The following is a 72,089-nucleotide window of genomic DNA, read 5'->3' on the forward strand; positions in this document are numbered from 1 at the left end:
TAATTTGGGGAACTAATAAATGTCCATAAAATCTTCACAATCCACATTCTTCTGCCATGGCTTCAACCGGTCCCTGCGTTTGGGGTCCCTGACTTCCCGCAACAGGAACATAAGCATAAAGTATCTCTAGGCAATCCACTTTTATCATCAGCCTCATCAACAAGTCTCAGGAGAGAAACTTATGGTCATCTCAGAGGATGTAGCCTGGGTTTATTTTACCCTCCTTCCCAGCAGAGGCTGTTAGATAACAAGAGCTATGAGGATGACCTTAGCCTGATTAAACGCAGCCACAGCCAGCCTGTATCAAAGCCAGCCTGTATCAAAGCTCAAGCTTCCCATGAAACTCCAGATGCAGTCCCATCAAAGTGGAAAGCAGGGAGTTGACTCTCTCATAGCCATCACTCAGCATGGTCTGATGATACAGCCAATGTTACAAGACAAGATGGAAAAAGAGGAGTGAGGATTGGAAAGGAGGAGACATAAATTTTCATATTTTTGGGTAGACAATATAACTTTCTACATACAAAAATTTTTAATACTTTACAATGAGAGCTAATGAGGTTTAATATAAGAAGATATAAAAATCCACAGCATGGCTATGCAATAGCCAGCACTAATTGGAGAATGTAATAGAAAAAACACACCATTCGCAATGGCAATAAAACTCTAAGGTATTTAGAAATAAGTATAATAAAGATGTGGGACATCTTAAATGAGAAACTAATGGAATTTTATTAAGGGCTATAGATGAAGATTTAGCTAATTGGAAGGCCACATCATGAATGCAAAAACTCAGTTTCAAATGTTCACCTCTCCTGTAAAATAGTCAATAAATTAAATGCAATTTCATTAAAATCCTAGCAGTGTTTTCTCATGGCACTTGATAAGATGGATTATCCCTTCGCATGGAATAGTAAAGGACCAAGGACGGTGAAGACAGGTTTGAAGAAGAAGCAGAGGGTAGATGTGTTTTCTCTACCAAATAACAAGAGATTTCCTCTAGAGTTTTGATAAAGACTATTCAAGAATAAACATATCAGCAGAACAGAACAGAAAGGCAAAAGCAGACCTGCACAGAGTGGGAACCCAGTACGCACCACAGGAATCCACACATCAACAGGAACAAGGGTTTGTTGGTCAAATGCCACTGATAGAAAGGTAAAATATTCATATTATTATCTAACACTGCACCAGGAATAAAGTTCGGATGGGTTAAAGTCCTACATATGAAATGCAAAACTTTAAAACATTTAGAATAAACTATAGTGAAATAGCTTTATGATGTTAAAGTACAGAAAATTCCTTTTTCTTTCTTTTTTTGTTTTTTTTTTTTTTTTTAGATGGAGTCTCACTCTGTTGCTCAGGCTGGAATGTAGTGGCTCACTGCAACCTTCACTTCCCAGGTTCAAGCGATTCTCCTGCCTTGGCATCCTGAGTAGCTGGGATTACAGGCACACGCCACCACAGTGGGCTAAGTTTTGTATTTTTAGTAGAGATGGGTTTCACCATGTTGGCCAGGCTGGTCTTGAACTCCTGACTTCAAGTGATCCACCTGCCTCGGCATCCCAAAGTGCTGGAATTACAGGCATGAGCTACTGCACCTGGCCTATAAAAGTTTCTTAAGCAAGACATACAAACATAAACCACATAAAATTGAAGATTGATAAAGCTGACTACGTTATGATTAATAGCTTCTACACAACAAAAGGTGCCACAAACAAAGCTGAAAGTCAAAAGACCAGCCACACTCAGGAGGAAATATTTGCTATAATCATAACAGAGAGATGATGGCTATCCATCCCATATAAAAAGCTCACACAAGTCAATAAGACAAATAGAAGTGAAACATTTATGAATAGAGTGGAGACCTGGTACGTCATTTACCAATCCCATTATCTTTTCTCCTTGACAGTCTTATCAATCATGTTTGATATCTTTACTACAATGTATCCTGTTGTTTCAGTAAAGATATATACGTTTACATAGGCATGTTTACTGTATAACAAACAGTGAAAACCAGGCAAATGATACAAACTCGCAATTAACGGAAGAGGAAACAAGACACGCAATGACCTGAAAAGATGCAGCCTCTCCCCAGTTACCAGGAAAATGCAAATTAAGGTAACCTTTTGCTTTATAGTCATCAGATTAACAAAGATTAACAATCTAAGAGTAACAAAGCTGGCAGTGGGCAAGGGAGCGCTAGGCCCATGCTAAAGGGAAGATTCGCTGGCTCCACCCTGTGGAGAGCCATTTGGCTACTCCTAGTGAAGCTGGAACCAGGCATGTTCCTCCACCTGGCAAGTCCCTCTCTCTAGACTGGAGACCTTGTAGCATGTTTGCACAAGAAGGTCTCCCCAGGAATGTGTCCACTGCCCCCCTTATGACAGTGACCCATGAGGGCTGGCAAGTGAACACAGGCTATACATCCGTGGCATATGTGTACAGAGTACTATCCAGTAGTTGGTCTGCTATACACATGACAGACCAGTGTTCATCATCCAGCGTGTGTAAAGAACTCACAGAAATTAGTAAGACAGAGGCATCTGCAACAGTTGGTCCTGCACAGATGCGGATCAATCTGCAAATGCAATGTTGAGTTAAAAAAGAAACATGGGGCACACATGATATGCACGTGGGATACCATTTGTGTAAAGTATTACAACATATCTTTACTAAACAACGGGATAGATTGTGGTAAAGATATCAAACATGATTGAGAAGGCTGTCGAGGAGAGAGGAAAATGGGATTGGTGAATGATATACCAGGGGTCTATTCATAATCTATTCATAATGTTTCATTTCTAAAAATGATTACCTAAAGCAAATATGGCAGAATGCTAATATTTGTCCAGTCCAGGTGGTGAGTTCATATTATCCTATGTAATTTGTCCTGAGTGTTGGAACTATCCCATAATAAAACACTGCGACAAAGAAACAGATCATGAAGAAAAACAAAACCTAAGCAGAAATACAAGAAATCAAAAGATGCTAGGGTCGCAGAATAGGGTGGGAAAACGAGCCAGTGGAGTCAGGACGGGCTTGAAAGAGAGAAACCATCTCAGAAGCAAGCAGGGGAGACTGCTGGAGGGGTGTCAAGGACATTTATTCATTCAACAATCAATCACTGAGCACTGTGAGTCAGGACCTGGGGACTCAGAGGCGCCTCCCCGCGGGGAGAGAGGCAAACAGCCAGGAAGAACAAGTCCAGAAGATTTCAGATTGTGCTGCTGAGGGCCGTGGAGGGCTGTGCCTGGTGGTGCGGCGGGGACTGGACGGGTGGGCTTGCTCTGTAGGGGTGGACCCAGGACCCACGACAGCAGGGCCAGCGCTCAGAGCCTGGCCAGCTTGGTGCCGGCAGCGGGAGTGGCCAATGCAGCACTGGCTGGACGGGGCTTGGTGGGGGCTTGGTGGGCCTGAGAAGAGAAAGGCGCCTACTTGGCTGGGGGATGAGAGGAGGCTCCGGTCCTCTCCAGCCAAGGTGTGGACCTGGAGTTCTCGCTAGAGCTGGAACAGGTGACCTCCATGGGTGTTTGAGCGGGGACATCAGGGCCACCCAGGACGTGCAGGGGAGCTGTGGGTAGGGAGCGAGCTTCCTGGGGAGCTGGAAGCCCAGCCGGGAAAGGGAGCCTCAAGCTTTGGGAAACATCAGTGGCAATCTTATGCAGTGGCGTGGCTTAGGAACCACAGGGAGAGCAGAGGAGCATGGAGATAAAGGCGCTTAGGGAGGAGAGGCATCTTCTGCCTCCAAGGAAAAGAAAAAGAAGAAAGAAGAACAACAAAAAAATGGAAAAGAATTCAAGCATGGATGGGTTTGGGCGGGGCTGGGAAATGGAGGGCTCCAAGCAGTAGAGCAGAAGGTCCAGCGTAGGGAGGTGAGGTGGGAAGGGCTGGAAAGAAAGCCAGGATGGGCCCAGCCTGAATCACTGTGGCAGGGATCCTCAGGGGTTGCCCAGGAAACTGCCACAAATCTCGAGCCCATCTGTAGTGGTGAAGGGGGAATGGGGGGAAAACCTGGAGAAGCCACCAGCTGGTGGAAAGGTCCTGGGTCCCCCTCACCTTCCAAATTTCACCTGGCTCCTCCCATTGCCAACGCCACTGGAGCCATCCAGGGGACGGGGCCTGGGGGTCCTTCCTGGCTTCTCCCTCTCAACACAGGAAAGAACTTGAAACCGGGGAAATGTGGAGTGGATGCTGGACAAACCATCCAGCCCGAAAGACGCAGGAGAATGAGGACAGTCCCTGTCGCAGAGAAAGCCACCAGCCCGGGGGCCAGCCGAGCATGCTTTGCTCCGGGAACACTTTCTTGACCAACATCGCGCCGTGAGAGATGGCAGAAGAGGGTCCTGTAAGCCTCCTGAACCTGCCGATGGTGCAGTGCCGATTAAGAGAATGTTCTCGCACACAGGAGAAGCAGACCGAAGGATGCTGGGTGAAACGCCATGGACCTGCTAAAATTCTCATAGATTGTTTTTATTTCCTGTAAAAATAAGACCAGATCCCACTGGTGACAAGTGCCATGACCAGGACTGAGTTATTTGAGGTTGCAGGACAGGACAAAAGTCTCTGTGTTCTTGCTACTGTTGGCTCAGGGCCATTCCCACTTCCAGACGCTGCTCCGTTCCTTGATGAGTGGCCTGGCGGCTCCATGTTCCAGCCGGCACTGGAGGGCTGAGTCTTCTTGCTCTCTAGGGGGCCCCCCCTTTGCTCCCAGCAGGCGTCTGTTTACCACCCAGAGCAGTGTTTGATGCCAGGCCCTTGAAGCCTTCGGTGTTCTCGGCACCCTTGGGACCCTGCACAGATGGAGCAACCCCATGGTGGAAAATCCTTGCTGTTCTGTGTCACGCGTGTTCCTCAGACTGCAGGCTGCTGTGCACCCTCCCTCATTCCTGTGCCTCCTCATTCCTGTCTGCTGGAGGAGGCTTCTGGGGGCCTCTTCTGTGGCTCAGGCTCTGTACCTGGCTGGACAAGAGGAGCTTGCTTTGTCAAAGGTGGACAGCGCTTTGAATTTAAAGTGCACGACTCAAGTGCTGTTTCCGGGAGCATCTCGGGGCTTGGCCCAGGTGCCTCATGACCTCTACAGGCTCGGTCACTGCCTTTCCAGAAACATTCTCTTTGAGATGCGTCTGTGCATATTGAAGAAAATCCATCAGCACCATTTTCTTTAATTTTCAGTTCCTATTAGCAGTAATGACCAGAGTGTTCCCCAGGGCCGGGGGCAGGTGGGGTGAGGGCAGCTCCCCTGGCTCAGCCTGTCCATTTCTTCTGCCCTACTGGGGTTTAGATTATAGTTCAATTCCATTTTAATCCACTTCCAATTCAATTCCATTCAGTTCAAATCCGAATTCCATTCCATTCCAATCCATTTTCATTCAGTCTAATTCAATTTCATTTCAGTCCAGTTCGAGTCCACATTTAGTTTCTATTTTGCTTAATACAGGTTCACAGACCTTCCACTGTGCTCCAGCTTCACGCTGGGCACTGAGGGAGGTGGGAGCCGGTGGGAGCCAGGACAGAGGGACCCATTGCAGAGATGTGGGGGAACAGGCCTTACCCAGAAATGGCCACTGGAAGAAGCAGGAGCGTGTGGGGGCCACAGGACAGGAAATCCATCCCTGTTCCTTAATTGAGCCACCCACATGAGCGTGACCCATGCTCAGGCCAGCACTCTTGCCTGGACCCGTCATGGTGGTTTTCCCAAGCACATCCATGGCCACTGTCCTGTGGGTCAAAGGCATGGCCAGGCCAGTGGGAAACATGGATTAAACACATTGGCCATTTTACTACAGTCCTTCCCAGAGTGTCCTGGACACTTATGGGCATTGGCAGCTTCTAAGAAGGGACACGTGTAGTTCCGGGGCTGCAGAGGGCAGAATCTAGCTGGGAGCCAGCTGGCCACTGCTGGGCGGATGGTCAGGGTAGACCTGCTGTCTCCCAGCGTGGAAGGAGGGTCAGTGTGTCGGGATGGCCTGGCTCTGGGTTCCTGGTCCTGCTACCATACCCCAACAAATTTGGACTGAAATTCTTCCACACAGAGCAAAACTGAGTCAGAAGCCTGTGTAGTGTGTAGGGGGAAAAAGGCTAAAACAAAGTTCTATAACTGATCGACTGTATATATAAGCAGGATTGATTCTTGGTGTCCTAGGTCATGAACAAAGGAGAAAGAGTTTTGATTTCTGTAACAGTGTATTGGCTTTCTCAGAGGGCTAAGAGAAGCTGCTCAGATGAGTACATTTAAAAGAGATTTTTTGGCTGGGAGCAGTGGCTCACGCCTGTAATCCCAACACTTTGGGAGGCTGAGGTGGGCAGATCACGAGGTCAGGACATCGAGACCATCCTGGCTAACATGGTGAAACCCCGTCTCTACTAAAAATACAAAAAAAAAAAATTAGCTGGGCGAGATGGCAGGCACCTGTAATCCCAGCTACTCAGGAGACCGAGGCAGGAGAATGGCAGGAACCCGGGAGGCGGAGCTTGCAGTGAGCAGAGATCGCACCACTGCACTCCAGTCTGGGTGACAGAGCGAGACTCTGTCTCAAAAAAAAACTAGAGATTTTGGCAAGGCCCTGTCTCAAAAAGGAGACTTTTTAAAGATGACAGAAATGTTTGTGAAGAAAATGTGCTTTTTAAAATGAGGTTGATTGGTTTTGATAGGACATATATTGATACACTTAAAGTATTTGTAAAAATATTAAGAATAAACTTGGCTCACGCTTGTAATCCCAGCACTTTGGGAGGCCGAGGCGGGCGGATCACGAGGTCAGGCGATCAAGACCACGGTGAAACCCCGTCTCTACTAAAAATACAAAAAATTAGACGGGCGTAGTGGCGGGCACCTGTAGTCCCAGCTACTCGGAGAGGCTGAGGCAGGAGAATGGCGTGAACCAGGGAGGCGGAGCTTGCAGTGAGCCGAGATCGCGCCACTGCACTCCAGCCTGGGCGACAGAGCGAGACTCCGTCTCAAAAAACAAAAAAAAGAATAAACTTAAAGTTTATAAAATACCTCAACTTTGATTATTTTCCAGTCAAAGAATGGTGCAGATGATTTCCCTTCTCTGGTTTGAAGAGTGTCAGGCTTAAGAGATTGGCCCTTCCATTCATACTCAGAGCCTGAGTATAAACCAGGTACTCTGGGGCCCACCAATGGAAGGGCCAATGGAGGCCCACAGAGGGCAGTACTGGCAATAGTACCGTAGTCCCTTCAAATTTGGTTGTTATTGCTTGTGAAGTGGCTGGTTCTGGATTCCTTTTTCTCTTGTTCCCCTTTTCTCAGTCTCGTTCCCAATCTGGGGTCCATTATCTGAAGCCAGGGAGAGGTGTGAAGGAGGAACTTGAACCTTCTCTTCTTTGTCCAAGAACAAAAAGGAATTTGGGATAAAGGGCGTCCTGGGAAGTCTGTTTCCCAGGGAGGCACCCTCTGGTAGAGTGGACGTATAGCTTGCAGAAGACATTGCTCATTTCTTTTTTCTTTTTTTGAGATGGAGTCTTGCTCTGTCGCCCAGGCTGGAGTGCAGTGGCACAATCTTGGCTCTGCAAGCTCTGCCCCCCGGGTTCACGCCATTCTCCTGCCTCAGCCTCCCGAGTAGCTGGGACTACAGATGCCCAACACCATGCCCGGCTAATTTTTTTGTACTTTTAGTAGAGATAGGGTTTCACTGTGTTAGCCAGGATGGTCTCGATCTCCTGACCTCGTGATCTGCCCGTCTTGGCCTCCCAAAGTGCTGGGATTACAGGCGTGAGCCACCGCGCCCGGCCGACATTGCTCATTTCTTACGAATGCTCACCTTCCAGAGTTGTTCATAGTCACAGCGGGGCTGAGGGACCTTACAGACCAGGCTGCCCGGGTATGAGGTGAACTGCCCTGGAATTGGCTTCCTCTTCTGAGTGGATCCCTGTAGTCAACCCTCAACTTTTCAGCTGGGCAGTCATTCTGCTAAAGGTTGTGTGTTTTACAAAGACCTCAGAACACTGATGATTAATTATTAAGAAAAATATGTGCACACGGACTTCTCGGCAGCTCTGCAACCGCTAAAATATAGGAGCAGCTCTGTGCATACCGGCCCCTCCCCATTGCTAACTTTGCTCCAGCTACACTGGCCTCCAGCCTGGTACTCATACTGTTACCTCCAGGACTTCACGTGCGCCTCTCTCCTGGGACAGCTCATTCGCCACTTACCGCGATGGTACACTCCCTCGCCTTGTTCAGATCTCTGTTTAAACGTCCCATTGCAGGACTGCATCTCATGTCCATCTCAGTGAAAATCCATCAGTCCTGCTCCAGCATTCTCTGTCCCATTTTCTTTTTATTCTCTTTAGCACTAATCACCATTTCATATTTTTTTCTTAGTTATTGTATTTATCATGTCTTTTCCCCAGTAAAATATAAATTCCACATACAGGTATTATTGTCTGCTTTGTTCATACTATAACCCTAGTACCTAGAAGAGTGTCTGATACATGGTAAGTACCCAATTCATATTGTCATATAAATGAATTCAAATTCATTTGTAATCACGTCTTGCTTCAGCAGACTCCATTCCATTATTTTAAAATGTTCTCCTGGACTCTTTAGTTTCTCACTTTTTTATTTATTTACTTATTCATTTTCGAGACAGAGTCTTGCTCTGGTGCCCAGGCTGGAGTGCACTGGTGCGATCTTGGCTCACTGCAACCTCCGCCTCTTGGGCTCCAGCAATTCAATTCTCCTGCCTCAGCTTCCAGAGTAGCTGGGACTACAGGCACTCAACACCATGCCTGGCTAATTTTTGTATTTTTAGTAGAGATGAGGGTTTCACCATATTGGCCAGGCTGGTCTTCAACTCCTGATCTCAAGTGATCGGCCCACCTCGGCCTCCCAAAGTGTTGGGAATACAGGCTTGAGACATGGCACCAGCCTTACTTTCTTAATTATCACTCTTTATATTTTAAACTTGAAACCATTTAAAATGTATTTTTTTAATGATATGCAGTAAGTGGTCAGCATTTTCTTCCAGATAGCCAATTCTGCCAGCACAATGGGATTTACATAAGTGTTTTTGTACATTTATATTTCTTTATTCCTTATGCTAAAACAGACACTACAAATTCATTTTCTGACAGGTTCATATGGTCATCAGGTAATCTGCTATCATGCATTCACAGTTTTTTAAAAACTAATAAAAAGATATATATTACTTATTTCTGAAACAATTATTAATGTTTTGTTTAAGAATACATGCTAGAGTTAGACACATCTGGATCTGATTTCTAACTCTACCATTTCTTAGCTATGTGATCTCTCAAGTTACTTCTCCTCTCTTGACTCAAATCACCATTTGTTAAAAAATAGTGGTTTAAGATCTTGTTTCCAATTTTTGGGGGTTATGTAATCCAAGTGTGATTGCAGAGTGGAAATGCACGTGGTAGTTCTATTTTTACTTTTTTTGAGAAAGGGTTTCATGTTCATTGTAGCATTATTCACAATAGCTAAGATACACAAATAAACTAAATGTCCATTAATGTATGAATGAAGAAAATGTGGTGAATGCATACAATGGAATAGTTTTCAGCCTTAAAAAACAAGAAAATCCACCACATGCTACAACATAGATGAACCTGGAGAATGTGATGCTAATTGATATTAGCCAGCAGCATAATGACAAATATTACATAATTTCACTCATATAGGGTATCTAACATAGGCAAATTCAGAGAAACAGAGAGTAAAATGGTAGCTGCCCAGGGCTGCAGGGAAGGGGAATTAGGCAGTTGCTGTTCAATGTATATACAGTTTCAGTTATACACAATGAATAACTTTCAGAGATTATCAGCAGTCGTAGCATTATATTTTCTGCAGTAGTAAGCAAAATGGTGTTTGACTTATTTCAGCATTATTAATTTATTTGCAATATTCCAGTGCCTAAGCTACTTGCCATAGTTCCTATGCAAATCATCAATAGGAGGATGATATGGTAGAATTCTTAACCTGATTTTATTAATAGTTACCTCTGAGAGACTTGCAGGACAACAGCTTTATGATACTAAGTGTTGATGCAGTAGGTTAGATTTTATAATACCTTGTTAGATAGTTCTTGCAGTTGTTACTTCTATTGCAATCTTAGAAAATGCACCACTTAATTGATATTTATATATACATATACAAGAGCAGGTCTGTTTGTCTGAAATTTATGTTGTATTTTGGTGAGAGATTTGAACTTTGAATGTATAGCCATGAGGTGAACTTTGACAAGATTCGACCATGGACAAGATGAATTATTGACAAGCTCTTACTGTGAAAAAGCCCCCAGTTTACACAGAGTCCCACGTTATATCAAATATATTTTATGAGTCATTAAGTCACATATAAATAATTTTGAAGACTCCCTAGTGATATTTGGAGAATATGAAAGCTTTCATGGTGGCGAATCCAATTAAATAGAGTTTCTAAAAGAGTGGTATTACTGTCATTTAATCCCTTCCTTACCTGTTTTTGGCTATTTTATCCTTTTTCCCTATTATCCTTTTCATGACTTATCCCTGACCTGTAAAATACTTTTTTCTTCTTCTGCCTCTTCAGACGTTAGCATTTCCTACAGTGAAACCACTGATTTAATTAGTCATCCTTTAGTCTGATTTTTCACTGGGAGCCAGAGAACCTAAAAAATTTCAGCAAGGTTTTAATTATTTTCCGTATTGTTTAAATTCGTTTTTCATTGTGTTTCATTCTATTTTGTTTTTGGAGATACTATGGAGATAATAATCACTTTCACCTTCATTATTTTAATTACTTTTTGGCTTCTTCTCTCTTCCTGGAAAATAAAAGAACACCATGTTATAAAAAAGCTCCCTCTAGAGTAGCTTTTTGTAGATAACCTTTAAATAATTAAAACTTCAAAATCTTTTTATAGAAGTTATACAAGAAGGTGCGATATTTACATGTTCTTAAGCAAATGGAACTGTGCTTTAGAATAATAGATTATTCTATTCTGAGCCGCATTTATTATTTAAAGTTATTGGAAAGTTGGCACTAAACCTGTACTGAACCAATAAGCTGCAAACCCAAACTACATCAATTTGGCCTTGCATTAAAGTTTCTTCCCACAAGTACAATTTACTCTACTGCCCATGACTTTCAGAGAGGCTCATTTAAGAAACAGCCAAATATAAAACATGTCTTCATTTAAAAATAAAACTTCTGCAAAGGTGTCATTATTAGTTGATTAGAACTTCTAACAAAGAACTTTAGGCAAAACAAAGTCCTCTTAGGACCCACATAATTGATATTCATTCAGCAAATGTTTTTGTTTGTTTGTTTTTGACATGGAGTCTTGCTGTGTCACCCAGGCTGGAGTGCAGTGGCACGATCTTGGCTCACTGCAAGCTCTGCCCCCCGGGTTCATGCCATTTTCCTGCCCTAGCCTCCCGAGTAGCTGGGACTACAGGTGCCCACCACCATGCCTAGCTAATTTTTTTGTATTTTTAGTAGAGATGGGGTTTCACCGTGTTAGCCAGGATGGTCTCGATCTCCTGACCTCGTGATCCACCCGCCTTGGACTCCCAAAGTTCTGGAATTACAGGCGTAATCGCACCCAGCCAGCAGACGTTAATTGAATGTTTACTATTTGCCTGGCCCTGTTCTAGGCACTTGTTATATGACATTGAAGACTCCATATGAAATTCTTTTTCTCGTGGAGCTTTCATTCATTTGGGTATGATTCCTTCTAGTAAACAATGATGACTATGTAATTAGTCCTGATTCTGTCTTTGCCTCAGTTTCTGTGGAGCTCAGATTTAAGAATGGGTGGAATATACCTCAATCAGGAAGCTCCCATAAAAATATACAATTAAAAAATAAAATTTCTCTATTTTAATAATCATTACTAAGAAAACCACAAGTATGAAACTGAAAGATGAAATGATAAAAGCTTTTCCCCTGAGATCAGGAATTATACCAAGTTATCGGCTGCTACTGTAATATTTAACATTATGTCTTGTCAGTGCAATAAGGCAAGAAATATGTATAAATGATTAAAAGCAGGATTCTAAATAGATTAGAAAAGAAGAAATAAACTTTCATTATTTGCAGATGTAAGTGGCTACGTAGGGAATCCAAAAATATCTTTGGAAAAGCTGTCAAAAATAATTATAGTTAGCAAGCTTGCTGATTAAGTGAAATAATTATGTTCCTATATACTAGCAAAAAATAGAAGAAAGATTTATAAAAAAGTTAGAATTTAGAATATCATTTACAATAGCAACACAAACATTACAGACTTCAGGATAAATGTAATCAAGATGTGCAAAACTTCTATGCTGAAAGCCATAAAACATAATTGAAAGAAATTACGTAAATGGGGTATATACCATATTCATGGATTGAAAGACCCATTATTTATAATCTGTAAATTTTTTCCAATTTTTGTATAAATTTTCTGCAATCCCAATGAAAATCTCAGTAGGGTTATCTGTGTGTTTGTGTGTATGTGTGTGTGTGTGTGTGTGTGTAGTGGCAAGCTGATTTGTACTACCAGATATCAAAATGTATTATAAAACTACAAAGCTACAGTGATTAAGACATTCTGGTGTTGAGATAGATAGGAAAAATAGACTAATGGAATAGAATAGAGTGTCTAGAAACAGATCCAGGTTTATGTAGTTACCCAAGTTAGAAAAAAAGATCCTTCCTTTTTAGCAAATGAGACTAGATCAATCAGATAACCACATAAGGAAAAAAATTTGTCTTCTTCCTAATGCATATACTAAAGTCAATTCCAATGGAGACTTAAGTGTGAAAGGTAAAGAAATATAGTTTCTATAATATTACATATGAGAATAATTTTTTGACCTTGGGTTAAACCAATCGTTCTTAAACCAGACATAAAAAGACTAATACATAGCCAGGTGTGGTGGTGGGTGCCTAAATCCTAGCTACTTGGGAGGCTGAGGCGGGAGAATCACTTGAGCACGGGAAGCGGAGGTTGCAATGAGCCAAGATGGCACCACTGCACTCCAGCCTGGGAAATAGAGTGAGATTCTGTCTCCAAAAGAAAAAAAAAGACTAATACAAATTGAATTATATTATAATTATAAATTTTGTTTATTAATATGTACTATTGAGATAAACCAATTCACAAAATGGGGAAAAGAGAATATATACAAACACATACATATCATATATATATATCAAACAGCTACACAGCAACAAGAAAAATAAAAATAGCCTAAGTGAAACAAATTTTTTCTGTCCCAAGGACTTGAACAAGCACCATACTTTAGAGGATGCAAAATGAGAGGTTAAACATATGGTCCCCAGTTTGTTTGTTCATAATCTTCTGATCAGGAAGTAGGGTCTATGGCCTTGAATATATTGTGGCAGTGACTGTTTTGACCCATCGAGTATGGTGAAATGATGATTTCTGAGGCCAGATCATAAGAGCCCATGGAGCGCCATCTCGTTTTCAAGACGCCCCGTGGGGGTATGCTCCATACTAGAATCAAGTCTTCATGCTGTGAGAGGCCAAACTACACAGCCAGCCCAAGCGTAGGTGCTCCAGTCAAGTGCCAGGTGAACCCAGACTTGCACTGATCCCAGCCCAGGAGCCAGACATACGAGTGAGTAAGGAGTCTCCAGATGATTCCATCCTTCAACCCCCAATGCTGGGTAGCAGAAACACACTCTCATGGCCGAGCCCTAATTTCTTGGGCCACAAAACTGGTATAAGAAACTGACTGTTGCTTAATGCCCCAGGGTGGCCTGTTATGCATCAATAGTAACTAGAACATGGCCAAATATCAATAAGATAATCAACTTTTAAAATCACCAGATATATAAACATTAAAACCAGTTAGATGTTTTTGTCTAAGTTATTTTTACTTGGTAGCAAGTCATCCCAAAGTTAACAAATTAATATAACAACAATTATTTATTATTCATGACTCTGTGACTTGACTGGGCCATGGTTCTTCTGCTTCTGGTGACATTGACTATTGCTAAGACAGCTGGAATTTCCAAAATGACCTCACTCACGTGTCTAGCAAGTAGTGCTCATGGTTGGCTGGAAGCTTAGCTGGGACTATGACCAGAAGTTTTGGTTCTCCCGCAGAAGACCTCTCTACGTGGATTACTGGGCTCCTCTCAGTGTGGAAGCTGATTTCCAACAAGGAGCATTCTAAGATTAGGAGTTCCCAGTGTTCATAAGTGGTTGTAAATCCTTCTCCTGCATCACACTTGCTAAGCACCCACTGGCCAAATCTATATCACATGGCCAAGACCAGAGTCAATGTGGGTAGGGATACACATGGCAAAATACCAGGAGGCATGCTTCATTAAGGATCAATAGTATAGCAAGTTAATACAACTTCATGCACTCACTATTAGAGCTAATCAAAAATAGGAGAAATTACCATATCTGAACAAGGATATAGAACTCTAGAATTCTCATTTACATTGTAAGGAGGGGAAATTTTTGCTGTACAATCACTGTGAATAACCATTTTACAGTATCTAGTAAAGGTAAATGAATGCATATCCTATGACCCTGCAACAAAACCCCACACATCTGTGCACCAAAATAGATGTATGAAAATGTTCAGCTGGGCGCAGTGGCTCACACCTATACTCCAGGCACTTTGGGAGGCCGAGGCGGGTGGATCACGAGGTCAGGAGATTGAGACCATCCTGGCTAACATGGTGAAACCCCGTCTTTACTAAAAATACAAAAAAATTGGCTGGGCATGGTGGCGGGCACCTCTAGTCCAGCTACTCGGGAGGCTGAGGCAGGAGAATGGTGTGAACCTGGGAGGGTGGAGCTTGCAGTGAGCCGAGATCACACCATTGCACTCCAGCCTGGGTGACAGAGCAAGACTCTGTCTCAAAAAAAAAAAAAAAGAAATAAAAATATCCACTGCTAATGGAAGCCCTGCTCTGTGCAAACATATTGTGGTATATATTAAACAATCACACATTTGAGGTATTAGCTGGAAAATATATATATATATACACCTATACATGGACACATTCACAGAATATTGACAAACCTATTGCCCCCAACACCAGCAGATAGTCATATTAAATGAAAAAAAATCACATACCAACAGGAAAAAGTTACATATAGGGAATTTACAAAAAATGTGGTGCCATAATCCTTAATATAAGGAGTATGTTTTGAATTAATGTTTTGAGGAAAAATGTTTCCTGTTTTATGAAAGTATCTATTCAATAGTAATAAAACCAGAAAGGAAGCTGAATTCTAGGACTGAGGACTGTGTTGCCTGCCAAATTATTGAAGGGATGAGCAAGAATTCCTTGAAAGCTTCATTCTATCCTTTTTCTTTGTAACTAAAAATTAGAATTTTTTGTTTGTTTGTTTGAGACAGAGTCGCACTCTGTCACCCAGGCTGGAGTACAGTGGCACGATCTCGGCTCACTGCAAACTCCACCTCCCAGGTTCACGCCATTCTCCCACCTCAGCCTCCCGAGTAGCTGGGACTACAGGCGCCCACCACCACACCTGGCTAATTCTTTGTATTTTTAGTAGAGACAGGGTTTCACCATGTTAGCTAGGATGGTCTTGATCTCCTGACATTGTGGTTTGCCTGTCTCGGCCTCCAAAAGTGCTGGGATTACAGGCATGAGCCACTGCGGCCGGCTGCAAATTCTCCTCTTTTAACCATTTGGTCCTCTGACATAAAACTTGCTCAACTGGCAAGATGGCTCACTTGGTCCTCAAGCCAACATCAAGAAATATTTAACTGTCTTAACACAGGTGGGAGATTTATTTTTAATTTTTTATTAAAAAAAATTTTTTTAAACCTTTATTTGAAAATTTCACATAGGCGTTAAAGTACATTGGCTCATTGAATAGGTGACATCTTTATGTCTCTCATGGCCAGGCAGCAGCTGTGTGTGGCTTCCTTACTTCCCGATCTGTCTTGATTATAGAGAAACTAAGCCAAGGTTTGATGTCTAACACAGTGGTTAAGTTTCTTATTTTCAAGTTCAGCAGGTAAACTTATCTCATTTTTGGAGGCATTTTTTAAGTATAAAAAGTCTGCCATGTTATTTGGGAAACTTGTACAGTTCAGATGTGAACATTTCAATGTATTTAAACTTTACCTAAACATGTAAAAATAACAATCAAATAGGAGAGGTAAGGAATCCATAGAGGTATAAATAAAACAAGAATGGAAGAATGCTGATAACTGTTAAAGCTGAGTGATGGAAGTTCATTATATAGTCCGTTTACTTTGTATATATTAAACCTTTTCCAGAATTAAGTCTGCTACATCAAACAGGGATTTTTTTTCCTATTTTAAAAATTAAATTTTTTAAATTAAAAAAATTTTCTTACTAAACCTTAATTTTTACCTATTATTTATTTTGTTTACTCCAAATTTATTTTCATCCTTCTTAAACAGAACATCCCAAATCTATAAACTTCCGGTTCTAATTAATCCAGAGGATTCGATAAAATGTATTCTATTGTTCCTGATGATAACCCTTATATCATACTAAGAATGTGTGCTCTTAAACCTCTCAAATTTATATGATTTTTAAATAGTTGTGCCTATGTTGAAACATTTCATCACCTTTAAAACTGAAGCAAAGTTATTCTAAAAATGTTTTCAAGCACACACAATATTTTTCATTGCTATATATTTTTTATCAGGAAGAACTCTTAATTACTTTGAAGTCTCCAGTGGCATAAAAATTAGAGTCACACTTAAAAGTTTCATTAGAAAGAGTCACATAAGAGCCGAAATCGCGCCATTGCACTCCAGCCTGGGTGACAGAGCAAGACTCCGTCTCAAAAAAAAAAAAAAAGAAAGAGTCACATAAATATTCCCATTGTCTACCGTCACTGCATGAATCCTTTGCTTTATTCCTTTGGAGCACTACTTGGGTTTTGCTGATGGATCTTTAGAGTTTATAGACCGGTACAGACCTCCTGTTGCCAAAGTAATTTTGTGTTTATGCCAGGGGCAAACCACACACAGTCGTTTATCAAAATCCTCTATATTTCCCAAATGTAAAGGTCCTCCTGAGTGGTAACAGCGAATATCCATAGCATGATATTCTCCCTTGTGGAAGAAAATGACCACTTCTCTATCATGGACAACAGCTTCTTTTTTTTTTTTTTTTTTTTTTTTTTTTTTTGAGATGGAGTCTTGCCCTGTCGCCCAGACTGGAGTGCAGTGGTGCGATCTCGGGTCACTGCAAGCTCTGCCTCCCGGGTTCATGCCATTCTCCTGCCTCAGCCTCCGGAGTAGCTGGGACTACAGGCGCCCGCTACCACGCCCGGCTAATTTTGTTTTTGTATTTTTAGTAGAGACGGGGTTTCACTGTGTTAGCCAGGATGGTCTCAAACTCCTGACCTCATGATCCACCCACCTCGGCCTCCCAAAGTGCTGGGATTACAGGCGTGAGCCACTGCACCCGGCCATTCTTTCAGATTTTTTAATGTCATCTTCTCTGCCCACACAGACAGAAGAATATTCCCTCTTTTCAGGATCTTGTGCAGAGCCATCAAGATTCATGTTGGAGAGGAAGTGTAGATAAGGAAGAAGGTCTAAGACAATTCCTGAAGCACTTCAACATTTAGAGGTCAGGTGGAAGAGAGGTTGTAGAGAGGCAAGACCAGTAGAGTGTCCAATCTATTGCTAATCAAATGAAATTCATTTACCGCTTTCTCCTCTATCTTATATTCTCCTTCAACTGCAATAGAGGGTAATTTGTCACTCCTCTTGAGCCATGACTAAGGTGCTTTTACTAAGTCTGGAAACTTTTCCTACACATTATCAGAATGCTTATCTCAAGTATGACACCCTTGCTTTTAGGTGCAGGGAAAAGAAATGCCTTAGAGTAGTTTTGGTATCTCTCTGAATGGCAGAATAATAATAGATAAAGCTAGCTGTCCTTCAGTAAGTGCCTACTGCTTGGACCCTTTGAATATAATAGTTCATTAGTCTTCACAAAACCGCCAAGGGGTAGGCATTAGTTTCATTCAGGTAGCACCCACGGATTTATAAAAACATGTGGCTTGCAAGTAAACTATCTCGAAGACACAAAAACCTTGTAGCAAAGCAAAGCTGCATATTGGTGATATATATAGTATTGATATTTATATATGTCACCAAAGATGGTCTTGAATTTAAAAAAAAATAGGAACGCTAATGTGCAACAGCTATGTTCACGAATGTTTACAATTGAACGCTTGCCCAGTAATTTTATATAAAGTCACATAGCTGCTCTGGAAATCGGCACCATCGTCTGATGTTGAACTGTGATCACGAGTGAGCTAGACCTGAGTTTGCATCCCAGTTCTGCGTGATTTGGGGCAAGTTGCTTAATTTCGCTGTGCTGCAGTTTCTTTTACTGTAAGAAGGGCGCGCCACATAGGGGTGTGGGTAAAGCACATAAATGCTTTAACACATGTCAAATGTTTAGAGCAGGCCTAACCGCAGAAAACGCTCGCAGCGCGTTAGCTGGCACCTCTAAGGTCCATCCAGCTCTGGCAGTTATCCTGCCTAATTTCAAGCTATGTTTAACATTTGGGTAAAAACGGCCTGCAGTTCTGAGACTGCATGTGGCTGTCCAGGTGCTGTAAATTCTCAACTACGGACTCCAGGGAACGAGTATCTCCAGGACGGCCAGGGCTGCGGAAGCGCACAAATGCCATGAAAGCTTGTTAGAAACGACCCGCGTACCACCCTGAGTGGCAGGTTTCAGGTGTGGCCCAAGTTTCAAGGGGAACAAGCTCAGTGGCTCTCCTGTGCCTGGGCAGAAGCCTGCCCTGGAGGGTTAACTGTTAACTAACGCTGAACCGAAACCCAGGAGGGCCTCAGGCTTTGCAGCCACCCAGAACGCTGAGTCCACGCCCGCGCCTGGCCAGAAGCAGCTGGTCCCGCAAGCCGGCCCCCTGCTCGGCAAGAACAGAACTTACTGTCCCTGAATCCTCGCTACGCCTCCGCGTGACACTACTGCAGCGAGCCAGAGCTCTAGCCACGCGCGACGCCTGGACTAGGCCGAGGTTTATTTTTTTAATGAAATACATAGGAATCCATTAAGTAACATTAGCATGTCATATGTGTTAAATAGCTACATTTAAAAATATTACAGATATTTTTACAAAATATTTTACAAAAATATTACAGTATTTTTATAATATTTTACAAAAATATAACAGTATTAAAAATACTCACCTGGAAGTAAAAGTAAAGTGTGTTTTAAAAAAAGGGAAAAACAGGACGGGCGCGGTGTCTCACGCAGCACTCTGGGAGGCCGAGGCGGGCGGATCACAAGGTCAGGAGATCGAGACCATCCTGGCTAACACAGTGAAACCCCGTCTCTACTAAAAATACAAAAAATTAGCCGGGCGTGGTGGCGGGCGCCAGTAGTCCCAGCTACTCGGGAGGCTGAGGCAGGAGAATGGCGTGAACCCGGGAGGCGGAGCTTGTAGTGAGCCGAGATCGCGCCACTGCACTCCAGCCTGGGCGACACAGCGAGACTCTGGCTCAAAAAAAAAAAAAAAAAAATTACAGATCAACAGAAGGGAAATCAAAAAATAATTTTTCACAGTAACTACTTTACATACTAGTGTAATTAAAGATTTAACTGGAAGAAAAATTAAGCATAAATGTATAATTAAAGTAAAAAGCTAGTATTCCACATTCCTGTTCCTATGAACACCTGAGGTGACACAAAATCTGAGTAGTTTAATGCATTGGCGTATATATGCCTTAAGGACGTACTTTTCTCTACCGAGTCTTTGTAAATCATAAACAAGCATATAATGATTATGAAACAAATACTTATTTAGGCGTTCAAATGTAATCTGTTTACAAAATATATAATTTTCACTTATTAGATGAATCTAACTTGACGTTTTTCAATGTTGAGAATTTAATTCACATTTAATCAAACTACATTCTGAAATTTACAAATGACTAAATGACTAACACCAGTCTATTTGGGAACTAAGGAATCAAAAGAAGAGGAGAAATATACTATTTTCCTTTCCCCAAACCCTCACGAGGACAATAATGTTTGTGTGTATATGCGTGGGTATATTTGTGTGTGTTCACGTAAAAAGGAGTAACAATGTAAAGCATTAGTAAATATAACTGCTGCTAAACTGTTAGAATACCAGTTAGAGGAGCTAATAAAGCAATATTCAAAGACTGAGGACTTTTAGGTGGTCATTAGAATGAGCCAATGAAATTGCAAAGTTCGTGTAGCTAAAAATAAGATGGCAAAGTGTTGGGATTTTTATTACAAAAAAGCAGCAAACATGAAAATCATTTCTCTCAAGATATCTAAACTCTTCTTACTTTATACAATTAACTCCAAATTATAAGACACTTGTTGAGCTTTTACACCATGATATAGGTAACATTAAGGACTGAATCTTTTCTTGCAGACTTCACATGTGGCTTAAATTGTCAGGCACACAGTCTGCCATTTCTCACCGCAGAAAATTTTATCAAACACATTTTCCCTAGCATTTTATGAAATTTAATGGAATGCAGCAATGCAACCGATATATAATACTGTCCAAAAGCCATGTATGACTTTATAATATACACTTTATGGTATCGCTTAACTTTGTATAATAACTTCACCTATCCCCTTAAAGCTGGGATTAAGGGAAAAAGAATCAGTCAACAAGGAGGTAAGTTCACAGAAGTATCAGCCTTAAGAGTGTAAATTTGCCATTAAAATTAGAAAAATAAATAGATGAATTTTTTTTCATTCAAGTTTTTATAAATTTTCTGCTGCATATGAACTTTCAAAGTTAATTAAAATGCTACCAACTTATTTTTTAAAAAACTTACTCTACAGGCTCAACAAAATATTTAAAATTGTATTTTCTCTTAAGCACTGCTTTTTTTTTTTAAGGTAACATTTCTAAGACCAAGTTAATTAAGCTGTCCACTTTTCCTATGACAGTATGTTGTTTAGTTTAACCTACTAATTCAATCAGAAATTTCTATTGATTCACCTGGGAAAGGGGATACAACAGAACATTTTTAAGAGGTCATTTTAGCAGTTTTATTCAACAGATGCCATAAATTAACTACATTCAGAAAAAAAATTTAAACAAAGAACAAAGCCACCCTATCTAGCATTCTCTCACTCACAAAGAAGTACCAAAGATATATTTATGTTCCATTAACCGGGTATGAAGCAAAATCATTAAAATATTACAACTGTTAAACACAGGAGACTAGAAATCAAATAGTTTCATATCCAGTATACAGGAACCAAAAACTTCAATTTCCAGCTGTTTTTTTTTTTTTTTCTAATTCATATTATAGATTTACTTGCAAGGAGCTTATCCCTATAGGATTAATTCAATTACTCAGTGGTGAATAGATTTTAGCTCAGAATTTTGAAAGGATGACTTGCTTTAAGTTACTATTCTACCTGCTGCTTTATTTCTGCTCACAGTTGCATGTGGCCAAACAGATCATGCTCTGATCAGATAAGTATACTGTAATCTACTTCCATGTTTAGGAGTTGGCAATAGGGTTAAAAGGCACAAAGCTACATTTCTGTACTCATATTTCTTATTACTTACTTGTTGAAGAACTTCTTTGGATGCTGCTTAAATGATCAGCAAGAAACTGCAAATTTCTATGAGGGAAATGTGAGTCCTCTTCATAAATTTTAGCAGCCTTCAAGGACATATACATCACAGTTTGGTGGCCTTTTAATTATTGGAATTGTAAATGATATAACTGCACCTTACTGTTGAAGACCCTTTTAGTTTAATATTTATAGCCATTTCCTTATATTTTCTTTCTTTTTTCTTTTTCTTTTTCTTTTTTTTTTGAGAGGAGTCTCGCTCTGTTGCCCAGGCTGGAGTGCAGTGGTGCGATCTCGGCTCACTGCAAGCTCCGCCTCCCGGGTTCATGCCATTCTCCTGCCTCAGCCTCCTGAGTAACTGGGACTACAGGCGCCCGCCACCACGCCTGGCTAATTTTTTTGTATTTTTAGTAGAGACGGGGTTTCACTGTGTTAGCCAGGATGGTCTCGATCTCCTGACCTTGTGATCTGCCCACCTCAACCTCCCAAAGTGCTGGGATTACAGGTGTGAGCCACTGCACCCAGCCCATATTTTTCTTTAAAATCTACCAGTATAGCATTTCATTTCTATGCATATATATGTATAGTAATTCATACAACTAAATAGCAAACTGATATTCTACACCAGTTCATTTATCTCAATATATATTTTGGAATATAACGACAATATTAAAAATATCAATTTTCTCTAGGCTGATAATACTGTAAGATTTTACACAAAGTTAAAGTTTTTGTTTTTTCTTTTTGAAGAAGTTTCATTGTTTAAACTCCACATATTTGACACCTTGATAAAGAAAATGTAAATGTGTCATATAACATTTATTCCATCAATTTAAACTGAAGTGTCTCATGGAGCTAAACACTAAAAGAACTTAAATAAAAAACAGTAACCTATATGCACACAAAATTATTCCATAAATATTTACATAACAAGGGAAAAAATGGAGAATCACTAAAACTGGAAATTGCTACAGGTGTGGTAATCCTTTCTCAAGACATTTTAGTAGGAATTATATAAATTTTTGAAATGAAAATAATTGTAGAAGCATAACTAAAATATTCCATTTTAGTTTTCAGTTACTATTTAAAGGAGCCAGTAGGTCACAAACAGTCTAAGATTTCAGGAACCAACTGTTCAGTTTCAAATCTTTTCCTTCATCTCTCATGATGAAACTAAACTTACTTACAGAAAAAAATAGAGTACGCTAAAAGGTATAAATAAAAATTCCAGTTCATCCTCCTTTATAAAGACTGGTAAACCTCTCTAATTCTTTACAGTTGTCCACGCTCAAGGCGTCTGCCTTCCTTCAGAGTCGATAATCACAGTATACTTTTGCTGCATATTGCATATCTGCTTTTTGTTGTCTTTCTTTCCAGCGATTCTTTCGAATATTAGTCACATAATCTTCTTCCACACTCTTTTCTACCTTTTGTAATAACATTCCTTTATATTCATTTTTAAAGTCCTTGTTGATGTAATAAACAACACCCAAGTTTATGTCTGCATTTTAGTAGTTTGACCTGTTCTAGATCTGGGATATAAGGGGTAAGGAGGATTAGAGACCATCAATTGGCTTAATAATGACACGAGAATTAATACAATTATGGGCATCAGCTGGATAAACACAGAAAAACCTCTATCTCCTCTTTCCTCTTCTCTTTCATGTCCCCTATGTCGATGCTGATGTTGTTGGCTATAACCAGCTCGTCCATTTGAAAAAGAAAGTACACTACCTGAAGGAAATCCACCCCCAAAAATATATTAAACGAGTCTTCTGGAGTTATATCAGCTTCACAACCTCTATGGAAATTAAATCTGCCATTGTTTTGGTGGTTACATGCTTGCTCTTCATTGCCTGTGAGGTCATACCGTTTTCGCTTTCTGGATTACTTAAAACAGCATAAGCATTTCCAATCCTTTTAAAAGCACCTGTTGCTCCAGGTGCATTGTTTTTGTCTGGATGAAACTTCAAGCTTTCTATAAGCTTTTTTCAAATCTTCATCACCGGCATCTTTCGTAACTCCAGGTACTTCATAGTAATTTTTACATTTCTTTATGCGCGGGCCCAGAGCAGTAGGTAGAGCTTCTCGGCCTTCTGCAGGAAAAACTGGGCCTTCTCGCGGTTGCCGGCATTCAGGGCCTCCTGGGCGATCTCGACACATTTCTCAGCCTCATCCCCGTTCCCCTCCATAGCTTGCTCCTTCTTCCGTTTCCTCCGGCAGCGCAGCTCAATAATATGAATTACTGTGGTTTAGAGTAGACTAAAAAAGACGAGAATCAGAATTTTATTCTTTCTTTTTGAAAATCTAGACTTCCTCATTTACTGCAAATCTGAGTATTTTTCAAGTTGTGTTCACCTTTGTCTTTGATACGGTATGGATGTTTGTCCCCTCCAAACTCCATGTTGAAATGGGACCTCCAATGTTGGAGATGAGCGTGTGGGGGGTGTTTGGGTCACAGGGGCATATCGCTCATGAATGGCTTGGCGGTGTTCTCACGGTAATGAGTGACTTCCTGCTCTATGAGTTCACACAAAATCTAGTTGTTTAACAGAGCCTGGCACCTCCTATTTCTCTCTCTCTATCTCTCTCTTGCTTCGTCTCATGCCGTGTGACATGCCAGCTCCCCTTCACCTTCAGCCATGATTGTAAGTTCCCCAAGGCCCTCAGCAGATGAACAGACGCTGGTGCTATGCTTGTACAGCCGGCAGAACCATGAGCCAAATAAACTCCTTTCCTTTATAAACTACCTAGTTTCATCTATTCCTTTACAGCAACACAAATGAACACACCATCTGTATTAGTCCTCTCAGGGAGGAGTCTGATAATTTAAGAACGCAGTTATTTCATGCATTTTTTATTTCATGCATTTTTTTTCAGCTCACCACATTCGTTTTTCAGACACAACTTGACAAATGCAAACAAACCCTGTTTAGATTTCCTTTCAGTTGAGGCTTTTCGTTGCACCTAATTTTGGAATGTAGCGTATCAGGGAATAAAGAAGAAGGAAATCCTTATTTTGGCCAGTTTTACAGAATGTGAAGCACAAGGTTGAAGCAGCAATGCCAGTAATTTTATAACATCTGTCCGTAAACACTGTCAGAAACAAATTAGAACGTGGAAAGGAGAACACTCACTAACAACACACAAAGACCAGCATAAAACTCTTTAGCTTGTTTTGGGCCTATTTTCTCAGATTTATACCAGAATTAACATTCTGTTCGGAATACTGAAATAGGCCAGTTTCACCTGTGATGAACACATAATCAAAGAAATCAATCTGACATGCTTTGCAATTTCACCATTTTTATTTATTTATTTATTTATTTATTTATTTATTTATTTATTTATGGTCGGATTCTTGCTCTGTCCCCCAGGCTGCAGAGCAGCGGCGCCATCTTGGCTCACTGCAAGCTCCGCCTCCCGGGTTCACGCCATTCTCCTTGCTCAGCCTCCCGAGTAGCTGGGACTACAGGCGCCCGCCACCACGCAAGGCTAATTTTTTGTATTTTTAGTAGAGAAGGGGTTTCACCGTGTTAGCCAGGATGGTCTCGATCTCCTGACCTTGTGATCTTCCCATCTCGGCTTCCCAATGTGCTGGGATTACAGGCGTGAGCCACACCCGGCCATTCCTTATCTTTAATTATGAGTTATGATTCTGCAAACAGTGTTTTGCAGAATGAAACATGCCTTTCTCTCAGTATAAGGCTGAGCTACTTGAATCAAAGCAAACACGATGTCAGGGCCATCTGACAATCACAGACAACGGGTCTGGGGATATTTAAGAACAATATGGTAGTAGGAGAAATAAGATAAGGCTGGAAGTCCCAGGCAACAGCTAGGCAAGGGAGTGTGTCATCCCAGTGCCAGTGATCATTCATATATTTCATTTAATCCTTATAAATATAATGTATGCTTTGGCACAACACGTTATATAAATATGAGCATATTAAAAGATGTCCACAGCCGGGCGCAGTGGCTCATGCCTGTAATCCCAGCACTTTGAGAGGCCGAGGCTGGCGGATCAGGAGGTCAGGAGATCGATACCATCCTGGCTAACAAGGCAAAACCCCGTCTCTACTGAAAATACAAAAAAATTAGCCGGGCGTGGTGGCTGGCTCCTGTAATCCTAGCTGCTCGGGAGGCTGAGGCAGGAGAATGGCGTGAACCTGGGAGGCAGAGCTTGCAATGAGCTGAGATCGCGCCACTGCCCTCCAGCCTGGGCAACAGAGCAAGACTCCGTCTCAAAAAAAAAAAAAAAAAAAAAAAAAAAAAATGTGGACAATAGATATTTGAAAGTCGATCCTTTAATATTGAATGGAATGTCAAACAAATTGAACTTATTAAAATAGCTTTTACTGGTGAGTATTTGGAAAATACAGGTTCTTATATTATGCTGTCTTGAGAACATTTAATTACTTGACTTAATTGTAATTCCAGGAATTTATTTCAAGAACTTAATCATAAACATAGAGAAATACTTATACACAACATTGTTAATCAGAATATTACTTTTAAAACTTAAAAATGAAAAACATAAACCAGTAAGGATTGGCTAAGTATATAGTAGAGTATTATTAGCAATTAAACATTGTATTTCAGAAATATACACAAGGATATGGCAAATTATCCATAAATTATTCAAAAAAGAATGCTGAAGTTTAATAAATAGACATGTATGAATGAAAAGAAGACTGAAAGAAAATATGTAAAAATATTAATAATATTCACCCCTTTTGATGGGATTGTAAGTGACTTACTACCTGCCACTATGCTTTTCTATATTCTCAACTGTTTTGGAAGTACATAGTTTTTATTTTCAAGACAGAAATAAACGGAACTCAAAACAAAAAGTTTTTCTAGGAGATCTAACTACTGCATACTCCTGTTAAAATTTTTTCCTAAGATGGGTGTATTTATCCAAGATGTCACATATGTGGCTCTGAATATGTGTCAACAAAAGGGAGCAAGAGTATTTGGAGTGGATGATCTTTCTCAAAGAAGGTGACAGGAGAAGGTAGCTGAATAATCGCAACACTGTTGCAGAAAGATGAATGGGGGCTCTGCAGAGACCATCTGTGTTTCATCAGAAAGGATTATGACTGCTCCGCCCTTGTATCAGTGAGAAAGCAACATCTTCACTGCATATGCAGATTTTCTATAATAAAAATGTTCCTGGCTGGCATAGAGGAATGATCAAAGTTAGAATTTTTTCTTGTAACCAATTTAATTTGACATCTCAAAGAGTGAAACAACAATGTTTTATTTGGGAAATTAACACATACCAGCTCAAACAATGTTTCATTTGGGAAATGAGCTTAGAGCTGGTATGTGTTCTTCATCTACAGGTTAATTAAAACAAGAATTAAAGCACAGTTATATCAGACAAAAGTCAACAGGGTTCAGATTAATTCATTTCATGGATAATCATGAATTGTTAACTTAGAACTTCTTCAGAATTTAGAGAAAAGTCAAAGAATTGGCACAGAGAACTTTTCAACACTTCATGCTACTTGCTTTGGAATCCACGTTATTTATTCACTATCTGTTTTCACTTGGAGTATACGCTGGGGCATTTTTGCTTCAGTGGGTCATATGTCAAACTACAGAAACTGCCTTGGTGATGGACATGTCAGTCTGCAGAAATGATCACTTAGACTGGTGAAGGACAGAGGTAAGATGAGATCAATGAAACCATAGATAGGAACGTGTGTTCCTCCCTTTTTGACTTTGATTATCTATCAGTGTTGGTTTATACAAAATAATGTTAGCCTGAAAGATTTTCTAAAGGACTCCTACAAAGGTACCTCTGATGGCTCATAAAAATATCTGAATATTACTAGCCATTGGGAAAATAATGTATTTTCTGTCTTTAAAGTCACACTTTTGGAGTCCAGGAGGCTTCTTGCCAATCTCAGTTATACTGGTTTTGCTCGTATTTATTGGTTATCACACTATGGGCTGAGTGATCAGAAAGGAAATGCCTGCGGTGTCACTCCAGTGTAGTTAGTGCCCATGCAACCTCTGACTCTCAGCACCTCACTGTGTGTCTGTGTGTGTTTGGTTTATTTTCATAGTCTGTGGAATGAAGCCATTCAGATTAGGAGCCCCTAGAACTGTGTTGAGGCGATCCAGACAATTAAATGGCAAAATACTGTGTTATTTATTCTGAGTACGAAAGAAACAAAACACAAAAGACACGGAAGACAAGGATCTATGATGGGAAGAGCACAGGACTGATGTGCGGGAAAACTGGACACCAATGCTCAAATGCTACTTCTGTTACTGAATGTCAGTGACTTTGACAAGTCACATCGACTTTCTAAGGGGTTAAACTAGATATTCTCTGAGATACCTTCTAGATTTAATACGCTATACCAAAAAGAAAAAAAAAAAAGAAGAGAAGAAAGGAAAAAAGGAAATGAAGAAATAAAGAAATGCAAAAGATTCTGGAAAGACAACTTCCCTGTAGTAAATTGGAAACTACTGATGAAAAGGAGTACGTCTAAGTACAGCAACGTCTGCACAAAGATAATTATTTGCAAAGACAGCCTCTGTAGACTCCTTTTTTCTGTTTTGTAGGGAGTTGATGTCTTTGAAAAGATCATGAATCTTTATGATCAACTACTGCTGTTGCATTTCTTTCCCCTTATTTTAAGTAAGACAGGAAAATGAGACACCTAACTACAGAAACCATTCAAATGGAAAATAATTACATGATCTTATCTAAATCTGGCAGCCTTTTTTATATGACTACCAAACTATAGCTCCTATATTTTGAGATTATTTGCCCTTACATATTTGCTCACATTTTGTTTAATGCTTTGTCAACTTTTAATACCAAAATGAAAGATGAAAAAATTAAACTAACACACAGGAAAGCAGTTTACAAATGTCTTTTTAAATGGCAGGAGAACCATTATTGGGTTTATAGCAGGTTATATATCATCCACATGATTGAAAAAATTAGCAAACAATATCATTCAGGAAGAAAATAAAATAGACTAGAAAGGAAACGTAAATTTAGAAATCATAAGAGAAAATAACATAAGCAAGATCAAATTGAAAGAGTCATCCTGAAAAGACTCAGATAGAATTAAAACACAAACACCCATACGCACACAGAATTCAAGTATATGCTCTTTACAACAAACATGAAGCATAATAATAAGAATGCAATCAATAGCAATGACCAAGCAAATGTTAACTGAAAGAAATCAAGGGCGATAATGTTAACAACAGCTAAAGGAAGCTAGGCAATCCAGCACCTACTAGTAAAAAGGATCATGTGAGTTCATTTTAAAACACTTAAAGAAAAAAAGTTATTTCCAAGCCGGGCATGCGGGCTCACGCCTGTAATCCCAGCACTTTGAGAGGCCGAGGTGGGCGGGTCACCTGAGGTCAGGAGTTGGAGACCAGCCTGGCCAACATGGTGAAACCCTGTCTCTACTAAAAATACAAAAATTAGCTGGGTGTGGTGGCGGGCGCCTATAATCCCAGCTCCTTGGGAGGCTGAGGCAGGATAATTGCTTGAACCCGGCAGGTGGCGGTTGCAGTGAGCTTAGATTGAGCCATTTCACTCCAGCCTGGGCGACAAGAGTGAAACTCCGTACCCTGTCTCCACCCGCCCCGCCAAAAAAAAAAAGTTATTTCCCAGATGTACGACTTGTTGTTCAGAAATGTAGAAAGCATGAAGCTCCTCTGTTCCATTTCATCAAGTTTTCTAACATCAATGGCACATGAAAGTAGAAAAAACAAGCTACTGAAAAAAGCAGTGCCTGGTATTACTTATAAATATGAAAAATTGCTGAATAAACAATGAAAAAGGCTGGGCACGATGGCTCACGGCTGTAGTAATCCTAGTACTTTGGCAGGCCGAGGGTGGATCGCCTGATCTCAGGAGTTCGAGACCAGCCTGGCCAACATGGTGAAACCCCCTCTCTACTAAAATGTAAAAAATTAGCTGGACGTGGCAGCGTGTGCCTGTATTCCCAGCTACTCTGGAGGCTGAGGCAGGAGGATCACTTGAACTTGGGAGACGGAGGTTGCAGTGAGCCGAGATCGTGCCATTGCACTCCAGTCTAGGCAGCAGAGTGAGGCTCTGTCGAGTCAAAAGAATCTGCTCTCTGAATGTAAAAGTAAGTGGATAATGGGAAAAGAGAGTTGAATAGTGAAGATAAAAGTAAAATGAAATGAAAAGAGATAATGCTGGAAGAAAAAGTTGAAACAAAAGTAAATGGAGTTACAGAAGAAACAACTGACCAGGGGGCTGACACTACTGACACTAGATATGCAGCCAGAGGAACTTAGTGAAGGTGAGCTTATCAATGCAAAGGAGGAAAGCGGTTATGATAGAAAGGACAAAGATGTCCCAGAGTAAGTGACATTGGCAAAACATCGCTTCACATTACAGGGCTTTCAGAAATACTGCATGACCAAAGATGCGAAGGATTAAATGTGAGCATCTGATCCGGACTTAGAAAGGAGCGTGGAGGCCGGGCACGGTGGCTCACGCTAGTAATCCCAGCACTTTGGGAGGCCGAGGCGGGCGGATCACGAGGTCAGGAGATCGGGACCACAGTGAAACCCCGTCTCTACTAAAAATACAAAAAATTAGCCGGGCGTGGTGGCGGGTGCCTGTAGTCCCAGCTACTCGGAGAGGCTGAGGCAGGAGAATGGCGTGAACCCGGGAGGCGGAGCTTGCAGTGAGCCGAGATTGCGCCACTGCTCTCCAGCCTGGGCGACAGAGCGAGACTCCGTCTCAAAAAAAAAAAAAAAAAAAAAGAAAGGAGCGTGGAGCGTGACAATGAACCAAGGCATAGAAAAGATGAGCACTCTATAGCAAAAGTTATATGAGGAGGAGAGGAAGGCAAACACCTTTCAAACTTTTCTTTGGAAGTTTTAAATAAAGCAATGAAACACTTCAATCCTCAATGTTTCCAATTTTTAAATTACAGTGTACTAAATAAACTTAGCTTTAGTAATGTGTGTTAGTAGCTGACAGTAACAGATTCTTTTCAATATATTCACAAAAGTTTTAAGGCCCTAGAATAATCATAATTTTCCCATTAGTTATTAAGATTGGCTTGCGGCTGGGCGCGGTGGCTCACGCCTGTAATCCCAGCACTTTGGGAGGTGGAGGCGGGCGGATCACGAGGTCAAGAGATCAAGACCATCCTGGCTAACACGGTGAAACCCAGTCTCTACTAAAAATATAAAAAAATTAGCCTGGCATGGTGGCGGGCGCCTGTGGTCCCAGCTACTCGGGAGGTTGAGGCAAGAGAATGGCATGAACCTGGCAGGCAGAGCTTGCAGTGAGCCGAGATTGCCTCACTGCACTCCAGCCTGGGCGACAGAGCGAGACTCTGTCTCAAAAAAAAAAAGGTTGGTTTGCATGATTTCAGCATGGATTATTCTTCTTACAGTCCTGCACTACTGTGCGACTGAGAACAGCCTTTCGGGATTTCACACCAACTGTCAAATGAGAAATAGTGCATCACTACGTAAATATCTTCTGAAGTCATTAAATCAAACCTATCATATATTCTTTTTTTGGGATTACAGGCTCCCGTCACCATGCCCGGCTAATTTTTGTATTTTTAGTAGAGACGGGGTTCACCATGTTGGCCAGGCTGGTCTTGAACTTCTGACCTCGTGATCTGCCTGCCTCGACCTCCCAAAGTGCTGGGATTACAGGCATGAGCCACCGCACCTGACCTAGATATTCTTTATAACATCTCAATTTTAAACCTGATAACATTTTTAAATAAGAAACACTAGCAGACACTTTTAAAGTTAGGAATAATTATTATTTAACGTGGACATGAATAAGGGAGAAATGATCATTTTAAACTTTACTGAGTACTGCCTGGGAAACAACTGTTAGAATTTGCTGAGAATCCATTTGAATCCATCAAAAACTTTAATATAATTTCTAAATAAGTACATAAAGACAATACCTTGCCTTTTATATGTTAATAATAACCAAGTAAAACATATTATTGGAGTAAAAGATTATATTTGTTGTAGCAAAATTTCTGATCTAGGAAGCTAGGAAATTATTTGCAACTAAGATGACAGGCAAAATATTGAATGTGTTTAAATATATAAAAAAGTACTGCTAAGATAAAGAACAAAAATCATACAGTTTAGCAAAATGTGAACAAAAATGGCAAATAACTATTTGAAAAAATATTTCATCTCATCTATTTTATTTTTGGCTAAAATAGCAAAGATTTTTAATGATAGTTTACTTGTAGTGGCAATGGTGACATTAGATAGATTCAACTGTATCTTGCTGAAAAAGATAAAAATGGCTACTTTCTTTAGGAATGTACTTTGGGTTATATGTTAATACCACGGAGACATCCACAGCTATGGTGCTGGCTCAGAAACATTGAGGGAATTTAGTGAAAGACTTTGTAGGTTTGATGCAGATCCTTTGATTGTTTAGGGAAGTCATATAACTAACTACTCAGAAATTTGGTGATTCACTGGAGAAATTATGCGACTCAACATATGAGGCTTGCACGGACCAGCATATGAGGGTTCCAGCTGCAAACAGAAAAGTCATGTCCAAGATGTCTCAACTTTGGGAAGCTCACTTGAGCCTTGTGATCCATACTGGTCACATGGTTACATGACCAGCAATAGTGTCCCAAACCACGCATCAGGATCACATCATGAACCTTCAGGTTTACCTTACATAATGCTGACAGTCTGATGCATCCTGACCACTGCTTTGGGCATACAGAATAATATCATTAACCAGTTACCATGTGCACATGCCAGGACTTGGTTCTCAGCACTTAGCCAGGAGGCATTACATTGGCTACAGAAAGAAGCAAACATGATAAAACAGACCTGCTGAGTTATTTTATTCCTTGCAGTTTACCTCTGACCCTTAGGTTCACCTTACAAAGAAATTATTTATAATACTATTAAATCTACATGTAGTGTACCATTTATTTATAGGGTAAAACAGGAATGGTAATGCAAACACAGGCATCATTTGTAGAAGTTAGTGAGGAAGGGGGACGGACTTAAAGAAATGATCTGTTAAATTCAATGTTCCACAACATATTTCTTTTTACTGTTATATAAACTTAATTATTGATTTTTACTTATCTATGGCTATCTTACTTTACGAGAAAACTCTGCAGAAACACCTACTATACTGATTAATTGATTAATTAAATCTCATTCTTCGTCAAGCCAATTAGTGTCTCTATTGATATTACAATCCAAGGAAGTTTTAACTCAATTTCTCAGTATATTTGCTCAACATTAGTACTATCAATTGATGCATTTATATAAGATAGCCAAATTCTACCAATAATCCCAGTTTTACACCATATTGGAGTATTATTATGTTATATATATTTTTTGAGACGGAGTCTTTCTCTGTTGCCCTGGCTGGAGTGCAGTGGCATGATCTCAGCTCACTGCTACCTCCACCTCCTGGGTTCAAGCAATTCTTCTGCCTCAGCCTCCCGAGTAGCTGGCACTACAGGCGAGCGCCACCACGCCCAGCTAATTTTTATATTTTTAGTAGAGACGGGGTTTCACCATGTTGGCCAGGCTGGTTTCGAACTGCTGACATTGTGATCCACCATCCTCAGCCTCCCAAAGTGCTGGGATTACAGCTTTGAGCCACAGCGCCCAGCCTATTATGCTATTATTTATTAATTTATTTATTTGAGATGGAGTCTCGCTCGCTCTGTCGCCCAGGCTGGAGGGCAGTGACGTGATCTCAGCTCACTGCAAGCTCCGCCTCCTGGGTTTACACCATTCTCCTGCCTCAGCCTCCCGAGTAGCTGGGACTACAGTCACATGCCACCAGGCCTGGCTAATTTTTTGTATTTTTTTAGTAGAGACAGGGTTTCACTGTGTTAGCCAGGATGGTCTCGAACTCCTGACCTCGTGATCAGCCTGCCTTGGCCTCCCAAAGTGCTGGGATTACAGGTGTGAGCCATCTCGCCCAGCCTTATGCTATACTTTTGTATTGTTAGAAAATAATTGGGTGAGCATTATAGCATTATTAAAATCATGTTAGTAGATTTGGACATTACCCATATACTAGATATTATTATGAGCTGGGATTGTTACCAGTGTCTTATGATTCTGTTACTTCTAGATTTCAGGCTAACTGGTACAAAGCTAATCTCTTAGCCTCTGTCAGTATGTTTGCACAGATACGGGTTCCCATCTGGTGTTACATATGTAAAAAAGCTCTCCTTGATTCCACAAGAAGTATACATGTGTCGTTTATTATATTCTTTACACAATATGTCATGTCTTGGTTTATTCTTGGAATAAGAGCATTTAGGGAACATTGATATAAATTACCTTTGCCTCAAGAAAATTTTCATAAGTTCAGGAGACCACGTGTTTTTCAGAAGTGTACTTCTAGAGCTTCTGCTGTAACTAAAATGGTAGGTCACTGCCTATGACTCATTTGACCTCCATTTCAAGAAACATGATTTGAAGGCTTTGTTGGACTAGCTTGCGTGCTCTTTTCCGATAAGGAGTTTTTTGTGTTTTGTCATTTTCTAATATGGTAGATTGGGTTTCTATGACCTGATTTACTAGGGCATCTGTCCTAGTCTGTTTTGTGTTGCTATAACTGAAATCTGAGGCTGGGTAATTTATAAAGCGAACAAATTTATTTCTTACAGTTCTGGAGTCCCAGAAGTTCAAGGTTGAGTGGCTGCATCTGGTGAGAGCTTTCCTGCTGCTGGGAACTCTCTGCAGAGTCCCAAGGCAGGCATCACATAGTGAGGTGGCTGAGTGTGCTAACCTGCTAGCTCAAGTTTCTCTTCCTCTTCTTATAAAGCCACCAGTCCCTCTCCCATGACAGTCCATTAATCCAGTAGCCTATTAACCTATGTTGGTTTGTTTAGAGATGGGGTCTTGCTCTGTCACCCAGCTTGGAGTGCAGTGGTGCAATCATAGCTTACTGCAACCTTGAACTCCTGGGCTCAAGCAATATTCCTGTTTCAGCCACCCCAGTAGCTGGGACTACAGGTACATACCACCAGGCCTGGCTTATGTTTGTATGTTTTTGTAGAGGTGGGGTCTAGCTTTGTTGCCCAGGCTGGTCTTGAACTCCTAGCTTCGAGTGATCCTCCCGCCTTGCCTGCCAGAGTGCTGGAAGCCATCCACCATGAGTCATCACACCTGGCCTAACCTATTAATCTACGAATGAATGAATTCACTCATGAAGGCAGAGCCTTCATGACTCAATCATGTCCTAAAGGCCCCTTCTCTCAATATTGCCACATTGGGGATCAAGTTTCAATAGGAGTTTCTGAGGGGACAAGCATTCACATCATAGCAGCATCAATAGATTCTGTTCTTTATTGTTTGAACATAATTTCTTCCAACTTGTCTATTTTTGCTATTGATCTTTTTCTTTTGAATGTCCTTTATACTGAAGGAAAACTTTGCTTGTCTTACCATGCCTATACCCATACCTATTTCACAAAGAGCTCTCTTTCATCTTGTTGCCCAGTGTCTTTTAATCCACCACACATGCTGTTGTTGTTGAGTGCTAATTGCCTGCGAAAAATAAAAATACATACGTTGTACCCCAAATTGTCGGGTCCTCTATACTAAGGTCAAATGTGTAGTGGTCACTCATACACGTTTTAGTGTACCACAAAGCTTCCCATAACCCACATTGTCTCACTGTAGAGTTAACTTCAGTTGGGATGTGAGCCCAATGCTTTACCAGCATCTGAAGTAATTGTTTTTTTTTTTTTAAATCCTGTATGACATCTGTCCATACATAAAGACAAAGGTTTAAGTTCTTTTATACATTACATTAAGAGATAGCTGCCACTATTTGTTTTCCGTTATACTCAGGAACCTAAGCATTTGGCCATCAAATTAATGACACAATGATTAGTCTGCCTGCCTGATATGACTACATCATAGCTGCCAGAAGGAAGAAACTCTCAGAGGTCCCTCCTTAACTGCAGTCTAATTGACATATCCTGTAAAATAAGAACCAAAAGACTTAATGGACATTAAGAGAGTCCTGCTTAGTCTGTCTACTGGGCAGCGCCGGGGCCTGCGGCTGCGGCTGCAGAAGAGCCGGAGCCTGGGGCCGCGGTCCGCCGAGAGTTGGGCAGACGCCCCCGGTCATCACGGGCCCCCTCCCGGGGCCTCAGCGGGCACCAGCCGCGGGAAGCCCCGGGCTTCCTCGTGCCCGAGCCTGAGCGACCCTCGGGTTCTCCGGCGCCCCCTCCCTCGCCCTATTTTTTTTCCTGCTCTCTATACTGCTACGGCTTCTGCTCTCGGTTATGGCAACACAGCCACCATCCTCCCTTCGGGTCGAGGCGCCGGCCCCCCGAAAATGCGGGCCCCACCGGCGATGGAGGCCACCCCTGAGGGCACCCCGCAGCCGGCGGGCGGCAGACTCCGCTTCCTCAACGGCTAAGTGCTCCTCTCGCATCAGGTGGCCGCACATGTGAACGGGAAAGACAGAGTGGGTACACTGCAACACCCAGATGGCACAGTTTTGAAACAGTTACAACCACCTCCAAGGGGCCCAGGAGAGCTGGAATTCTATAATATGGTTTACGCTGCTGACTGTTCTGATGGTGTTCTTCTAGAGCTACGAAAATATTTGCCAAAATACGGCATCTGGTCACCTCCCACTGCACCAAACCATGTATACCTAAAACCGGAAGATGTGACCCATAAATTTAATAAGCCCTGTATAATGGATACAAAGATAGGGCAAAAAAGCTATGATCCTTTTGCCTCATCTGAGAAGATTCAGCAACAGGTCAGCAAGTACCCATTAACGGAAGAGACTGGGTTGTTGGTGCTTGGCATGAGGGTTTATCATGTTCATTCCGATAGCTGTGATGTACAAAACCAGCATTGTGGAAGAAGCTTAACAAAAGAAACTATAAAGGATGCAGTCTCCGGATTTTTTCATAATGGGTACTGCTTAAGAAAAAGATGCTGTTGCTGCTAGTATTCAGAAGATTGAGAAAATTCTGCAGTGGTTTGAAAACCAGAAGCAGCTTAACTTTTATGCAAGTTCATTACTACTGGTTTATGAAAGTTCATCTCAGCCAACCACTACAAAACTGAATGACAGAACTTTGGCAGAAAAGTTTTTGTCCAAAGGACAACTGTCAGACACAAAGGTACTAGAGTACAATAATAACTTTCATGTGTTAAGCTCCACAGCGAATGGAAAAATAGAGGCTTAAGTGGGCAAAAGCTTGTCCAAGGTGTATGCTTGTCACAGGAAGATGTATACAAAAACCATCACAGTCAGACTTCGATGGAAGTTGAAAATCTGGAGCAAGACAATGGGTGGAAAAGCATGTCACAGGAACATTTAAATGGAAATGTACTTTCCCAACTGGAAAAACTTTTCTACCATCTTCCCACTGGTTGCCAAGAGATTGCTGAAGTATAAGTGTGAATGATAGAGTTTGCTCATGTGTTCCCTAGCAACACAATAGATGAGGGATATATTTACGGGCTAAAGCATTTAATTTCTGTACTTCGAAGTATTTTAGACAACTGAATCCTCTGTTGCAGTCTTTTTAAGTGGTGGGCCAATCATAAAGAAGAGGAGCAGTCAATATCTCTGCACGTTTAATGCTATGTAAAAAATTTGTATTGTGAGTCAACATTTTATTTGTCTTTATACTTTTGGAAGAAAGGTTAACTTTTTTATAATCTTTCTCAGGAAAACTAATTATTTGTTCATTAGAAAGTTATGAAGAATAAAGAAACTTAGGAATGTTAAGCAGGGAATGTGGTGGTACATGGCTTAAACATCTTTTTTGGCTCAAGCAAAATGCAAACCATTATTCAGTCATTAAGTGTTTAGTTAGCTTTCTGTAGCCAATTCATGAAATCTCTGTCCACCCAACCTTGACAATGAGCCATATCTAAAATATTACATTATTAGAACACCTACCAAAATCTCGAAAGCACAGGTTGTTGTTCTTAGTATTGCTATGTATGAAGTTACTAAAACTAGAGAAAACTCTACTTCAGAAATAAGTAGTGTTTAGGTTTTATATTAAAAGTTCAGACCAGCATATCAAAGGGTGCCTTTTAGTGAAATGATTTAGAATTGTTGCATTCCAAAAGCAGGTTTTCTCTTTAATTTTTACATCTCTCTCTCAAAATATTATACTTTATGAAAAAGACAATTGACTCGGATGACAACAACAAGGTCTTGAAATTAAGGGCACACTAATTGTCCTTACCGGGGTTGGGGAAGAGAGAGGTTATTTTCAAGGAACAAAATATTTTTCTTTACAATCTTTTATTCATGAGAAAATTGGAATATAAATTTATTACATCGTGAAAAGTATCATAAACCATATACCTTTTTATCTAAATGCAGCTTTAAAAAGTAAATAATTGAAGTTTTATCTCTCGTCTAAATAACTTGAATTGTTTTCTTTAAAAATGTATATATTTATATGTCCCCATTTAGTTAAGTGGTAGTGTAATGTATGTTGTTAAAAGCAGTTTCTCAGAATTATAGTAAGCAATGAAAGATAATATCTAATTAGGTTATCAAAAATACTATGTGTAAATTAGTCCATCATATAGGGTTTGGTGCGTATCTAAATTTATGCTTCTATTTCACTCTTATTCAAAACAGCTTGATGTTATGTTGAACAGTGAAATTATTACTTAATTTCATGGGGACAGGGACAGTACTACAGTTCCTGGAAAAATTAGATTTGTATTATCTTTGTTTCACACCCACCACCTTAAAAAAATCAGCTAGTTATTTGTCAATGAAAACATTTGAGTCTTCAAATACATTTGATGTTAATGCTGTCATTACTTGCACTTTGATTCACTAATAACATTTCTAGGTAGTTATCTGTTTTGTCATATTTCTGGAAAATATTTTGGGGTTTGTAAATTGTTTCTCTTCTTTTTCTTCTAGAGTTACAAATTGAATTTTTAAATCTGAGCATCTTTGTTGTGGTGTGGAGGAAATTATCACAATTTTATGTTTATTTTACCTTCTCAACCTTCTCTGGGGATACTTTGCAAATACCTGAGTCCAAACAGAAGAACCAAATAAATGCTCTATGAACTCTATCCTTAGTAAATCTATTAACCCTGAATAACTTAAAAGATCATGTGCATTTTGGCCTGGCGCGGTGGCTCACGCCTGTAATCCCAGCACTTTGGGAGGCCGAGGCGGGCGGACCACAAGGTCAGAAGATCGAGAACGTCCTGGCTAACACAGTGAAACTCAGTCTCTACTAAAAATACAAAAAATAAGCCAGGCGTGGTGGCAGATGCCTGTAGTCCCAGCTACTCGGGAGGCTGAGGCAGGAGAATCGCGTGGACCCGGGAGGTGGAGCTTATAGTGAGCTGAAATCGCACCACCACACTCCAGCCTGGGCGACAGAGTGAGACTCCATTCAAAAAAAACACAGATCATGTGCATTTTGTAATAACAAAATTTGATTTTAATTTTTTATTTAGAATTGGTGTGTTTATCATAGGGACTTCCAATTTTTCTTCACTTTTCAAATGAATATTGGCTATAGTTTTATGAATGAATGAACTTCAAATCATAATTAATAATCAGAAAATTTTTAGTTTTACTTTTTTCTTTTACAATATGGACTTTTGTTGTTATTTGGATAGTGGTTCAATAAATCTTAAGCTCAGATAATTAAACACTGTTTTGAGTCTTAACAAGATACTGAGGCTTTTTCTGTATGGGATAGTATCAACCTATGTACAATGAATTAAATAAACTTAAGTATTGTCAGATTTTTTGCACATTTTAGCTCAATAAAATCTGAATTAACTGTTCAAGATTTTTTTATCTGTATTTGGAAATATAATTTTGTAAAATCAATGTCTTACCTTTTTGATACAATAGATCATGTTTTATTTTTAATAAAGCCCTTTTATCTGTTGTTTTTCAGGGAAGGGATTAATATTTAATTCTGCTTGTTTACATTTGTTATCATTGTTATCCAATGGTCATTTTATGTTGCTTTATAAGTAAGCTTAGGTATAACAGAATAAGTATCTATTTATGTAATCTACACGTGACTCTTTTAGTCTCTCTCAGTCACTTAATATTATGCTGAAATTTACCACTGTGGGGATGAATGATCACTACTCACCAAGCATATTTGAACATGTAAATGCTTAAGAAATAAGCATAATATGGATATAGTTCGAGTTAATAGGATTCTCATAGTTTTTTCCCCTATGAAACATAAGTAATGATTTTAGTGTATTTCTTATGGAATACACTCATTTAAAAAGGACTTTAAGAAATTGTGGATGTGAATAATCCCTTTCTCTAATAAAAATTTAAATTGTATAATAGTTTTATAATGAAGTATTTACATTAATTGATATTTTAATATGGATGGACATTGTGTAGATTCAAATAAATTAAAATAAATGATAAATGCTAAATATTTTATCTAAACAGTTTTTCAAGAAACAGTTATGGAAATGTATCTATTAAATGGCTTAATGTGGAGCTTGTGATATTTCAACTCTGTATTCATTACTCTCTGTTTTGTGTGTCTGGAAAGATTGTACTTACTTTTCCTCTTTGCACTACAATTTGCTCTTATGGGGCTCTAAACTGTTCAACTGAATAAGAACCTTTGTCTGCATTTCAATTGAGCATAATTTAGTATTTTATGACTTCCAAGATGATGTTCTTATGTCTATCAAGTCTATGTATCAAATTTATAACATCATTTAAGAAAAAGGAATTTCCATAGATACTTCACTTGCAATTTTTTGTTTCACGCAACTGAAAATACATTTGTTTTTAGGGGTTGGAATATTATAGAAGATGTAGGATGAAAGAAAACGATACGACAATGAAAGAATTCTGTTTGTGAAATTACAGGAATTGTGTCCGTTATTGTAAAGCATTGTCATCATTTTAATACATTTTCTCTTAGTAGTTTGGCATTTTATACTTTAAAACTTGATTTGCTTTAAAAATTGTTTACAATGCTTACCTTCTTTCTCCAGTGCCTTTAGCCTTGATTTGATACGTTTGTACCCTCAGTTATCCTTTCAATTACATGTCTTTGATGTTTTCATAGCCTAGGAAACATTGATTCCTTTTTGATAATTGTCAATCTGGTTATCTAAAAAGGTAACAATTATTTGTTAATGCTTTGGAAAAACGAGTAGGGTTGCCTTTGGAGAACAGGCTTCTTAGTTCATTCAAAGATATTTCTTGGATTTATGCCATGTGTTAAGCACGTTTAGCCCCCAGTATTACAACTGTGAACCAGACAGATAAGGCCTTAACCATTTTCAGCATTCTCTTTGGATGGGGTGGGATTGGGGACTTAATTAAAATAGAGATATAGAAAAATAGGCATCTAAATAAGATAAGGTTGAAATGAAGCAACTAACAATAGTTGGAAGTTAGAAGTAATATTTTGCAGTATTGTAACCTCTATTTAATTTTGGGTAGTAGTTACAGATAGCATAAAAAAGCCTTAATTTTTCACTTTCCTTGCTGGCAAAGGTATGTTTATTTAGACTGTCCATTTAAAGTAATGTTTAACATAAACATTACTGTGAAAAACATTCCATTACATATTCCCAGGCAAATGAGCTGCATCTTTTTACTGTATTTTACAATTTAGTACAACAGTTTTAGGCCTCAATCTTCGTATCACTGGTATTTTAAATTTGGCAATGAATATGAAATTACTTTTGACTTACAGACTGATTATATTATTACTTTGAAAATGCATTAATTTCTTAGAAAAGTTTGGAGCTTCTATCTTTTTTTGAGTTAATATTTAAATGCTCATTACTTATTTTAATAGCTTGTATTAAGTGAAAACATTACTTATGCAAGTAAACAAATCACTATAGGCTTTCAAGACTTTTCTTTAATTTTAAATTTTGTCATCATTGAGGTTTAAATTTTTTACCTGCTGTCCACTTAAAATATATATTAACAGTTTGTGAAGTGAAATAGTTTTAAGTATGATGTATGATGCACCTGCAGATAAATGAAAATGTTGGGCACAAAGACATTTTACTATGGGAACTGTACTGGAAGATTTATGAAAGCATGTGAAATTGCACCTAAAATTGTGTTATTAGTGACTACAAGCAGCAATGCTAAATTTATTGTACTTGATGAATGAATGTATTTAGTCTAGTCACAGTTACTTTGGTTTAAATGTATAAATGACTTTAGGGATTTTTTTTTAAATGTGTTTGTAATTTGTCCTATTGGGATGTATTTGGACTGCAGGGATTATTGTCAATGTGTGATTTGTGTTTTTATTTTATAGAATCATCTAATGTGATATATCAATTTTTATACGTGATAGTTACATAATTCTAATAACTGTATATTTGACAACCTATTAAAATGTTTTGCATTGGAAGAAAAAAAGAGAGTCCTGCTTATTCATCAGCAATTGTTCCTTTTTCTTTAGCGCAACATGGGAGAAATGTGTCCACTGGAGAGATGGCACTTAGGGACACTGGTTGCCTTTCTACTTAGATTTCAGAATTGGTGCAACGTTAGCAAAAGTATTACGTCCCCCTCTGAACATCTGGAATTTAAGCTGAGAGAAAACATTCTCTTGATCTGAGGAACTCTCAAGGCACTGATACAGTGCTGGATATTCCCTTCAACAGTACCCATATATTCCACACTTTGCATTCAGGTATTATATCTTATTTTCTTTTTCATTTATCATTAATTTTGACCCAAATTTTTCCACCTTAGGAGGAATCAGGTGCACCTGTTGTGCTGGCCAAATTGCCAGTAGCCTCGTATGTGAGTCTCCCTCAGTCCATTCGGATGGAGGACAATTAAACAGAATTAGTGGACTACCGCCTCCATGAAGACCTCACCATCAAATTCAGCTTTAATCCTAATTTTGCTGAATGAGGATAAGGAGTTTGGCAAAGACAAGGGCTACCAAATACTCCATGTTCTCCTCCACACTCCCTGGCTTCCCCTGCTTTTAGGCCAGGCTGTGTGCTTAGTTATTGTCAATGGACTCTGAAGAGAAGGATGTATATCTCTTCTGGCCCGAAGCAGTTAAGAATATTGCAACTCTGGCAACTCTTCCTCTGTCGTGGAAACCTCAGAAACCATGGCCGGGCGTGGTGGCTCATGCCTGTAATCCCAGCACTTTGGGAGGCCAAGGCAGGAGGATCACCTGAGGTCAGGAGATGGAGACCAGCCTGGCCCACATGGTGAAACCCCGTCTCTACTGAGGATCCAAAAATTAGCCGGGCGTGGTGGCAGGTGCCTGTAATCCCAGCTATTCTGGAGGCTGAGGCAACAGAATCACTTGAACCCTGGAGGTGGAGGTTGCTGTGAGCCAAGATCGAGCCATTGCACTCCAGCCTGGGGGACAAGAGCGAGACTTTGCCACTTTCCCACCAAAAAAAAGAAACCACACATGTTGAAGTGCTGGAATAATAAGATCAGAGAGATCTGAGTCTCTGAGTCTCTGAGAACTAGATGGAGTTTCAAAAAATGAGAGATTTTCAAGAAAAGTTGGCCGGTGCGGTGGCTCATGCCTGTAATCCCAGCACTTTAGGAGGCTGAGGCAGGCAGATCTCCTGAGGTCAGGAGTTTGAGACCAGCCTGGCCAACATGGGGAAAGCCTGTCTCTACTAAACACACAAAAATTAGCTAGGCATGGTGGTGAGAGGTGAAGCCAGCTGGACTTCTGGGTCGGGTGGGGACTTGAAGAACTTTTCTGTCTTCCACGTGGTTTGTAAAATGCACCAATCAGTGCTCTGTAAAAACACACCAATGGTTGCTCTGTGGCTAGCTAGAGGTTTGTAAAATGCACCAATCAGCACTCTGTAAAAACGCACCAATCAGTGCTCTGTGGCTAGCTAGAGGTTTGTAAAATGGACCAATCACCACTCCGTAAAAAGGACAATCAGCACTCTGTAAAATGGACCAATCAGCACTCTGTAAAATGGACCAATCAGCAGGACATGGGTGGGGAAAACTAAGGGAATAAAAGTTGGCCGCCCCGCCCCAGCCAGCGACAGCAACTGGCTCCAGTTCTCTTTCACAGAGCTTTGTTTATTTTACTGTTCACAATTAATCTTGCTGCTGCTCATCTGTTGGGTCCTTGCCACCTTTAAGAGCTGTAACACTTACCTGAAGGTCTGCGGCTTCCTTCTTGAAGTCAGCCAGACCACGAACCCACCAGAAGGAACAAACTCTGGACAGCACAGGCCTGCAATCCTAGCTACTTGAGAGGCTGAGGTAGGAGAATTGCTTGAACCCAGGAGGTGGAGGTTGCAGTGAGCTGAGATCACACCATTGCACTCCACCCTGGGTGACAAAGCAAGACTGCATCTCAAAAAAAAAAAAAAAAGTCATAACAGATTTTTAATATCACCACATTAGTTCCAAGTATAGTTGACCTTATGTATTCATGGATTGTGAATCTGTGGAGTCAACCAACTAAGAGTTGAAAATATTTTTAAAAAATGGATGGGTGGGTCTGTACTGAACATGTACAGTATGACATTTTTTCTTGTCATGATTCTATGAAAACACAGTGTAATGACTATTTACATATCATCTTTACTGTATTGTTATAAGTAATCTAGAGATTATTTAAAGTATGAGCGGAGATTGTGCATAGCTTATATGCAAATATACTATTTTATATCAGAGATTTGAGCATCTGTGGATTTTGGTATATTGGTCCTCAGATCAGTCCTCCATGGATGCTGAGAGACAACTGTATATTCTATAAACAGGATTTAGTTGGCGATGGATAAACTAAACTAGGTCTCTCCTGGGGACCTAAGGAACCACTGTTGTCTTTCCGAGGACCTGAGGAAAAAATAAGGAGGTCTGCAGAGAGAGTGGACCTTAATTTCTAAATTCTTTTATCTTCAACACACAGCCTTATGGAGAGAGAGAGAGAGAGAGACTGAAAAGAACGTAGTATGATGTTCTAGTCTTAACTACATAGTACATTTTTCCTAAGGCTGGAGAACCAAAGTAGGTACAGTGGACAAATTTGTGCATTTTCCTTTAGTACAACATGGAATCTTACCACTTTGTGTTTAGTATTTCCACGTAAAGACAAGATTAGTCCAAGAACACCACTAAACAAAAAGAAGCTAATGCACTCCTAATACTTAGAGCAGAGCTGGATTGCCTCCACAGGACTTTCACCAGGAGACCAGGGTCAGTGTCCACACTCCTCTTATCTTCATGGTCTCCCTAGAGAGAGATAAAAAGGGAAACAGACATTTAATAAATCCTTGCTACATATCAGGACGTGTGTGTATCTCTTTATCTGTATTATCTCTTGTAACTCTTAAGACAATCTTGAGGGTAGAAATATTATTTTAATAAATCAAGAAAGTGAGGATAAGAGAGGTAATCTTTCAAAAGGCACACAGGAGTTGAACATTGGTATGGTCGATTCCAGAGCCCAAGCTCTTAGACATTGTATTATGTTGACTCACTTAGTATAAACATGTAAGTCCCCAAATTTGCAAAATTTGCTTTCATTCAGGTGACATTCACATAATAAGCAATTAATCATCGTAGAGTATACAGTTTAGTGGTATTTGATGCATTCAGTGTTATATACTAATACATCTCTCTAGTCAAAGCTGTTTTATCATCCCAGAAGAACACCCCCTCACCCATTAAGTAACCACTACCCATTTTCCCCTTTCCCCATCCCTGGCAACCACAAATCTGTTTTCAGTCTCTAGTATTTGCTTATTCTGGATATGCCATATAAAAGGAATTACACAATATGTGATCTTTTATGTCTGTCGTCTTTTACTTACTGTAATGTTTTCAGTGTTAATCAAAGTTGTAGCACATATCATACTTCATTCCTTATGACTGAATATTTTACTGAATATATGTTCGGCAATTCATTTCGCCATTTATCTGTTAATAGACACTTAGTTTTCTCCGCCTTTGGCTATTGTAAATAGTGATGCTATGAATATTCATGTACAGCTATATGCGTACCTGTTTTCAATTCTTTTAGGTATACATTGAGAAGTAAAATTGCTGGGTTGTAGTGTAATTCTATGTTTAACTTTTGAGGAATCGCCAAATTGTCACAATCATTTTAGATTTCCACAGGCAGTGCTTGAGAATTTCTATGTCTCCATTTCTTGTGCAGCACTAGTTACTTTCCATGTTTAAAAATTATCGTTATAAACATCCTAGTGGTTGTGAAGTGTAGAGATGGGTCATGCTGTGTCACCCAGACTGGAGTATAATGGCATGGTCATAGTTCACTGCAGCTTAAAACTCCTGGGCTCAAGTAATCCTCTTGCCTCAGCTTCTGGAGTAGCTGGGCCCACAGATATGCACCACCATGCCTGGCTAATTTTTAAAAATTTTTTGTAGAGGTGGTGTCTCACTATGTTTCCCAGGCTGGTCTTGAACTCCTGGACTCAAGCAGTCCTCCTGCCTTGGCTTCCCAAAGTTCTGGGGTTACAGGCATGTGCATTTTTTACTGACCAGTGATGGACATCTTTTCATGTGTATCTAGGGCATTTTTATAGCACTGGAGAAATGCCTATTAAAGACTTTTGCCTGGCCGAGCATGATGGCTCATGCCTGTAATCCCAGCACTTGGGGAGGCTGAGGTGGGAGGATAACCTGAGGTCAAGAGTTCGAGACCAGTCAGGCCAAAATTGTGAAACCCTGTCTCTAATAAAGTTACACAAAAATTATCTGGGCTTCGTGATGGGCACCTGTAATCAGCTATTTGGGAGGCTGAGGCAGGAGAATTGGTGGAACGTGGGGAGGTGGAGGTTGCAGTGAGCCAAGATTGCACCATTGCACTCCAGCCTAGGCAACAAGAATGAAATTACGTCTCAAATCAAAACAAAACAAACAGACCTTTGCTCATCTTTAATTAAATTGTCTTTTGGTGTTTGAATTGTAAGCATTCTTTATATATTCTGTATTATGCTAAACCTCTATCAGATGTATGATTTTCAAATATTTTCTCTCTTGCTTTTTCACTATCAATGTTCTTTGATGCACAAATGTTTTTAATTTTGATAAGGTGCGATTTATCAACTTTCTTTTGTTGCTTGTTCTTTTATGTAAAAACCTAAGAATCTTTACGTGTCCCATAAGTCCAAGGTCTTGAATATTAACCCCTAGGTTTTGTCCTAGTGATGTTATAGTTTTAGCTCTTATACTTACGATATTGATCTATCCTGAGTAGACTTTGGTATATGGAGGTAGTTCAGGTTCAACTTCATTCTTTTGCATGTTTATATCCAAATGCCCCAGCACCATTTCTTTTTGTTTTTGAAACGGAGTCTTGCTCTGTCACCCAGGCTGGAGTGCAGTGGTGCGATCTCAGCTCAACTTGCAACCTCCGCCTCCTGGGTTCACGCCATTCTCCTGCCTCAGTCTCCTGAGTAGCTGGGACTACAGGTGCCCACCACCATGCCCAGCTAATTTTCTGTATTTTTAGTAGAGATGTGGTTTCACCGTGTTAGCCAGGATGGTCTCAATCTTCTGACCTCCTGATCCACCTGCCTCGGCCTCCCAAACTGCTGGGATTACAGGTGTGAGCCACCGCACTTGGCCACACCAGCACCATTTCTTGAAGAGATTATTTTCCTCCAAAGAATGACCTTGACAGGTTTGTTGAAATAAAGTGGTCATTGTAGATACTTGGGTTTATTTCTAGATTTTTACTTTTATTTTCATTGGTTGTATGTCTGTTTTTATGCCAGTATGACATTGTTTTGATTATTGCATCTATGAAATTGGGAAGTGTGAGTCCTCCACCATTGTTTTGTTTTTCAATATTGTTTTGGCTACACATCTCCATATAAATTTGAAGGGCTGCTTTTCTATTTATGTAAAAGGGCCATTAATATCTTGATAACACTTGCATTGAATTTGTAGATTGCTTGGGTAATATTAATATCTTAACAATATTGTATTCCAATCGATGAACATGAGATGTCTTTCTATTATTTAGTTCTTCTTGAATTTCTTTTAGTAATGTTTTGTAGTTTTCAGTATATACTTTCATTTTCTTGCTTTCACTTCTTTTACCTTCTTGGTTAAATGTATTTCTAGGTATACAGGTATTCTTTTAGGTACTACTGTAAATAATATTGTTTTATTAACCTTTTCACATTGATTCATGGCTGGTATATTAGTGGATTTTTGAGTGTTGATCTTGTGCCCTGCAACTTTGTTGAATGTGTTTATTAGATCTATTAGTTTTGTTGTGTATACTCTGGTACTCTATAGATAGAATCATGTCATTTGCAAATAGAGATATTTTGCTTTTTTTTTTCCAATTTGGATGATTTTTATTTTTCTTGCCTAATTACTATAGATAGGACTTTCTAGTACAGTGTTCCATAGCAGTGGTCAAAAGTGAGCACACTTGTTTCTGATACCAGGAGGAAAGATTTCAGTCTTTCTTCATGGAGTGAAATGGCTAGTTGTGGATAAAGGGCATTTTCCATAAACACCTTTTATCATATTACGAAAGTTCTTTTTCTGTTTCTAGTTTGCTGAGTGTTTTTATCACATAAAGGTGTTGAATTTTGTTAAGTGCTTTTTCTGCATTAATTAAGATCATTTTTCCTTCATTTTATTGATTTAGTATAATACATCAACTGATTTCTTTTTGTTTAATCACCCTTGCATTACTGGGATAAATCTCACTTGGTCGTGATGTATAATCCTTTAATATGCTCCTGAATTGAGTTTTCAAGTTTTTTTTTAAGCAGTTTTGTATTAGTATCCATCAGGAATATTTCTCTATAGTTTAGTGTTCTCTTGGCATTTTTGTCTGGTTTTGGTATCAGAGTAATGCTCACTTCATAGAATGTATTAGGAAGTTTTTCCTTTTCTGGTTTTTGGAAGACTTAAGCAGAATTGGTATTAAATCTTCCTTAACTGTTTAATTGAATTCACCAGTGAAATCATTTGGTCCTGGACTTTTCTCTGTTGGGAGATTTTCAGTTACTAACTAATTTCTGTACTTGTTGTAGGTTTTTAAGATTTTCTATTCCTTCTTGAATCAGTTTTGGTGACTTCTGTGCATCTAGAAATTTCTCTAGGTTACGTAATTTGTTGGTGTACAATTTTTTGAAGTATTCTCTTAAAATCTCTTCTACTTATGTAATGTCAGCAGAAAAGTCCCCGCTTTCATTTCTGATTTTAGTTATTTGTGACTTTTCTTTATTTTTTTCTTTGTCAGTCTAGCCTGAGATTTGCCAGTTTTGTTTTTCTTTCAAAGAACCAACTTTTTGGTTCTTATAATTTTCTTATTGTTCATTTTGTTTCTCTCTGATATAATTCTTACTTTTTCCTTATGCTAGCTATGGGCCTAATTTACTCTTCTTTTTTTTTCAGTTCCTTAAATTGTAAAGTTACGTTTTTGGTTTGAGATTTTTTTTTTTTTTGAGATGGAGTCTCGCTTCGTCACCAGGCTGCAGTGCAGTGATGCAATCTTGGCTCACTGCAACCTCTGCCTCCCGGGTTCAAGCAGTTCTCTGCCTCAGCCTCTTGAGTAGCTGGGATAGTAATTGTTTTCTACAAGTTTTTAATCATACAAGAAACAAAAACAGAAAAAAATGCAATAATATTAGCTTTTATATTTACCTATGTATTATATAGTTACCTTTACCAGTGATCTTTATTTCTTTATATAGCTTTGAGTTACTATCTCTTTTGTTTCATTTTGAATGACTCTCTTCAGTATTTCTTATAGAGTAAGCATATCTTCTAGCAACAAACTCCCTTAGCTCTTGTTTATCTGAGAATGTCTTAATTTCTCCTTCATTTTTAAAGTTACCAAGCATAGAATTCTTGTTAGGCAATGTTTTTTTGTTTGTTTGAGCACATCGTCCCACTACCTTCTTGCCTGTGTGGTTTCTGATGAGAAATCAGCTGTTAATCTTACTGTAAATCTGTTTTATATAGCAAGTTAATTCTCTCCTTCTGCTTTCAGGATTCTTTTTTTGGCTTTGGCTTGTGACAGTTTGATTATACTGTGTCTTGGTGTGAATGTCTGAGTTTATCCTGCTTAGATTTCTTATAGTTTTCTTATTGTTTATTTCGTTTATCTCTGACATAATTCTTATTTTTTCCTTATGCTAGCTATGGGCCTAATTTATTCTTCCTTTTTTTAGTTCCTTAAAGTGTAAAGTTAGGTTTTTGGTTTGAGATTTTTTTTTTTTGAGATGGAGTCTTGCTTTGTCACCAGGCTGGAGTGCAGTGCTGTAATCTTGGCTCACTGCAACCTTATGTAGCTTCCTGTATGTGTAGATTCATGTCTTTCTTCAAATTTTGGAAGTTTTCGGCCATTTTTTTTACATATCTTTGTCTCAATGTTTGTCTTTCTTCTCCTTCTGGTATGTCCATAATCCACAATAAGTTGGTGTGCCTGATGGTGTCTCATGTTTCTTAGACTCCGATTATTTTTCTTTATTCTCTGTTCTTTCTTTTCCGCAGACTGAATCATTTCAGTTGCCCTGTCTTTGAGTTCACTGATTCTTTCTTCTATCTGCTGAAATAGACCATTAAACTCCACTTGTGCATTTTTTAATTTCAGCTATTATATCACAAAAGCTTTAGGATTTCTATTTGGTCCTTTTAAACTAATGTCCATTCCTTTGTTGATATTCCCTGGTTGTTAATTCATAGTTCTCCTCCCCCCACTTTTAGTTATTTTCTGTTTTTTTTTTTAAGCTCTTTAAGCATATTTAAGACATTTAATTTAAAGTCTGTCTAATGAGCCCAATGTCTGGATATCCTCAGGAATAGTTTGGGTCAATTTCTTTTATTTATTTCTCTGTGAATGGGTCATGATTTCCTTTTCCTTTGTATGCTTTAGAATTATTTGCTGAAAACTAGACACTTTGTAATTTATAATGTTCAAATTCTGCATGCCATATTTTTTTTTCTCCAGAAGTTGTCATTGTTACTCATTGAGAGCTCCTGTCATCTTTAGTAACTTGCAAGGCAATTTTTACAAAGATTATATTCATTCTTATGTGTGGTTACTGTAGTCTTTTTCCCATCTTCTCCAAGGCCAGCTGATGACTTGACAGAGATTTCTTAAGTGCTTGATCCAATAAGAAAATTTTAAAAATACGTCTCGTCTCTTTAAATTTGTTCAATAGAGGCCAGGGATTCTGATTCAGCCTAAGGCAGTTAAAATGACAGTCAGCCTCCACGCTGGTTCTTCACTGAACAGGCAGATCAAAACATGCAACTCCAATTTTTAGAGCATAACGTTCTTACTTCCTGTCCTGACACCTACCAGCTTCAATAGGAATATTGTCTGCCATCCCCACAGTTCCCTGAAATTGGGCTAGAGGTTGTGGAATAGTAGCTTTTATTCAAAATGCCAAAATTCACTGAAATTTACCAGTATATTTCTTCTTCATACACTTTCTTGGATACTCAAGGGTTCAAGTAGACTCTAGAGTTGCAAAATAGTTGATTATGATAGTTCTTTACCAATTGAATAGCTATTTTGGTAAAGTCGGATGCCTGCAGCTTCCCACTTTGAACATGACATCACTCAAATATATGCCAAGTTTTGATGCAAGGATAACCACAGAAATAGAGAAGGCTAAGACCCTCCTAAATGGAAGCCCTTCTTACATTTAAGGATATTGGAAAAAAAAGAAGAGCTAAGAGACAGAATCCCACTAGAAATGTGAACCACAGCCTTGACAGTATAAATTCCTATAGCAGAAATTCTTCAAGTTGTGTTTTAATGACTGGGGGAAGGGAGGAGTTCCAAGTGTCTCCTAGCTGGTACGTCTGGTGCTTGATAAGGGAACTCTGATATGGATGTAGTCATATAGAAGACCTTTCTCTGGTTCTCAGATGGGTGTGGTGGCTCACGCCCATAATTCCAGCACTTTGGGAAGCCGAGGAGGAGGGATCACCTGAGGTCAGGAGTTTGAGACCAGCCTGGCCAACATGGTGAAACCACGTCTCTACTAAAAATACAAAAAAAATTTAGCTGGGCATGGTGGTGGGGACCTGTAATCCCAGCTACTCAGGAGGCTGAGGCAGGAGAATTGCTTGAACCTGGGAGGTGGAGGTTGCAGTGAACCAAGATCGTGCCATTGCACTCCAGCCTGGGTGGCAGAGCTAGACTCCATCTCAAAAAAAAAAAAATTTTTTTTAAAAGGGACATGGATGAAGCTGGAAGCCATCATTCTTAGCAAACTAACACAGAAACAGAAAACCGAATACCCCATGTTCTCACTCATAAGTGGGAGTTGAACAGTGAGAACACATGGACACAGGGAGGGGAACATCACACACCGGGACATGTCAGGGGGTGGGGGCCAAGGGGAGGGAGAGCATTAGGACCTAATGCATGCGGGGCTTAAAACCTAGATGATAGGTTGATAGGTGCAGCAAACCACCATGGCACATGTATACCTGTGTAACAGACCTGCATGTTCTGCACATGTATCCCAGAACTTAAAGTAGAATAAATAAATAAAAATAAAATAAAAAAATAAAAAAGAAGACTCTACTCTGGTTAAGTCTTCGAGGGTACGAAACAAGGAACTATGGCAGAGGCTCAGATGATGCAGGAGTAATAATCCACATCCATGGCATATCAATTATGCTCCCACACTATTTCGGGCACCACATATTCAACATCTTAGATGCTCACCACAGCCAAATGAAATTGGCCTCATTTCCCTTGTGCAGTCAGCAAAATTCCAAGGTAGCCCCCCAAATTCCTGCCTCCTGGTTTATGTGCTCTGTATAATCTTCTCCTTTTGAATGTAAATGTGATTAGTAAATATGAAATATCACTCCTGTGATTATATTATGTTATATGGTACAAAAGATTTTACAGATGTAATTAAGGTTCTAATGAGTTGACTTCAAGTTAAAATTTCAAATCACAGGAAGATAATTTTGGGTGGGCCTGACCTAATCAGGCGAACCCATAAACTAGAGACAAGATTACAGAGACAAGATTCAGCAGCAAACACTATCTTGCTGGCTTTGAAGAGGCAAGTGATCAGATTGTGGGAGGAGTGGCAAGGCCCTAAGTGTGTGTGGCCTCTAGGAGTCGGAGAGTTTGCCAACGAACAGCTAGCAAGAAGACAGTCATACTGTCATGCACACACACAAACACACACACACACACATACCCCATAACTCCTTTCAACAACCAGTACTCTTGGAAGAGGACCTGAAGCTTCAAATGAAATCCTAGGCCTGGCATGGTGGCTCATTCCTGTAATCCCACCATTTGGGAGGCCAAGGTAGGCGGATCACCTGAGGTCAGGAATTTGAGACCAGCCTGGCCAATGTGGCAAAACCTGTCTCTACTAAGAGTACAAAAAAAAAAAAAGCCAGGCATGGTAGTGCATGCCTATAGTCCCAGCTATTCGGAAAGCTAAGGCAGGAGAATTGCTTGAACCTGGGAGGTGGAGGTTGCAGTGAGCCAGGATCGTGCCACTGCACTTCAGCCTGGGTGACAGAGCAAGACTCCACTTCAAAAAAGAAAAAAAGAAATTATAGCCTCAGCTGTCTCTTTGATTTCCACCTGATGAGATATTGAGAAGAGATTTCAGCTAACCAGTACCCAAACTCCTGAGACATAGAAAAATGTGAGACAATAAATGTGTTGTTTTAAGTTTCTAAGTCTGTAGTAATTCATTACAGAAGGACAGGATACTGGTATACTCCTTTTTTTTTGTTTTTGGTAAAAAACCCACTCTATCATGTTAACAGAGCAGGATAAGACAGGCTTATTTGTTGAAACTAGAAAGCAAGGAGGTGGCCTAGTTATAGAAACTTGGGTACAAAGTTAAAGCAAGACCAGTAATAAGGAATAACTGGAAGCTGAACTAATAATTTTATTAGGGCTTTTAAAATGTGTCCTTTATGTCTTCCCTTGAGGCATGTCTATGTAAATGTTACATAGGTATACGTGTGCCATGGTGGTTTGCTGCACCTATCAACCCATCATCTAGGTTTTAAGCCCCACATGCATTAGATATTTGTCCTAATGCTCTCCCTCTCCTTGGCTCCCACCCCCTGACATGCCCTGGTATGTGATGTTCCCCTCTCTGTGTCCCTGTGTTCTCACTGTTCACCTCCCACTTATGAGTGAGAACATGGGGTATTTGATTTTATGTTTCTGCGTTAGTTTGCTGAGAATGATGACTTCCAGCTTGAGGTCTTTTGCCAATTTTTTAAAAAAACTTTTATTTTAGGTTCAGGGGTACACGTGCAGGTCTGTTCTATAGGTAAATTTGTGTCATGGGGGTTTGTTGTACAAATTATTTTGTCACTCAGATATGAAGCCTCATACCTGATAGTTATTTTTCTGATCTTCTCTCTCCTTCCCTCTCCATCCTCCAATAGGCCCCAGTGTCTGTTGTTCCCCTCCTCTTGTCCATGTATTCTCACGATTTAGCTCCCACCTGTAAATGCAACAGCCGGTATTTAGTTTTCTGTTCTTGTGTTAGTTTGCTAAGAATAATGGGCTCCGGCTCCATCCATGTTCTTGCGAAAGACATGATCTTGTTTATTTTTTAATGGCTGCACAGTATTCCATGGTGTGTATGTGCCACATTTTCTTCATCTAATCTGCCATTGACGTTGCAGATTTTAAAATCAGATTTTTTTTTTTCTTGGTATTCAGTTGTTTAGCTTCCTTATATATTCTGAATATTAACCCCTTGTCAGATGTATAGTTTGTAAATATTTTCTCACATTCTGTAGGTTATCTTCACTCTGTTAATAGTTTCCTTTGCTGTGCAAAATCCTTTTAGTTTGATGTAATCCCATTTGTCTATTTTTGCTTTCGTGGCCAGTGCTTTTGAGGTCTTATTTAAAGGCCAACAGATATATAAAAAAATGCTCAATGCCATTAATAATCAGAGGAATACAAATCAGAACCAAAATGAGATACCTCCTTACTCTAGTTAGAATGACTAGTGTTAAAAAGATAAACCATAAAAAGTGTTGCTAAGCACGTGGTGAAAAGGGAACACTTGCACATTATTGGTGGGATTATAAACTAATACAGTCATTATGAGAAACATTATAGAGATTGAGACCATCCTGGCCAACATGCTGAAACCCCGTCTCTACTAAAAATACAAAAAATAGCTGGGTATGGTGGTGGGCGCCTGTAGTCCCAGCTACTTGGGAGGCTGAGGCAGGAGAATCGCTTGAACCCAGGAGGCAGAGGTTGCAGTGAGCCAAGATCTTTCCACTGCACTCCAGCCTGGGCGACAGAGCAAGACAGAGTGAGACACCATCTCAAAAGAAAAAAGAAAAACAGTATGGCAGTTCCTTAAAAAATTAAAAATAGAACTACCATATGATCCAGCAATTCCACTACTGGGTATATATCAAAAGGAAATAAAATCAGTGTATTAAAGAGATATCTACACTCCCATGTTTATTGCAGCACTATTTACAATAACCAACATAGAGAATCAGCCTAAGTGTCCATCCACAGATAAATTGATAATGTTGTATATATATGCAATGGAATACTATTCGGCCATAAGAAAGAATAAAACCTTGCCGTCTGTGACAATATGGATGAAGCTGGAGGAGATAATGTTACGTGAAGTAAGGCAGACACAGAAAGACAAATACCATATGGTCTTACTCATATGTAGAATCCTCCCAAAAAGAAAAAGTTGATGTCATAGAAGCAGAGAGCATACAGTGGCTACTAGAGATTGGAGAGGGGAAAAAGATGCCAAGGAGAAGAGGAGAGGCTGGTGAATAGGTACAAAGTTACAATTTGATAGGATGAGTAAGTTCTGGTGTCTTATTGCACCAGAGGGTAACTATGGTTAACAATAAAATATTGTATATTACCAAATAGAAGAGAGGCTTTGGATATTCTCATCACAAATAAATGATACATATCTGAGGTATCTGTATACTAACTACCCTGATTTCATCATTATACAACATGGATGTGTATCAAAACATCAAGTTGTACTCCATAAGTATGTAAACTTACCATATATCAAATAAAAAATATGAAAACAGGCTGAGTGCAGTGGCTGACGCCTGTAATCCCAGCACCTTGGGAGGCCGAGGCGGGTGGATCACGAGGTCAGGAGATCGAGACCATCCTGGCTAATACAATGAAACCCCGTCTCTACTTAAAATGCAAAAAATTAGCGAGGCATGGTGGCACACGCCTGTAGTCCCAGCTACTTGGGAGGCTGAGGCAGGAGAATAGCTTGAACCCAGGAGGTGGAGGTTGCAGTGAGCTGAGATTGTGCCACTGCACTCCAGCCTGGGCAACAGAACAAGACTCTGTCTTAAAAAACAAAAAAAAAAATAAAAAAATAAAAAATATGAAAACAAATGTGCCCTTTTCAATCATCTCCAATTTTTAGATGAGGCCACTACAACCCTTTTTTTCTGAAATTAGATTAACAGTAGTCTTACTGAAGTAAAAGTGGGAACAGAGTCACCAGGAGAAAATGAAAAAATTTTCTGTTATTGATACTGGTATTTTATAGTAAGTGGCAACAATTTCCTGAAGAGCTATAAGTACTGTTCTCAGGTGGATAGAAGCATCTCTTTCCTAGCAACAGAAAACCTAAATTAGATAGGAAGGTAAAGCACAGAAAATAGAAAAAGCTTCAGGAATGTTCTTTCAGCAATACACTTTCCATCAGAAGACCATACTATATTATTGCCCATATACTGTTGGTTTTAGTCTGTCTCTTGTGGTCTGTAAGGGTTATGTTTTATTAAAAATTTTTTCCTTTCTCTGTGATTAAATAGTTTTAATGGAAGTATGAATTACAGTAGAAAGGGAATGTTGTTTGTCTTTGTCATAAGGTTAGTGCTGGTATGTTTGGGGATGGACTGTCATCTTAAAGGAAGGCAAGGCATGGCCAGGCGCGGTGGCTCATGCCTATAATCCCAGCACTTTGGGAGGCCGAGGTGGGCGGATAGCGAGGTCAAGAGATGGAGACCATCCTGGCTAACACGGTGAAACCCCATCTCTACTAAAAATACAAAAAATTAGCCAGGCGTGGTGGTGGGCACTTGTAGTCCTGGCTACGTGGGAGGCTGAGGCAGGAGAATGGCATGAACCCGGGAGGCAGAGCTTGCAGTGAGTGGAGATTCCACCAAGACTGCGTCTCAAAAAAAAAAAAAAAAAAAAGGAAGAAAGGCAAGGCATGCAGCCAGTCAGGCGATCTTCATCCAAGAGCTCTCTTAATGTGGCATTTCCTAAAGTCGTTTCTTTTTCAGTTTCTAACAGCTGATCAGACATCACGTGAAAGAATGAAGAAGGTATAAATCAGGTACAAATACTTCACTAATTTCTAAAAGAGGTTTTTCTTTCTTATGACTGGAATAATTTTTCACCTATCTATGGTATGGTATGTCTCTCTGCATCAAAATATGATGGTCCTATTTTATGATGGGAATTCCTACTTTAAACCTTGACAATTCAAAATTTGGATAACTCCAGAGTAACTTTTACGTAGAGGCAAATGCAAGTTAAGTTTAATACTTTTTACAGAGCTTAAAAATCTACTGAAAACAAAGCATAAGAGAATATTGCTGTGATGTTTATTTTGCAGCTATGCCATGAGGTTTTCATTATCTTTGCCTGATGTACAGTGATCTTTGCAAACATGAAGGTGCTGCAGGTGTGCTTCTTTAATGCTGTTTCTTTATTTTCAGAACATTGTCTCAACATTAACGGACACGTACATGGTCTTTTTTTTTTTTTTTTTTTTTTTGAGGCAGAATCTCGCTTTGTCTGCCAGGCTGGAGTATAGTGGTGTGATCGCAGCTCACTGCAACCTACATCTCCCAGGTCCAAGGGATTCCACTGCCTCAGCCTCCTGAGTAGGTGATATTACAGGCACAGACCACCAACCCTGGCTAATTCTTGTATTTTTAGTAGAGATGGGGTTTCACCATGTTGGCCAGGCTGGTCTCGAACTTCTGACCTCAGGTGATCACCTGCCTCAACCTCCCAAAGTTCTGGGATTACAGGCGTGAGCCGCTGCTCCCAGTCATATGTTCGTTTTTAAAAAACTGTTTTATCTTACTAAGAATCATTGATTTGGAAGCCTGGTTTTGTATTCTTATACTGCCACTACCACTTAATGAATATTTGGATAATATTATCGTAGTACATAGAATTATTTTAAATTATATTTGTAATGAATATTAAAATGAAAGCACCATAATCCCTAAATCACTGTAAGAAAGTGCTGATGTCTTTAAAAAGCACCATGGATCTGATAATATTGACAGGGAGCAGGAAGCCTTTCTGTTTCTACCTAAGGTAGTTCCATCTGCAGCAACGACACAGGCAAGGCAAGGTTTAAAATCATCTCTTTTTCTTTAAGAATTAAATTTTTGTAAGATTTAATATCTTTCAGCATTTGCACATAAATTTCAATTTTATTTTAAAGATTGCATTACTTGGCCGGGCGTGGTGACTCATGTCTGTAAATCCCAGCACTATGGGAGGCCAAAGCAGGCAGATCACCTGAGGTCACGAGGTCAAGACCAGCCTGGCCAACCTGTGTCAACTAAAAGTACAAACATTAGCCAGGCGTGGTGGTGGGTGCCTGTAATCCCAGCTACTCAGGAGGCTGAGGGAGGAGAATGGCTTGAACCTGGGAGGTGGAGGTTACAGTGAGTCAGGATTGCACCACTGCATTCCAGCCTGGGTGACCAAGAGTGAGACTCAAAAAAAAAAAAAAAAACAAAAAGACCAAAAAAGCACTACTTCTGATTGCATAATTTGTTTTCATAAAATACAATGGTGTATACACTGGACTATTTCTTGGTTACTCAGAATATTGCTTGGTGACTATATAATTAGAGAAAAAACAGTCAATACATTTGAGAGCTATTTCACCAAGCTATGAAATTATGCCAAATGAACTATTTTTGTTCCACAACAGAAGATTCCTCTTCATGTGCTACAAATTTATAATCTCAAGGTCAATCTACATTTTCTTGGAACAGTTTTGAGTGAACTTTGCCAACACCCAGTTTTTGGATGCTCTTTTCTATTCAATAGTGTGGTAATTCTCTTTTTCATATTGTTTTTCCCCATAGGTAAAATAGTGTAGATTTTATTTCTACTGTATACATTATAGTCACTTGCCAGGGATGCCACCATGGTTAAGATCTGAGGTTCTCCCAACACTTTGGTAGCACATTTACAGCCAACACAGCCTAGAGGTGAGAGCAAAGCCTTTGGTGTTTGCCAGCCTAGGTTTGAATATTGCCTTCTTACCAGCTGTGGAATTTGGCCAAGTTAATTATTTTTTTCTAAACCTCATTTTGCTTTGTGAAATTTAATTAATAAAATTTACCTCATAAGATTACTATGAGGGCCGGGCACGGTGGCTCACGCCTGTAATCCCAGCACTTTGGGAGGCCGAGGCAGGTGGATCATGAGGTCAGGAGATCAAGATCATCCTGGCCAACATGGTGAAACTCCGTCTCTACTAAAAAAAAAAAAAAATTAGCTGGGTGTGGTGGCACATGCCTGTAATCCCAGCTACTTGGGAGGCTGAGGCTGGAGAATGGCTTGAATCCAGGAGGTGGGGGTTGCAGTGAGCTGAGATCATGCCATTGCACTCCAGCCTGGTGCCTGAACAAGACTCTGTCTCAAAAAAAAAAAAAAGATCACTCTGAGGACTGAATATGATAATGCGTAAAATGCTGAGTGTTATGGCCAGTACCTAACAGGTGGTTAACAAATAGTGGCTAGTATTACTGTAGGTATTCAATGGCTTTTTCTCATTGATTCTGTGTAAATTTTAGTAGCTTAACTCCTATTGAAAAACTTTGTTTTCCTTACCTGTAAATCTTACTGGGTACTTTTCTATTTCTCACCTTTACTTGAATCCCAAACGAGCTCTGTTTTTATTTAGAAGAGGGAAGAGCTCTTTGTTGGCAGAGTTAAAATTGCACTTTATTCTGTTCACGCCGGTGTAGGCCAGGCATTGAAACCAGCAGCACTTCAGGCTGGAATATCCATGGGTAATGGCACTCTGTCCTGCGACCTTGGCCATGCTCTCTGCTCAGACTGTAACTGTGTCTACGTAGAGTGAAGTAGACATAAGAGACTCCGTTTTGTTCTGTACTAAGAAAAATTCTTCTGTCTTGAGATGCTGTTAATCTGTAACCCCACCCCCAACCCGGTGCTCCCTGAAACATATGCTGTGTCAACTCAGGGTTAAATGGATTAAGGGCTGTGCGGGATGTGCTTTGTTAACAAATGCTTGAAGGCAGCATGCTCCTTAAGAGTCATCACCACTCCCTCATCTCAAGTACCCAGAGACACAAATACACTGCGGAAGGCTGCAGGGACCTCTGTCTAGGAAAGCCAGGTATTGTCCAAGGTTTCTCCCCATGTGATAGTCTGAAATATGGACTCCTGGGAAGGGAAAGACCTGACCATCCCCCAGCCCGACACCCGTAAAGGATCTGTGCTGACGAAGATTAGTAAAAGAGGAAGGAAGGCCTCTTTGCAGTTGAGATAAGAGGAAGGCATCTGTCTCCTGCTCGTCCCTGGGCAATGGAATGTCTCAGTGTAAAGCCTGATTGTATATTCCGTCTACTGAGATAGGGGAAAACCGCCTTAGGGCTGGAGGTGGGACATGCTGGCAGCAATACTGCTCTTTAAGGCATTGACATGTTTATGTATGTGCACATCAAAAGCACAACACTTTTTTCTTTACCTTGTTTATGATGCAGAGACATTTGTTCAAATGTTTTCCTGCTGACCTTCTCTCCACTATTACCCTATTGTCCTGCCACATTCCCCTTTCCGAGAAACGCCCGATAATGATCAATAAATACTAAGGGAACTCAGACTGGTGCTGGCGCGGGTCCTCTGTATGCTGAGCGCCAGTTCCCTGGTTTTCTTTCTCTATACTTTGTCTCTGTGTCTCTTTTCTCAAGTCTCGTTCCACCCGATGAGAAATGCCCACAAGTGTGGAGGGGCAGGCCACCCCTTCACACGTGAACTTTCCTGGCACCTTCAGGAGAGTCACTTCCCAATTCGAAGTAATGGCAGCTTGCCTAAGACAAGACCTCAGAGGAAAAGAAGTAAGAAAATTGTGTCACCTGTTTTTCTTTTTCAACATTTTTTTCTGAGGGAGAGTTAAGACTATCTCTGTGTCTCTTGGAGGCTGCACTGTGGCATAGGGATTGAACGTAGGCTTTGGTGTGGAACAGCAGAATAGATTTGAATCCCAACTCCATTCCACAATAACTGTGCAGCCTCAGTGATATGCTTAACCTCGTTGAATCTATTGTCACTTTTATGAAAAAAAGTATGATTATTTCTATTTCCCTGGGTTATTATGAAAAAAATGAAATATGCCACAGTGCTCATGTGATGCTAATTTCTCCATTATTTCCCTTCTCTGACTGTAAAATGTATTAAAACAAAACACTAGAATGCGTCTTCACTAACGTTGTGCCTGCTGCTAATTTGATGGTCATGGAATGCTGTTTCCCCAGCTTGTTGGATGTCACTAATACTGACTGAGCTGTAGACTGGCTTCCTTCCACTTTTGGCTCAGCCCCAAGCACAAATTCATAGCACAGTATTTACCCAACAATGTCCTTCCCAGATTCAATGTTTTATGGCCTATCATCTCACGGTCTTCAAGCTGCCAAGGGCATCTTATCACTCAGAGCAGAACTCAAGTAAGTGACTTACGACAGGAATTTTCTATAATAGGGGAAAAGATATAAGTCAAAAGGTTGCATTCTAACTGTGTTAGTACAAATTCTTGACACATTTTCTTCCAAGCATTCATAGGCATGGGGTGAAAATAGTTTTCTTGGATTGAAAATTGAAACAAAGTGACAATCTTATTTTAAAATTGTCATTTCCTGTCATTTTATCAAGTGCAGTAAGAAGTAAATTCTTTCATATCTCTAGTAGTCATATAGCAAGGAGCTCTATGGGCCGGAGTGCTCTTTATGAAAATATGTAATGTTAGGACACTTAAACTCCATTTTGCTATGCAGGAAGCTTTGCACAATAGATTGCTTGTCATTTTTGAACAGGAAAGTGTTGATCTTTCAGCCACCTTTTATACCTATACTGTTTATTTCAGACACCTTCACTCACTGTCACTATCTTTGGGCAATTTGCAATTTTCTCATCTACACAAATTTCAGAAATTATGATAGGGAAGATAAAATTTTTGATGCATTTCCCATTTACCATCTGTCAATGAGTATTCCTTTTTATCACTATTTTACATAATTTCAGACATGGGGAAATTTCAAGAATAGTACAAGGAACACACACACACACACACATATATATACACTTAGTAACGTAATTATTTATCGGTCTTTATTCTATATATATTTCTCTACATATACATAATAGACAATATAGATAATATATAGAGTTATATAATATACAGTTAACTATTTTTCCTAAACCACTTCTTAGTCAATTGAAGACACTGTGCTCCTTTTATCATTGAAGTATTTAGCATATATTTCCTAAAAACAAAGATATGTCTTATATAATCAAAAAACACTTATAAAAATCAGGACATTTAATTGACAGTCTATTTTCAAATTTCATCAGCTGTTCAATGTCCCTTGTAGCTATTTTGTTCCTGGTCCAGAGTTAAGCATTGCATTAAGGCACCTCATCATTCAGTCTCCTTTAACTCAGACAGTTTTTCAGACATTTTTTTTTCTTTCTTGACCTTGACACTTTTCACAAATGCAAGTCTTTTGATTCTTTTCACAGGAATGCCATAGAAATTATTCTCTGTTCTTCTCAGTGTATCGTCAAGAAATGTGTAATGTCACTTTGTACTAATGTGGCTGATGTTAAGTTTGATTTTTTGATTAAGGTATGGTCAATAAAGTCTCTCCATTGGAAAGTTACTGTTTTTCCTTCTGTAATTAATAAGTAAGTTATTAGGAGACACTTTAAGACTATGTAAATACCCTGTTCCACATCAAACTTTATCCACTACAAGTTAGCACCCGCTGATGATTTTTCTAACTCCACTATTACTTGTGCATTTATTTGTTGGCATTACCTTCTGTTTATTTACTTAGTCATTTTCTTTTTATAACAGACCAGGAACATTTTTATTTGAATAACGGTAAAAATGATCACATTGCAAAGATGAAAGTAGGCTGAAGTCTTTTTAAAAAAAATTTATAAACAATAGAAATTTATTGCTCACAGTTCTGGAAGCTGGAAAGTTCAATATTAATGCTAGTAAGACCTACTTAGTTATTTTATTATATCAGTATGGGGTCATAAATACTTATTTAAAGAGTTATAACCTATTACAATTATTATTTACTTATTTTAGATTTGACCAGTGTGAGCCCTTCAAGCTGGTGCCTGTGCCCTTTTGATATATGTCTATCATACTTTTGACTTCTATATTACTTTATAACACAAGAAGATCTTCCAGACTCATTCAGTACCTTTCCTGTGCTATTCTTTTTATGAACTTCTGGCTCCTCATTGTAGGGAATTTTCTCATGTCATGGAGAATCTTTTACTAAGGTACTAGTACTAGTGTGACTAGTGTGTTCATCGCTTTCAATGAGCCATTGCTTCTAGGTACTCTCAACATACAGAGCTCAGAAATACAACTAAATCAATTATTCTATCTATATCTATCTAATCTATCATCTATCTAGTTGACTTATCTATCATTATCTATCTTTCATTTACCTATTATAAAGTATGCATTCAGGCTTATGTCCTCAGTTCTAAATCAACACCACAGGTTACATTTTCACCTTTCCCCTCTCCATCAGTAACCAACCTGACTCCCAGTTTCCCCAGTATATGCATTCATTTACTCAGTCATCAAGTACACAGAAAGAAATTTCAGAATTGCCATACCAAAAAGATAAATTACTGTGTACAGGTCAATGTTGTGTAGAATTCTTTTATTCTGAGCTAAAATTGGCATACAGCGAAACTTACAGATCTAAAAGTTGCAATTAAGAGTTTTGACAAGTACATATACTTGTGTAACCCACATTCCTGTCTTTGTTAACTTTTATTTTAAGTTCAGGGGTATATGTGTAGGTTTGTTATACAGGTAAACATGTCACATGGGTTGTTGTACAGGGTGTTTCATCACCCTGGTCTTAAGCCTAGCACCCATTAGTTATTTGTCCTGATCCTCTCCGTTCTCCCACCCTCCGCCCTCTGATAGGCCCCAGTGTCTGTTGTTCCCCTCTATGTGTCCATGAGTTCTCATCATTTAGCTCCTGCTTATAAGTGAGAACATGTGGTATTTGGTTTTCTGTTCCTGTGTTAGCTTGCTAAGGATAATGGCCTCCAGCTCCATCCATGTTCCTACAAAGGATATAATCTCATTCTTTTTTGTGGCCGCATAGTATTGATGTGTATTTTCCACATTTTCTTTATTCATTCTACCACGGATGGGCATTTGGGTTGATTCTATGAATAGTGCTGCAGTGAACAGATGCATGCATGTGTCTTTATGGTAGAACAATTTGTATTCTTTTGAATATACACAATAGTAGCATTGCTCAGTCGAATGGTAGTTCTGTTGTTAGTTACCTGAGGAGTCACCACACTGCTTCCCACAGTAGTTGAACTAATTACACTCCTGCCAGTAGTGTGTAAGTGTTCCCCTTTCTCTGCAACCTCACCAGCATCTGTTATTCTTTGACTTTTTAATAATAGCCATTCTGACTGGTGTGAGATGATATCTTATTGTGGTTTTGATTTGCATTTCTCTAATAGTTAGTGATAATGAGCTTTTTTCATATGCTTTTTGGCCACATGTATGTCATCTTTTGAAAAGTATTTGTTCATGTCCTTTGTCCACTTTTTAATGGGGTTGTTTGTTTATTATCTTAACCAAGATATAGAAATTTTCTATCATTAGAGGATGTTTCTCGAGCCTCTTCCCAGTTAATTCCTTCTCTGAAGAGGAAAACACAATTTCTGTTTTTTTAACCATAGTTTTTTATAACCTAGAATTTCAGGTAGCTAGCATCATATTTGTGTGTGTAGCTTGTTAAATCCATATTGTTGCATGTAGCCATAGTATTTCTTCTTTGGTAATATTCCATTCTAGAAATGTACAAGAATTTTGGCCAGGCGTGATGGGTTATGCCTGTAATCCCAGCACTTTGGGAGGTCAAGGCAGGAGGATCACCTGAGGTCAGGAGTTCGAGACCAGCCTGACTAACATGGTGAAACCTCCTCTCTACTAAAAATACAAAAATTAGTAGGCCGGGCACAGTGGCTCACGCCTGTAATACCAACATTTTGGGAGGCTGAGGCAGGTGGATCACCTGAGATCGGGAGTTCGAGACCAGCCTGACCAACATGGAGAAACCCCATCGCTACTAAAAATACACAATTAGCCAGGCGTGGTGGCACATGCCTGTAGTCCCAGCTACTAGGGACTCTGAGGCAGGAGAATCGCTTGAACCCAGGAGGTGGAGGTTGCGGTGAGCTGAGATTGCGCTGTTGCACTCCAGCCTGGGCAACAAGAGCAAAACTCCATCTAAAAATAAATAAATAAATAAAAAATACAAAAATTAGCCAAGTGTGGTGGCAGGCGCATGTAATCCCAGCTACTTGGGCGGCTGAGGCAAGAGAATCGCTTGAACCTGGGAGGCGGCAGTTGCAGTGAGCCGAGATTGCGCCAGTGCACTCCAGCCTGGGGGACAAGAGCGAGACTTCGTCTCAAAAAAAAAAAAAAAAAAAGAAATGTACTACAACTTTAAAATCTGATCTCTGGTTAATAAACATTTTAGTTGAGACATAATAGGTAAAGCTGCTACAAATCTTCTTGTTCAAGCTTTGTTTACGTACTTTTTTTTTGCGAAATATTTCGGTGTGGAGTTGTCGGGCCAGAATATAGGTAAAGGTTTATTTTATAAGACACTGCTGCAAATGTTTTCAAAGTGGCTGCACTATTTTCATATAACAACTATTAATGCATGAGATTGCTGTTTGCGCTACATACAGCCCCTGTTGTTGTTTTTTTTCAGTTTTCTACATTCTGGTAGCATAGTGGTATATCGTGCCTTTATATGCATTTTTCTAATGATGAATAATGTTGACTATCTTTTCATGTGCGTTTTGGCTATTTGTATGTCTTCCATTTTAAAGTGTTTATCGAGTCTTTTGCATATTTTAAAATTGGGTTGTTTATCTTTTTCACTGAGTTGTAGATATCTTTTGTGTATTTGGGATAACAGTTCTTTTTTAGATAAATGTTTTGCATACATTTTCTGCCATTTTCTCTGTTGCCTGCCTACTCATTTTCTTAGGAGTACGTTTTTTGATTAACAGAAGCTTTTTTATTTGAATGTAATCCAACTTGTAATTATTTCACCTTTATAATTAGTAATTTCTGTGTTGAGTCCAAGAAATATCTATTTGGCTACAAAGAACTTCTCTCATGTTTTTTTCCCCCTCAAAATGTTAAAGTTTTAGTTACTATGTTTGGGTTTGTGATCCATCTTGAATTAACTTTTGTATACTCTGTGAGATAGAAGTTGAATTTTATTTTAGCTTTCCCTTGTAGCTATTCATTTTTTCCAAAGTATTTATTAAAAAGATTTCCCTTTGCTCATTGCATTATTTCATGCCTTTGTTGGAAATCAGCCTTTGTTGGAAATTAGTTAACCTCATAAGTGTGAATTTATTTCTGCACTGTATATTCTGCTCCATTGAACTATACTTGCCCATCTTTATTCCAGTGTCACACCGTCCTGACTAGGGTAGCTTTATAGTATGTCTTGAAATCAGTTAGTGTACACCCTTTGTTCTTTCTTCCTGTTTTTTGTTACACATTTCTTATTTACTTATTTATTTTTAATTGACAAAATTGTATATAATTATGTACAACATGATGTTTTGAAATATATATACATATATACATTTTCAAATGGCTAAATTGAGCTAATTAACATGTGCATTACCTCACATTTTGTTATTTTGTGGTGAGGACACTTAAAATCTAGCAATTCTTAGTAATTTTAAAAAATACAACACAATATTAACTATAGTCACAATCTTGTACAATAGGTCTCTTGACCTTATTCTTCCTAACTGAAATTTTGTATCCTTTGACTAACATCTCCCCAACCTCTCCCCAAACCCCATCCCTTGCTAATCTCCTTCTATTTTCTACATCTGAGTTCAGCTTTTTTATATTCCACATGGAAGTGAGATCAAGCAGTATTTTTTTGCATCTGTCTTATTTCATTTAACATAGTATGTTTCAGTTTTATCCATGTTGTCACAAATGACAGGATTTTCTTCTTTTTTAAGGCTAACATTATGTTGTGTGTATATTCCACATTTCTTTATCCACGCATTCATTGATGGATACTTATGTTGTTTATGTTGTTTCCATACCTTGGCGACTGTGAATAATGCTGGAATGAACATGCGGTGCACATATATTTTTGGCATACTGATTCTATTTTCTTTGGTTATATAATCAGTGTTGGGATTTCTGCATCATATGGTAGTCCTGTTTTTAATTTTTTTGAGGAAACTCCATACAGTTTTTCATAACAGCTGTATCAACTTACATTCCTACCAACAGTGTGCAAGGATACCCTTTTCTCAACTTCCTTGCCAACACTTATCTCATCTTTTTGGTAATAGCTATTCTAACAGGGGTGAAGCGGTATCCTATCATGGTTTTAATTTACATTTGTTTGATGATTAGTGATGTTGAGCATATTTTCATATAACCACTGGCCATTCGTATGTTTTCTTTCAGGAAATATCCATTCAGGTCCTTTGCCCATTTTTTAACTGCGGTATTTCTTTTCTTGCTGACTTGAGTTCCTTATCTATTTTAGATAATAACCACTTATCAGATGTATGATTTGCAATATTTTCCCCCATTTTGTAGGTTATCTGTTTACTCTGCAATTGTTTCCCTGACTGTGGAAAATCTTTTTAGTTTGATGTAACCCCATTTGTCTATTTTTGCTTTTGCTGTGCTTTTGAGGTCATCTTCAAAAAATCGTTGCTCAGACAAATGTTATGGAGCTCTTCCTCTATGTTATTCTTTATCAAGATTAAATTGGCTATTCTACATTATTTCCATTTCCATATAAATTTTAAACCATCTTGGGAAATTCTAAAAGAAAACCTAGGCCGGGCATGATGGCTCACGTCTGTAATCCCAGCACTTTGGCAGGCTGAGGCGGGTGGATCACGAGGTCAGGAGATCGAGACCATCCTGACTAACACAGTGAAACGCCGTCTCTACTAAAAAAAATACAAAAAGTTAGCCGTGTGTGGTGGCAGGCACCTGTAGTCCCAGCTACTTGGGAGGCTAAGGCAGGAGAATTGCTTGAACCTGGGAGGCAGAGGTTCTTCTCTTGATGTACCTGAAGAATCAGATCACAAGTGGACTTGGACAATGAGTGCAAGGTTTTATTGAGTGGAAGTAGCTCTCAGCAGATGGGAGAAGCCAGAAGGGAGATGATTTTCCCTCGACTCTTCTCCCACTGCTCCTGCCAAACTCTGCCTCGTTCCACCCATCGATGGCCTGCTGGCCTGCTGGTGTCTGTCAGTGTACTCTTCCACCTGCGTGCTCCTTTCTACTCAGGAGACTGAGGCAGGAGGATTGCTTGAGCCCGGGAGTTCAAGGCTGCAGTGAGCCAAGATTGTGCCACTGCACTCCAGCCTGGGCAACAGAGTGAGGCCCTTTCTTAAAAAGAAAAAAAGGCACAGCACTGGTCATATTTACCTCTTGCCTAACATTCATAAACACAAACCCTCTGACAGAAGGATGAAGCCCACTTCTCTCATGTAGTGGACAAGGCCTGGCCGGGAGGCGCCCTGGTCTGCCTCCGATGGGTCTCTTGCCCTGTTTCTGATGCTTCAGACTCAGTATTTCAACTGTAATGAACTATATGAAGTTTCTCAAAACATGTTTGTTTCAGAACTCTAATTTTTATTAAGCAGTTGAACAGTCACTTGCTAGTAATTTCCTTTTCCTCTTTGTGTTCTTTGAAAATATTTATTTCTGAAAAATGAGCTTAATTGAAATCTCCTTTATGAAACCACTTTCCTGGACATCTGTCCCCATCCAGTTAAAACTGTCCACTCCTCATCTGTGTGTGTCCCTCCACAACAAGTGGAATGCCACACGATCACAGCATCTCGAATTATCTTATTCTCATTTATTTATATATTTATTCTCCATTAATATTTTCTTATATTCTTATTCATTTATTCATGTGATGAAGTAAAAGTGACAGGAGTCAGCTCTAAGACTTTACTTTGCTTTCAGAATACAAAAAGAAATTTTGAATTTGCCATGTCAGTTCTCCTTTTCCCATCATAGCCTCTGAAAGTCTTGAAGTTAATAGGAGAGGCTACGTAGGTCTACACAGTAACATGCTGAGAGACAGTCGAGGGGAGAGAAAGATAAAGACAGCCATTATTTTCTTTTGCTATATATTCTGTTGCAGTGTCTTCCATTAGCCAAAATCATACTCAAACAAGAGATCTGGGGAGTGTACATGACGAAATCCACAGAAGATAGTTTTCAACACTTAAAGCCTAGAGGGGCAGGGTGGAGAACGGATGTGGATAGGCAGATGGAGAATGCCCCACACAGGACAGCACCCCGTCCACACCCTGGCTAGGAACGGCATACAGGAGCACTCTCCTGAGTCACATCGATCTCATTTGCGTCCTTACCTTTTCCTAAATCAACCCCTACAGCCAATCTCCGAGCTTGGGGTGGGCACATTTCCCTGGACGTGCAGAGGCTATACTGTAGAAAGGTTAATGCTTGAATAATAAATCAGGGTACTTTTGGAAAGAGAGAGGGATGGATGACAGGTAGTCAAGAACACGAGGTGTCCACCATAGAACTGGGCGCATGAAAGCAAATGATTTTCTTGAATAGAAACATAAATTAGCAGCTAATTTACTAGAACGCATGCTCTATAAAACTATAGGATTTAAAAGTATGTTATGACAAAAGGCTAAAAACCCCCCTAATATCTATTCCATGTTTCCTATGTACCTTTAAATTATGTGTTACATAATTTAATGTCAAGAAGAGCCAGAGAATTGAGATATCTTATCCAAGATCACTCAGCTGGTAAGTGGCAAACCTGGATTTCCATTTCTCAGTTGTCTTTTTTTTTTTTTTGATATGGAGTTTTGCTCTTGTTGCCCAGGCTGGAGTGCAGTGGCATGATCTCGGGTCACTGCAACCTCTGCTTCCTGGGTTCAAGCGATTCTCCTGCCTCAGCCTCCCGAATAGGTGGGATTACAGGTATGCGCCACCAAACCCGGCTAATTTTTTGTATTTTTAGTAGAGATGGGTTTCACCACGTTGGCTAGGCTGGTTGTGAACCCCTGACCTCAGGTGATCTTGCCTGCCTCAGCCTCCCAAAGTGCTGGGATTACAGGCGTGAGCCACAGCGCCTGTCCGTCTTTTTTTTTTTTTGAGATGGAGTCTTCCAATGTCTGAGACGGAGTCTCGCTCTGTCACCAGGCTGGAGTGCAGTGGTGCAATCTCGGCTCACTGCAACCTCCACCTCCTGGGTTCAAGCGATTCTCCTGCCGCAGCCTCCTGAGTAGCTGGTACTACAGGTGTATGCCACCATGCCCAGCTTATTTTTGTATTTTTAGTCGAGACGGGATTACACCATGTTGGCCAGGATGGTCTTGATCTCCTGACCTCGTGATCTGCCTGCCTCGGCCTCTCAAAGTGCTGGGATTACAGTCCTGAGCCACCGTGCCCAGCCTTTATGGTCTTACAGATTGGTAACAGTGTATTAAAAAATTTCCATCATGTCTCTTTATTCCAGAATTTGTCAAAGCTCTTTTTTTTTGTTTTTGTTGTTTTGTTTTGAAGGAAAATTTGTATTTTAATTATTTTTATGTACAGAAAACTCAACAGTGTACATTTAACCCAGTTTACTGGCAAGTTCTTTAGCCTTTGCCTCTTTGAGCTTGGCGATACGAGCCACAGACTTGGGACCCAGGACATTGCTGCCCCAGTGACGGCGGATCTCACAGTATCTGTCGTTGTAATTGGTCCTGATAGCTTCCACCAGCTTAGCCAAAGCGCCTTTGTCTTCTGACTTCACTTGTGTGAAGGCGACAGTGGTGTAGGTCTTCCTGTGGACTAGACGTCCCAGTCTTGCCTTCCCCTTGATAATGCAGTAAGGGACCCCCATTTTACGACACAGGGCAGGCAAGAAGACAACCAGCTGGAAGAAAGCATTAGCTGAAGAGTGTATTTTGACAAAAAGCAGTAAATTTCAGAGTTAGCTTGGTAGCAATTGCCCAGGGTTAAAAAGCTCATGGATTTGCACTTCAAAAAGCTCTTAAATAATAATGTTCACTGTGAATCTTTAGGAAGGGGATATGTTAAGCAGGCTTTTCTATACTTTTCTGATCACCAAATCAGTTTTTTTTTCTGTGGAAAACCTCCTAATCTTTTCCCGGAGTATTGCTCTGAAGAGCAGTTTCTGAGACAATAGTTTAAATGTATCTGGAGAGAACTTTATCTCCTACCTTTCTCATTTAATCACCACCAGAAGCCAATAAGGAAGGCTCATACATGTTGATAATATGGCCACAGGTTTAACCCAAATTAAAGTTTCCTAAAGCACAAATATTCCATTTTACTGAACATCACAGACACAATTTTAGAGCTATAGTGACAGATGCCCCCTTCACCGTGATAGCATGTCTTCTGTTATTTTAAATCATAAAATTTGCATTTCTTTCATAGAAACTATTGACATTTTCTTGTGTCCCTTTCACAATTTTGCTCCCCCTACCAGAAACAAAACCCAAATACAGAAGCTTTACATTGTTAAAGGAAAGTCTATGAGGAAGATAATCAATAGATTATTGGATTATTTCTTCAGAGCCAGTACAGGAAGAGCTATAACGAGTACTTTCTACACATTTTAATTTGAAGTCATAGCTTTCAAAACTAGCAGTGAATTATTTTGTATTATCTTGAGGGGTAGCTTATATTTATCATATGAGACTGTATTTTTTACATATAATAAAACATTATTCAGGTAATGCCTTCTGAATAAGCTTGATAAGCATACTTGTAATACCATACTTGACCAAACACAAAGTTTGATCATACAGACACAATTTTGTATTGTCAGTCACTTCAGAAAATGGAGTATGAAGCATATATTAATTACACAATGGAAACACTGATGCCTATTTTATCTAATTATGGTCATTCAAAGGATGAAGAAACTCTAGTATGTTTACTCCTTTGGGGAGCCTGAGCATACAAGCTTTATTTTAAAAACATCAACAGGGTTATAAAAGAGAACATAATTGCACAGTCCAATTTCACTCACACAGACATTGTTCATGTTTTGTACCACTGAAGCAGTATTTTCTGGCTGGTGCATTCTGAAGATGTTGGTGTAAAAGACAATTAGATCTGAAGGTACCCTTAGATATTATTT

General features: G+C 39.5%; 1 protein-coding gene and 3 pseudogenes across 1 annotated transcript in view; 1 reads left to right on the forward strand and 3 right to left on the reverse strand.

Annotated features, from left to right (window-relative positions):
- Nucleotides 1-16,642: 16,642 nt before the first annotated feature.
- On the reverse strand, nt 16,643-17,545 carry LOC129464160 (Rieske domain-containing protein-like; annotated as a pseudogene).
- A 5,252-nt stretch (nt 17,546-22,797) lies between these two features.
- On the reverse strand, nt 22,798-35,127 carry LOC129463968 (dnaJ homolog subfamily B member 14-like; annotated as a pseudogene).
- Nucleotides 35,128-35,871: 744 nt separating this feature from the next.
- Nucleotides 35,872-37,118, forward strand: LOC129463460 (inositol polyphosphate multikinase-like; annotated as a pseudogene).
- A 33,345-nt stretch (nt 37,119-70,463) lies between these two features.
- Nucleotides 70,464-72,089, reverse strand: part of LOC134732581 (large ribosomal subunit protein eL8-like) — a 4,355-nt gene continuing 2,729 nt past the window's right edge. The window contains exon 3 of the mRNA XM_063618507.1: nt 70,464-70,900. Coding sequence (XP_063474577.1) covers nt 70,548-70,900 — 353 coding nt within the window. The 3' untranslated portion in view covers nt 70,464-70,547. The remainder of the gene's footprint in view (nt 70,901-72,089) is intronic.

Source organism: Symphalangus syndactylus, chromosome 15, assembly GCF_028878055.3.
Source record: "Symphalangus syndactylus isolate Jambi chromosome 15, NHGRI_mSymSyn1-v2.1_pri, whole genome shotgun sequence".
Lineage (NCBI taxonomy): Eukaryota > Metazoa > Chordata > Mammalia > Primates > Hylobatidae > Symphalangus > Symphalangus syndactylus.